The sequence below is a fragment of the Hippopotamus amphibius genome, chromosome 1 (assembly GCF_030028045.1).
Source record: "Hippopotamus amphibius kiboko isolate mHipAmp2 chromosome 1, mHipAmp2.hap2, whole genome shotgun sequence".
Classification (NCBI taxonomy): domain Eukaryota; kingdom Metazoa; phylum Chordata; class Mammalia; order Artiodactyla; family Hippopotamidae; genus Hippopotamus; species Hippopotamus amphibius.
Window position 1 is genome coordinate 38,661,851 of NC_080186.1, and position 70,787 is coordinate 38,732,637.

Here is a 70,787-nt window from a genome sequence, read left to right on the forward strand (position 1 = left end):
GCCACAAACCAAGAACTGCTGGCAGCAGTGGGGAACAGATTCTCCACTGGAGCCTTCAGACGCATAGCCCTGCTGACACTTTGGCTTTGGTCCAGGATGCTGACTTTGGGCTTCAGGCCTCCAGAGCTGTGAGAGATTAAATTTCTGTTGTTTTTGGTAACCATGGTTGTCATAATTTGTCACAGCAGCCCTAGGATTTTTGTACCAGAGCTGGGGTGTTGTAAGAAATACCTAAACTGGGAATGGCTTCAGAATTGAGTAGTATGTAGAGGCCAGAAGAATTTTGAGGCACATGATAAAAAAAAGGCTAGACTGCCTTCAGCTCATTATTAGTAGACCTGTGGACAGAAAACATGCTTTGGTGAAAATTCAGAATGACGTGGAAGCATGGGAGAAAATGCTTATATAGTCTTAGAGAATACATATTTCATCATAACAGAATGTTGGTAGAGAGGTAAACACTAAAGGCACTTCTGATGATAGCTCAGAGGAAATGAGGAACATGTCACTGGAAATTAGAAAAAAGCAAACCTTGCTATCTAGTGGCAGGAGATTTAGCCAAATTCTATCCTACACTTAGGTGGAAAGCAGGACTTACAGCAATGACCTTTGGTATTTAGCTGACAAGACTGCCAAGCAAAATGTTGAAAATATGGCCTGGTTTCTTCTTGCTGGTTGTAAAAAGATGTGAGAATAAAGAACTAAATCGAGAGCAATGTTGAACGAAAAGAAACTGGTTCTTTATGGTCTGAGAAATTGCCAGCCTATCGAGATTGCAAAAATTATGCTAAAATTAAGAGAATCACTCTTAGGAAATCATGTTGTGCAGAGAAGTCCAAAGGTGTCCTTTGCTGGTTCTGAAGAAGTCCAACGTGTGACTCATGGATTCTCTCAAGAAACTCGGAAGGCAGGAATAGAGATGGGATTATTCAGGAAAGGTCTTTGGAGGACCTTCTTGTCTAAGGGTATTTATCCCTGTGACATACATGGCAGATCTACAAGATTTATGCGAATGCTATATTAGCAGAGCTAGCTTGTACTGAAAGGGATTGCGAGAGGACACAAATGAAGGAAGGCTGCTGGACTCCAGATTCTACAGGAAAGAAACAAGCTGACAAAACTACTCAGCTGCAAATATGTGCGATCCATCAAGAGAAAGGAAGCATGACTGTAGGTAAAAAACCTTAGTGTCAGAGGGCAGAGCCATGAGCCCAGAGGATGGAACCTCAAGCCACAAAGGATTATTTGCAGGCCTTGAAACGTACTGACATTTGCCCTGCTGAATTCTGAAATTGCTACAAGTCAGAGACTCCTTTCTTCTCGTGTCTTCCTTTTGGAATAGGATTGTCTATAACTGTTATTCTAGGCTTGTCCCCAATATATTTTGGGAACAGATAAGTTGTTTTTCCTTTCATTGGTCCAGATATTTAGGGGAATTTTATTCAAGGATGGCTTATATCCAGGGTCACACCCATACCAAAGGGAGATGATTTAGGTGATAAGACGGAGACTTTTTAATCTTCTAATTTTATTGTATTTTTAAGTATTTATTTATTTGTTCATTTATTTATTGGCTGCATTGGGTCTTTGTTGCTGGGCACAGGCTTTCTCTTGTGGTGATGAGCGGGGGGTTCTCTTTGCTGCGGCACGTGGACTTCCCATTGCAGTGGATTTCTTGTTGCAGAGCACAGACTCTAGGCATGCGGGCTCAGTTGTTGTGGCTCCTGGGCTCTAGAGCACAGGCTCAGTAGCTGTGGTGCATAGGCTTAGTTGCTTTGAGGCAGGTGGGATCTTCCTGGACCAGGGATTGAACACATGTCCCCTGCATTGGTAGGCAAATTCTTAACCACTGCACCACCAGCGAAGTCCCGAGACTGAGACTTTTGAGCAGGTGATATTTCCATGAGACGTTGTACTTGAGCTGATGGTATAAAGGATTGAGGTTTGGGGGATTATAAGATGGAGTGAATGTATTTTGCACGTGGAACAGACATGAATCTTTGGAAGACAGAGGGCAGACATTGGTGCACTGAGTAATGACTCCCACAGATGAGAGATTCTAGGACCCTGTAAATATTACCTTATTAGAAAAACTGGTCTGGGAAGATGTGATTACATTCAGAATTTTGAGATTGGGAGAGTATCCTGGATTATCAAGGTGGCTCCCAGATGAACTCATGGAATCCTGATAAGAGGGAGGCAGAGGTACATTTGACACACATGGGAGATGTGAAGGCAGAGGGAAAAGAGATTTGAAGATGCTGCCGTAGAAGAATGGAGACTTGTGGCCATTAGCCGAGGGATTCCAGCAGCCACCAGGCGCTGGAGAAGAGAGGGAATGAATTCACCCCAGAGATTCCAGAGACAGTGTGGCCCTGCCAATATCTTCATCTTGGCCCAGTGATACTGATTTCACACGATGGCCCCAAGAACCATGAGATAGTAAATTTATATTGTTTTAAGCCACCAAGGTTCTCATACATTGCTAGAATTAGCCCAGGAAACTGATAGAGGTTGGATTACTAATCCTTTCTCTGAATATTTCATAGATTTATTCATTCAGTCAGTCATTCACTGACTCAAAGATTACTACCTCTTAAGTTCCCAGTTTCGTGCCTAAAGGCAGAAAAATAAATTAGTGCAATAAAATATGATACAAGATGTAGTGAAGGAATGAATTGCAGGCTTAGGCGAACTAGGAAAAGAGAAAATTAAAAAATAAAGAGGTCTTGGAGGATGGATAGAACACCAGTTGGCAAACACTAGAAAAATGTTAAAAGCATTGGCACATCCATGGTTGTCATACGTAAAACAGCAGGGGATGGGGACACCGTCGACAACTCCACACTCCTCTCACAATTCTCATGATTATCTCCTTCCAGGTCAGGTCCAAGGCTCATAACGTAGAAAGTAAACCAATACGTATTTCAGGAAGAGTTCCTTGGAAGGCATCCTCCGAGGGGCCCCATTTCCTACAGATCTGCTCTCTCACCCAGTTACCCCAACACCCTCCCCCTTTGCCGTCCGCGTGACAGGTTACTCATTACACAACCCCTGAGGCCACAGCTCTCTTCGTTCTCCCCTGAACCCTGGGCTCTGTCTAAACGCCAGGGCACGTAAGCACTTACATTCATTCCTCTCCACTTTCCCCCAGTCCTGTGGTTGCCTTCCACCCCCCTCTGCCCCCCACGCAGGGACGCTTGGACTCTGACTCTTTCCCCCACTTGGCTGATCTTCTTGCCCACAGCATAGGGGCAGTAAGGGAAAGAGCTTTGAAGTGGGAGAGGCTGGGTTTGAATTCGGGTTGTAACTCTTTCCTTCCCTCCCTCAGTTCTCAGCTTCTTCTATGTAGTTGGGCTCATGATACACAGTAGTAGCTAACTCTAGTGAGCACTGCCTAGGTTTTAGGCACTAAGAAAAGAACACTATATGTTTTCTCCCACAGCAATCCTACAAAACAGATTTTTTAAAAAAAATCCCCATAATCGAGGGAAGAAAACTGAGGCACAAAGAGGTTAGCTGCTTGCCCAGGGTCACTCTTGGTAAGGGGCAGAGCCAGGATTCAAAGCCAGGAGGTCTGGTTGCAGAGACTTTGCTGTTAACCATGAATGTAAAGAGATGATTAGCGGGTTGAGCCTCTGGTCCACACATGACAGCCCCCTGATTTTCCAGGGGAGTTTCATGTTTGATCTGTTTCCCAGTGTTTCCAAGCAGCAGGAGCGTGTCTCAGGTGATCAAGTCCATGTGCTGGTATAAATGCAAGCCTCACGGTCCAGGGCTGCTGTTGTGAGAAAGGGTTGGGCAAACCATGTGCTTAGATGTAGCAGTCATTGAAAATGATGTTTACGGAGAATTTTCAATGAGCTTATGACAAAGTGATCAAAGAAGACTGTACAATTGTCTGTAGCGTCTGAGCTAAACTCTTTAAAAGACTGTGTCAGCTGTGGTCAACATCTATTAAGCAGTAAACATTTTTCCTATTCGTTTGGCACCCACACGACCCAACCAAGGAAGGACTGCTTGAAGAGTGTCACGAGGCGCTCTCCGTCCTTGTACTTTCCATAGCCTGGACCAGAGGACTGTGCCTGCTGATGATGCCCAATAAATGCTTACTGATTTGAAGAACGAATGAAGGAGGGAGGAAGCACCACTTTGCACTGGTTAGATCATCATCTTCAGCAGACTGGGGTCAGTTTGGAGAGTCATATTTTTAAAAGGAAATTAATATTTTTATTCCAGGACGCTTCCTGGCTCAGTCTATGGGCAACAGAAAGGCAGAAGAGGGGATGTAGTCAGTTCCCAAGGCAGCAGCTTGAAGTTGTTACTGTGGTAGGGAGATCACCCCAGGCACTTCCTGTTTTCTGCATTTGATAAAGTTGGGTTTGATGCTGATGCAATTTGTCATATCTTGTTTATTTTACTCTCCTACGACAACCAGGCAAGAGTCTTTTAAACCTAACTATTTGCTTGCTGTTCCCATCCAGTGGAAAGCACAGAACTATTCTGTTTATTTTCCCCTGGGGTCAATCTATATCACCACTTTGTACCTGGAGTGAGATACAGAAGTGATTCTGAGACAGTGAGGTACCTTTTTCTGTACTCTGCACGATGCTGGCAGTAAAAGCAGGAAAGGTTTTAAAACTATGTCCTCGATGTTCGCGTAGTGCTTGTGCTTTCCAAAGCACAATCACAACTACTCCTCAATTTACCAGGTGTTAGTAACCTTGTTTTGTGGACAAGAAAACAGGGCCAGAGATGTCAGTTGACTTTTCAAGACACAAAGCAAGTACATGTCAGAGTTAAGACCATTGCCTTAAATTTCCAGCTCCAAGTTTGCTACTACCTGACCCTCACTCATTTTGTAGCTACTTGCTGTGTGCTGGCATGGTGCTAAGTGCTTTCTCTGTGACGTCCCTCAGCCTTTCAATCCTCTGTCCTAGAGCACACACCAGCCTCCTGATTACCTTGCCAACCTTATCTCAGGCCACTGTTCCCCCTGGTGGCAACTCCGGGGATACACCACACTTTTTCCTACTCTAGACACTCTGTGTTTGCTGTTCCCTCTGCCTGGAGTCTCTTCCCTTACTCTTCACATGGTCAGCTCCTTATTCTCCTTCCAGCTTGACCTTGAGTGTCCTCTCAACGAGAGTCCATCCTGGGTGACACTATCTCAGCAGGGCCTCCCTGGTAGTCTCTCTCCCAGGGCTGTGTTTAATTCCTTCTTAGCAAACATTTTACAACTGCCAGCAAACATTTTACTTCGTTGCTTACTTGTTTATTATGTCTTCCCCGCCTAGAATGAAAGGACAGCACCATGTTCATCTCATTGTCCTAAGGTGGGGATCTGCACATTGTGGGACCTCAATAAAAAATGTGCCTCATGACAACAGGAGAGGAATGGAGGTGGTTCCTGTATTAAATAACAAGCTGGAATTCTCTTTCAAGTGAAAAACTTTGATGCTGAAATGAAATCTCTTTCTGGCTGTAATGCAGATAGAGGGTTGGTGACAGGCACCAGATAGATGTAGGCTGGCTAGTTTGGAGTTGCTGAGCTCACCCAGGGGCAATAAGAGGGTGGCTTGACCTAGAGCAGTGGCCATGCGACGGGAGAGGGGACTGAGCCCAGAGATGCATAGGACTGGGTGACTGACTGGGAGAGGGGGTGCTGGAGGAGGGCGGGGCATTGACTGGGCCTTCCTGGACAGCCTCCTGTCTTCCCTACCGGCCTGGCTGGTGACACTGGGTTGCTGAGTGGCCTGGCCTCCTGTTGCCATTTCAGGTCCAGCAGACAGGAAGCCTGGGCAAGGTGGTGTCCTGGTCCCACCAGTCCCCCTTCGCCCGCCCACTCTGGTTGGGACAGGTCCTTGGCTTCCTGAACATCTATGACCCTGACTAGGCAAAGCTGTGTACAGTCGAGGAGGTGAGAGCTCCTGGGAGAAGGTGGAGCTTCCTGAGAGCACAGGGCTCAGGCCACAATGTGGGGAGGGGACCTGGCCCTGTGCCCTATGTCTGGGCAGCTGAGGTCCCCACCCTATTCATCACCAAGCATCCTCCAGGACTCCCCAGTGCCCACTTGACCTGAGCTTCTCTGTCTCCTGCAGACCCCAAGTCCCCGGATGTGTGTGACTTCTTCCTCCAGTGCACTGGTGAGTGGGCACCTGCCTTCCCTGCCCATGGTGCTGGGTGAGCAGGCGCCTTCCCTGCTCCATCCCTCCCTGCGCAGCGCCCACTTGCATGGTTATTCCATCCCCCGGAACACCTGGCCCCCAACTGCCCATCCTAAGCTTAGCTGCAGAAGGCTGCCTTGTGTGCTGGGTCCTTCTGCTGGCAGAACCTGACTACCCTTCTGGGTTCCTGGGTAGAGCAGGGGGCACTGGGAGACAAAGATTTGGAACCTGAGGGTGCACAGAGCTGGGGTGGCCAGGGCAGTGGATTCCCTCCCACCTGCCTTTGGATGGCCGTGTGCAGCCTCTAGACTCTTCTGATGAAGGAGAAAAGGCTGTTTCCCCAACTCCATCACTTAAAAACTTGTATTGTTTTCTGTTTTTCGGTTCCAGCTTGAACTCACTAACAGGACACAGGCTGACGCTCACCTCTCTCTGCAGAATGATCTCTAGGTGTCTCCCTCGGGCCCCTCTCCCGTCTGTACCCTGTGCAGCCCCCTCTCCCGGCCTCCTCCCCTCAGGCCTTGGAGTCCTGTCACCTTTCTCTCTAGGCTCCTGTGTTCCCTCCAGCACAGGGATAGGCACACAGCAGGGGCATAGAAAATGCTCAGTCGAGGGGGGAAACTTTAGCTTCACTGAGGGGGACTGGCTGAGAATTGCAGGACCTGAGATACAGAGGATGTGGTTTTACTGGTCGGGCCATGGAAACCTCCCAGGGTGTCTGGCCCTGTGCCAGGTGCTGTTAGGGTTGCAGGTGCGGAGGGGGTGGAGCCAAGTTACTGCCCTTGGTGAGTTTTTAGAAGGACAAACTCACGGAACCAAAAAGCTAGAGGAAACCACAGAATGGGGTAGGAGTGAGTGGCCCTGTGGTGAGAGCAGAGGAGTCAAAAGGGGTGGGCCTGAGTTGGCTTCCTAAGGAGGCGTGACAGTCAGACAAGCAAAGGGAGAGAGCTGGGCACCCCAGGTTGGCAACAACGTGAACACAGCCTGGAGGCAGGGAGTTGAAACCTTTCTTTAATTTTCGTTTCATTCATTCTGTCTCAAAGCTGAAGCAACGTGAAGGACACATTCAATGAAATGTAGAACTCCAGTGACCAATGAGGACGGGGGAATAAACCCTAGAGTTGGGGGCTCTGTAATAAGGTGTTGCACAGTAGTTATAGCTGGACCACATTTGGGTCTGAGCTTCCTAGTGACAATAGATTCCTATATATACAAAATCACTCACCCTCCTCCCAGCTTGGCATTGTTTATGCATTTCTTTCTACATTCAACCAGTGTACTGAGTGTGAGTCAAAAATTATCCGCACTCTGACTGTAGAATTTATTTTAATTAACTTTTAGAAAAGGCAGATGCATCATTTTCCAACATAATCGCCTTGCTTTTCAGTACACTTGTCCATCTGTCAACAAGCTTTTGTATTCCCTCATTAAAAAATGTTTTAGGCTGAGCTCTGCGCCACGAATGCACTGGTGGCACTTCTTATGCAAAACTTTCGTCCTCCTTAGGGCTCTTTTCGGGGACCAAAGAGGTGAAAGTCTGATGGAGCAAGATGAGGACTATAGGGAGAACGTTTTAACACTTCAAAACAAAGTAATCCACGCTAGACAGGTTTCGAAAAGTGTGTGGGAGACGGGTACCAAAACAACTCACAAAAGAACATGAACAGAAGCATTTGGGTGTCTGCAAACAAAATGTGGACCAATCTGCTAAGCAAGGTGAAACTTTCTTAAAGAGAATCATTACTGGTGATGAGACATGGATTCTTCACTATGAGCCTGAGAGTAAACGGCAGAGTATGGAATGGAAACATCCTCAATCACCGACCAAGAAAAAGTTCAAAAGTCAACCATCAGCTGGAAAATTGATGATTACAGTTTTCTGGGATTCTCAAGGGCCAGTATTGGAACTTCATCAGGAAAAATGTTCCACGATCAGTGGTGCTTGTTACAGTGAGATGCTTATTGAGGAGCTGAAGCCTGAACTTCAGATTAAACGCAGAGGACTGTTATCTAAGGGCGTTGTGATCGTCCACGACAGTGCACGTCTGCACACTTCTGCCCATACTGTCGACACTCTGCAAAAACGTCATTTTGAAGTGTTAAATCACCCTCCCTATAGTCCTGATCTTGCTCCATCAGACTTTCACCTGTTTGGTCCCCTGAAAGCAGCCCTACGAGGACGAAGATTCACTTCTGATGAAGACGTGAAGAGAGTGGGGCATTCATGACCCAGCGCCCGGCCTAAAACATCTTTAAATGAGGGAATACAAAAGCTTGAGACAAATGGACAAAGTGTCTTGACAGGCAAGGAGATTATGTTGAAAAATGATGTATTTGTCTTTTCTAAAATGTAATTAAAATAAATTCTACATCCAGAGTGTGGATAACTTTTGACTTACCCTCATATATCAGCCCCTGTTCCTTTTGATGCCAGCTTCGCAGGGAAACCAAGCAGAACCAAGACACTGTCCCTCCTGGGGTTTCTGTGAGGCCCAGAGAAACAGGAGTGACCTTGTCTTTGATGGCCTGGTGTACATACACGCCTAGGATTCTGCACTCTCCCTTCCTAGCAGTGAAGATGAGGGAGGGATGGAGGGAGAAAAGTAAAGCCAGAATCCTGGATCTGAGTGGCCACCCCATGACCAGTCTGGCCTGAGCAGCTGGAGCACTCGTGTCCCTCTGGCTCTCAGGTGTGGGATGGTGGTGAAGGGAGGAGCTGGGGCTGGGCCTGCCTTCCCTCAGGACCTGATGCTCCCCAGCCCAGAAAGGCCTGGCTGTTTTGCCAGCAAGGATGATGTAGGGAAGATGACCTACCTGACCATGTGCATCAAGGAGAGCTTGCGGCTCTACCCGCCTGTGCCCCAGGTGTACCTCCAGCTCAGCAAGCCTGTCAACTTTGAGGATGGTCACTCTCTACCTGCAGGTGGGTGGGGTGGATTTCAGGGTGGAACCAGAGTCCTTGCGGGTGCTCTCTGTCCCCCTGCACCAGTGGGGAAGAGGCCAGGCTTTGTGTTTGGCCTTTGTCCAAGTCCTAGCTCCACAATGTATGGGTAAATACTTCTACCTCTGAGAACTGCTCTCTTTCCTGTAAACTGGGTTGAGAAGAGTCCCTGCCTTACAGGGTTGTTCTCAGGATTAGAGACAGTATTCGCCAGGGCTGTCATGTCCCACCATGCAGGATGTGCCGTGAACAACTTCAGGAGGCGTCATTCACTTAGACTATGATGCTGTGCACTGTGCAACCTGTGCAACTGGGTGTGGCAGCTTTAAGGAGTGTTTAACTCTGGATCTGATGCACAGTGAGCATCAATGAATGGTGGCTACTACTACTGATTGCATAAAATTGTGAATAACCACTTCCCTTGAGGGTCGGTTAATGGAAAGCAGAAAGTGTGTAATAGCCCTTCTTCTTCTACCTCATAGTGTGGTGGTTCAGTCCTCTCTCCCTTTTCCTTTCTACAAATGTCTGTGTCAGGTGCTGTGCTCCGTGCTGGGGCTACAGGAAGTAGGTGTGAGGACGCTCAAAATCACGTTGCTGCGTTGAGGGTGGTCATGAACCCTCTGGCACTGGCAGTGCTCAGGGAGGGGCTGGTGCCCAGTTAGGGGGATGCTAGGAGATTCTGGCCTGTGAGGAGGGGGCCTGGCTGCCCCAGGACCACCTGGTCACCAGGCCTCTGCTCCTCCCACAGGCAGCCTGATTTCTCTGCACATCTATGCCCTCCACAGGAACAGTGCAGTGTGGCCCGACCCTGAGGAACGCCATCCCAGGGCCCCAGAGGTCAGATGAGGTGGGCGGCTGCAGGGTCAGCCTGCCCTAGGACCTGACAGGTAGTTAAGCCAGGCCTGTCCCCTTAGGTCTTCGACCCCCTGTGCTTTTCCCCTGAGAATATGACCAGACACCACCCTTTTGCTTTCATTCCCTCCTCTGCTGTTCCCAGGTAAGGAAAGCCTAACATCCCTGGTCCTCTGGACTTGGGAGTTGAGGATGGAAGATGTCGTGGGGGAGGCATCATTTGGGGGAACTGTGGGATGAGGGGGACCATGCTGGGTGCATAGTGACCCTGATGTGGGGGAAGTTCCAGCCATTAGCATGTTCTCGTCCATGGCAGTTGGGGTGGGTGCATCATTCCACGAGAGACCCCTAAGCCACAACCCACAATATGAACCTACCTAGTCTGGGACCCTCACCATGCTCCCAACATCTCTTTCTTAGGCCCAGGTCAGTCAATCGATCAGCCAGTTATCCATCCAAAAAGAGTTCCTGGTTTCTGTGGGCCACTGGGAGCACTGGTTTTCATCAGTCTGGACACCCAATAGCCTGATGTCATTTTGTGCGGCTCCTCACAGGAACTGCATGGGGCAGCACTTTGCCATGCACGAGGTGAAGGCGGTCACAGCCCTCTGCTTGCTGTGTTTTGAGTTTGCCGCGGACCCCTAGAGGCCACCCATCCTGTTACCCCAGCTGATCCTGCGCTCCAAGAATGGCATCCACCTCCGCCTGAAGCCACTGGGCTCAGGCTCTGGGAAGTAGCTCTGCTGAGAGTAGGGCCCCAGCCAGCCCAGGCTGTGGCCTCTCCCTGGGCGCTGCCCTCTCCAAGCCGGGCTGTAGAGTAGCTGTGTTCCCCTGTCTTCCGCAGATTTGTGGGTTAGAAGGGGAGTAGGCACCTGCACAGATAGTCACCTCCAAGGCAGCACCATGTAAACAAGTGTGTCTCTAAATGCTTATTATGCACGTGTCCCAGAGCTCACTCATTCATTCAGCAAACACATGGTGAACACCTACGGGCTTCTAGATGCTCCAGTTATGACCCATAATTGTCCCTTTTCCTAAAATTTATACAGCATTGGCAGTGGAAGCTGTGCCTTGGGACTGGCGGTTATGACCAGGCACTCGCTCACTCCATGTGATGGAGAGATGGCTTTCGGGGCTTGCCCTTCATGGAGATCTGATTCTTTGTTTAACTTTTCATGTATGTGTTTGGAATGTAACAGACATAAGGACAAGACGCTTAAACCAACAATACACAAGACAATGAATTTTTCATCCCTGGTAACCACTGCTGAGGTCAAGGAATATGGAGGATGGTTTTATGGTTGTATCTTCTGCCCTTCCTGAGACAGGTCTCTGTGGCACTCCTGCCATTGTCACCATCTGTGTCACAGTGACCCGGTGCACTGGACATGTGGGGTTTTGCTGGGGAAGGTGGCAGAATGGCATTAGAGGGTGGCTTCCTGGAAGAGGTGGTGCCTGAATCAGGCCTTGAGGCAGGGAGAGGTATGAAAGTGCAAAGGGGGACTTTTGGAGAGGGACTCAGGCTGGGGCCATGTGGGGAATTAGTGCTCCTTCCCCAGTAGTCCCTGTAGCAGCTACCTGAGGGCTGGGGGCACAGACACCTCTAGGGTTCAAGTCTAAGGCCATTAGTGGGCTCCAATCCAGGAAATGGACAACTGTGGAAGGGAGCGCACTGGATGCTTGGGGGAGGGGCAAGAGAGGGGAATTGTAGCCCTGGGACTTGAGGACGTGTTTCTGTTGCCCTGGGGATACACCACCTGGAGACACATCCTTCCTGCTAGTGATGCCTCCCCTCTGGGAAGAAGGTCACAGCCTTGGAAGCTTGGCCAGGGCCACATGCTCCCTCCTGCAAAGCCCTGTCAAGACACAGAGCTCCTTGCTCACCTGAGACTGGGATGCCCGGGCCTCAGGCAGAGTGTCCCCCATGCCACCCACTTTCCCTCTGTCCTGGCCCTGGACAGACCTTTCTCTGCACAAGTGAAGAAATGGTTTCAATAGGCAGCACCAGGGTGCAGAGCGCAGGGTCATAACCGTGTGTGGCCCATGGGTGGCATCGAGTCTAAGCTGTGTCTACTTCCCTGATGTCTGGATCCTCAGGAGGCCAGTGAGGCAGGACGGAGGAGGCTGTTATCCCGCTTCAATACTAAGCGAAGGAACCTGCCCAGGTGCTCATCAACAAGGAGCTTGAGCTGAGGCCTGACTCTGGCCTCTTTGGACTAAGGCTCCATGGGCAGAACTGCCTCTCTCTCTGAGGACACGTGGGCGCTCTGGAGCCAGAGGGAAGGGGGAGGCTGCATGTGAGCGGGGAGCTGGGTCCAGCGGGCACCGAAGGGGAATTCCACTTAATCCTACCAGCTTGCACAACAGACCTGCCGCCTCCCAGCATCCAGGGAGTGTGTACGTGTGTGTGAGCAGAGTGTGGAGTGTTCGAGGGGCACACGCAGGTGAGGCTGCACAGGGGTGGTGTCTGTATGTGTCCTGGGGTGTGCACAGGAGTGTGGACACAGCTGGGGTCTTTCCTACTGCCTGGAGCAGGGAGGGTCTCTTCTCAGTCACTCTCTTCAGCTCCTGTCACAACCTGTGGTTAGAGTTCCCACCCATGGCTGGCCACCCAGAAGACCAAGTTCCCATCATCCCATGCTCTGAGAGTGACCAGCCAGAGCCCTTGTGCACCACCTGACGCCAGGGGACCTGCCAAGCTTCCTGTCCAGGACACTCCCAGCTACCTCTCCTGCCCCACCCCAGGTCAAGCAGAGTGTCCACCTGGCCCCTTCTTGGAACACAATGAACTAGTCCAGTGACCTAGGATCTGGGGTGAGGGGAGGGCTGGTGCCTAGTCCTGGCTGCAGGCAGTGGCAGGGGGAGATGCCCCTCCAGGAGGCATATGGCGGCATTGCAGCCCAGCACAGAGCTGAAAGGAGGTCTCCTCTGGCATCCGGGGCCCTGCGCTTAGGAAGGACAGGGGTGGGATGGGAGGAAGACCTCTTGTGCAGAAGCAGCAAGAGAGCAGCACTGGGTGCAGAGAGGCTGGTGGAGGAGTGCAAGGGGCCTGGTGCTGGTCAGGGCCCAGGGTCAGGAGGACCAGTCCCCCTGTGGTCTCCAGGAGTGGCAGGGTTGAAGAAGCCCCTCCTTGCTGAGGTCCCCAGGCAGACATGCCCAGGACGGTACGAGGCTCTCCTGTGGGGTGGTGCAACCTGCTGATCCCAGCTTCGGGTCTGCCATCCTGTCCCAGCAGCCAAGCCTCGTGCCCAGCTGGTTCCTCCGAGACCCTCCTGCACAGCTTCCCATCTGTGGCCTCTGAGGAGCCTGCAGGCCCTGAGTGTGAGGAAAGGCTGTCAGGGGGCTGGTGACATGGCCAGGTTGGGCTCTTCTCAAATCTCATTTGGGGTGAAGGATTTGGTCCCCGAGGCCCTCGTGCCAGACCAAGTCTGTCAGTCTTTCCTGCTCAGCACAGGATGGGCTCTGGCTGGGCTCTTCTAAAGATATTGTGAGGAAGATACCATGGAATAGCAGGGAACCTCCTTCCCCGACAGGTGCCCGGTGTGAGCTTCCTCCCTCTGAGCCTTTGGAGATGCTGAGCCGCCTGAGCCAGTTGCATATTTTGGAGATTCATCTTTGTCAGTTGCTTCATTAGCAAATATTTTCTCCCATTCTGGGGGTTGTCTTTTCATCTTGTTTATGGTTTCCTTTGCTGTGCAAAAGCTTTTAAGATGTATTAGGTCCCATTTGTTTACTTTGGTTTTATATTCTTGACTCTAGGTGGTGGGTCAAAAGTCTTGCTGTGATTTATGTCACAGAATAGAGTGTTTTCCTTATGTTTTCCTCTAAGAGTTTTATAGTGTCCAGTCTTACCTTTAAGTCTTTAATCTATTCTGAGTTTATTTTTGTGTATGGTGTTGAGTGTTCTAATTTCATTCTTTTACAAGTAGCTGTCCAGTTTTCCCAGCACCACTTATTGGAAAGACTGTGTTTTCTCCAGCGTTTATTCTTGCCTCCTTTATCGTAGATTAGGTGACCATAGATGCGTGGGTTTATCTCTTGACTTTCTATCCTGTACCGTAGATCTCTGTTTCTATTTCTGCACCAGTTCCATACTGTCTTGATGACTATAGCTTTGTAGTATAGTGTGAAGTTAGGGAGCCTGATTCCTCCAGCTCCACATTTCTTTGTCAAGATTTCTCTGGCCATTTGGGGTCTTTCGTGTTTCCATAGAAATTGTAAAACTTTTTGTCCTAATTCTGTGAAACATGCCATTGATAATTTGATAGGGATTGCACTGAATCTGTAGATTGCTTTAGGGAGTATAGTCATTTTCACAATATTGGTTCTTCCAATCCAAGAACATGGCGTACGTCTCCATCTGTTTGTTGCATCTTTGATTTCTCTCATCCGTGTTGTATAGTTTTCTGAATACAGGTCTTTTGCCTGCTTAGGTAGGTATATTTCTAGGTATTTTATTCTTTCGTTGCAATAGGAAATGGGATGGTTTCCTTAATGTCTCTTTCTGATCTTTCATTGTTAGTGTATAGAAATGCAGGAGATTTCTGTGCATTAGTTTTGTATCCTGCAACCTTACCAGATTCATTGATGAACTCTAGCATTTTTCTGGTGGTATTTTTAGGATTTTCTATGTGTAGTATCATGTCATGCAAACAATGATTGTTTCACTTCCTCTTTCCTAATTTGTGGTCTTTTATGTCTTTTTCTTCTTTGATTGCCAGGACTAGGACTTCCAAAGCTATGTTGAATAATATTGGAGAGAGTGGACATCCTTGTCTTCTTCCTGACCTCAGAGGAAATGCTCTCAGTTTTTCACCATTGAGAATGATGTTTGCTGTGGGTTTGTTGTATATAGGCTTTATTATGTTGCGGTAGGTTCCCTCTATGCCCACGTTCTGGAGACTCTTTATCATAAATGGGTGTTGAATTTTGTCAAAAGCTTTTTCTGCATCTATTGAGAGGATCATATGGTTTTTATTGTTCAGTTTATTGGTGTGGTGTATCACACTGATTGATTCATTTGTATTGAAGAATCCTTGCATCCCTGGGATGAATCCCACTTGATCGTGGTGTATGATCCTTTCACTGTCTTGTTGGATTCTGTTTGCTAGTGTTTGGTTGAGGATTTTTCGCGTCTATGTTCATCAGTGATATGGGTCTGTAATTTTCTTTCTATTCTTTTGTATTATCTTTGTCTGGTTTTGGTATCAGGGTGATGGTGGCCCTGTAACATGAGTTTGGGAGTGTCCCTCCCTCTGTAATGTGTTTGGAAGAGTTTGACAAACATAGATGTTAGCTCGCCCCTAAATGTTTGATAGAATTCACTGGTGATGCCGTCTGGTCCTGGACGTTTGTTTGTTGGAAGATTTGAAATCACAGTTTCATTTTCATTACTTGTGATTGGTCTGTTTATATTTTCTAATTCTTCCTGGTTCAGTTTTGGAAAGTTGTACCTTTCCAAGAATTTGTTCATTTCTTCCAGGTTGTCCATTTTATTGGCATATAGCTGCTTGCAGTAGTCTCTTATGATCCTTTGTATTTCCACAGTGTCAGTCCTAATTTCTCCTTTTTCATTTCTAATTTCATTAATTTGAATACTCTTCCTTTTTTTTTCTTGATCATTCTGGCTAAAGGTTGACCAACTTTGTTTATCTTCTCAAAAACCAATTTTTAGGTTTTCTTTTCAGCTCTTTATTGGAGTAAAATTGCTCTACACTATTGTGCCAGTTTCTGCTGTACAATAAAGCGAATCAGCTGTATTTATACATATATCCCAATCTCCACTCCCTCCCACGACTTCTTCCCACCCTCTCTATCCCACTCCTCTAAGTCATCACCAATCACAGAGTTAATGACAATGAAAAAGAATAATGACCCAAAACCTATGGGATGCAGCAAAAGCAATTCAAAGAGGAAAGTTTATAGCAATATAATCCTACATCAAGAAACAAGAAAACTCCCAAATAAACAACCTAACTTTAGACCTAAAGAAACTAGAGAAAGAAGAACAAAGAAAATCCAAAGTTAGTAGAAGGAAAGAAATCATACATATCAGAGCAGATATAAATGAAAGAGAAACAAAGAAAACGATTGCAAAGATCAATAGAACTAAAAGTTCATCATTTCTATTTCATTTTCTTTGTTCTTCTTCTAGTTGCTTGAGGTGTAAGTTTCAAATGTTTATTTGAGACTTTTCTTGTTTCTTGAGGTGAGATTGAATTGCTATAAACTTCCCTCTTCGAACTGTTTTTGCGGCGTCCCATAGGTTTTGGGTCGTCATTTTTGTTGTCATTTGTTTCTCGGTATTTTTAAAGAGATTTATTTATTTATTTATTTATTTATTTATTTATTTATTTATTTATTTATTTATTTTTGGCTGCATTGGGTCTTCATTGCTGCACGTGGGCTTCCTCTAGTTGTGGCTAGCAGAGGCTACTCTCCATTGTGGTGCACAGGCTTCTGATTGCTGTGGCTTCTCTTATTGCGGAGCATGGCTTCTAGGCCTGTGGTCTTCAGTAGTTGTGGCACATGGGCTCAATAATTGTGACACATGGGCTTAGTTGCTCCATGGCATGTGGGATCTTCCCCGACCAGGGCTCGAACCAGTGTCCCCTGCATTGGCAGGTGAATTCTTAAGCACTGTGCCACCAGGGAAGCCCCCTGTTTCTATGTATTTTTTAAATTTACTCTTTGATTTCTTCCGTGATCTCTTGGTTATGTAGTAGCCTATTGTTTAGTCTCCATGTATTTGTGGTTTTTACAGTCCTTTTTTCCTGTAATTGATTTCTAATCTCATAACATTGTGGTCAGAAAAGATGCTTGATGTGATTTCAATTTTCTTAAATTTTTCCTAGGCTTGATTTGTGACCCAAGATGTGATCTAAACTGCAGAATGGTTTGTGTGCACTTGAGAAGAAAGTGTATTCTGCTGCTTTCATGTGGAATGTCCTATAAATATCCATCCAATCTATCTGGTCTAGTGTTTCATTTCAAGCTCGTGTTTCCTCATTTCTTTTCTGTCTGGATGCTCACTGGTGTAAGCAGGGTGTTAAAGTCCCCCATATTATTGTGTCACTGTTGATTTCCCCTTTTATGGCTGTTAACATTTGCCTTATGTATTGAGTTGCTCCTATGTTGGGTGCATAAATATGTATAATTGTTATATCTTCTTCTTGGATTGATCCCTTGATCATTATGCAGTGACCCTCCTTATCTCTTATAACAGTCTTTATTTTAAAGTCTATTTTATCTGATACGAGTATTGCTACTTCAGCTTTTTTTTCATTTCCATTTGCATGGAATATCTTTTCCCATCCCCTTCCTTTCAGTCTGTATGTGTCCCTAGGTCTGAAGTGGCTCTCTTTTAGACAGCAGATATATAGGTCTTGTTTTTGTACCCATTCAGCCAGTCTGTGTCTTTTGGTTGGAGCATTTAATCCATTGACACTCAAGGTAATTATCGATATGTATGTTCGTATTATCATTTTCTTAATTGTTTTGGGTTTGCTTTTGTGGGTGTCTTTCTTCTCTTGTGTTTCCTGCCTAGAGAAGTTCTTTAGCATTTGTTGTGAAGCTGGTTTGGTGGTGCTGAATTCTCTTAGCTTTTGCTTGTCTCTAAAGCTTTTGATTTCTCCATCAAACCTGAATGAGATCCTTGCGGGGTAGAGTAATCTTGGTTGTAGGGTTTTCCCTTTCATCACTTATACATATCCTGCCTCTCCCTTCTGGTCTGCAGAGTTTCTGCTGAAAAACCAGCTAGTAACCTTATGGGGATTCCCTTGTACGTTATTTGTTGCTTTTCCGTTGCTGCTTTTAATAATATTTCTTTGAATTTAATTTTTCTTAGTTTTATTAAGATGTGTCTTGGTATGTTTCTCCTAGAGTTTATCCTGTATGGGACCCTCTGTGCTTCTTGGAGTTGGGTGGCTATCTCCTTTCCCATGTTAGGGAAGTTTTTGACTCTAATCTCTTCAAATATCTTCTCAGACTCTTTCTCTTTCTCGTCTTCTTTTGGGACCCCGCAAATTCTAATGTTGGTGAGTTTAATGTTGTCCCGGAGGTCTCTAAAACTATCCTCAGTTCTTTTCATTCTTTCTCTTTTATTCTGCTCCTCAGCACTTATTTACACTCTTCTATCTCCCAGCTCACTTGCTTGTTCTTCTGCCTCAGTTATTCTGCTATGGATTCTTTGTAGTGTATTTTTCATTTCAGTTACTGTGTTGTTCATCACTGTTTGTTCTTTAGTGCTTTTAGGTCCTTGTTAAACATTTCTTGTATTTTCTCAATCCATGCCTCCATTCACTTTCCGAGATATTGGATCACCTTCACTATCATTACTCTAAATTCTTTTTCAGGTAGGTTGCTTATTTCCTCTTCATTTATTTGGTCTTGTAGGTTTTTACCTTGCTCCTTATCTGTACCATATTTTTTTGTAGTCTCATTTTTTTGATGGATGGGTCTGTGTTCCTGTCTTACTGGTTATTTGGCTTGAGGCATCGAGCACTGCAGTTTGCAGCCAGCTGTGTAGAGGAGTGCCTTGCTGCTGAGATGAGGACCTCTGGTAGAGCTCACTCAGATTATTATTCCTTGGAGTCTGAGGTTCTTTGTTAATCCAGCATTTTGGACTCCACGCGCCCACCAAAGGACACCCAGCCTGGGAACCAAGATCCTACATGTCTTGTGGCATGGTTAAAAAAAAGAAAAAAAGGGAACATACAGAAAGGAGCAAAATAATAACTAAGAAAAAAATAAAACTAGAAAAATTAAAATTTATTGGAAAAAATATGAATATAAATATAAAAATATATGTTCTTGTTACAACAAGAAAATATTCCTATTTCAAATAGAAATAGAAATGCAATATGAAAAAGGAAATGGGCCAGAAAAGGCCTTGGCTGTGGGTGGGGGTGCAGCTCAGGCAGGCGCAGGGCTTGGAGTGGGGGTTGGGTTTCGGTTAAGGGACTCATGGGGCCAGAAAGCCAATGGCGGGGTGTGGTTTGGGCTGAGATGGCCACAGGTGGCCTTGGAGGGAGGAAAGTTTAGGCCTGGGACCCCAGCAGTCTCGCTCGGTCTGAGTAGGCAGGGGAAATGCTGGGCATGCTCCCCTGCAATCCCCCAATTCCCCAAATGTCTCTCCTCGTGCCCCGTTGATCCCCTCACTGTGAGTGGGCCCCTATGGGCATGGGAACCCCTCCCCTCCCTCAACTGCCCCTACAAGGTGCTGGTCCGATCCCAACCCCACTTCTCCCCCCTTCCCGCCCACCCACAACCTACCTGGTCACTCAGAGGTACTTACTGTAACCTTAGGCTTCTGAGGTCCCCCACCAGTGCCTGGTAGGTACCATAATTGTCCAGACCAAGTCTTAAGTCTTCACTGCTCAGCACCAGTTGGGCCCTGGCTGGGTCCTTCTAAAGATGTTGAGGGGAAGCTACCATGGAGTAGCAGGGAGGCTCTTTTCCTGACAGGTGCCTCATGTGTGTTTATTCCCTCTGAGCCTTTGGAGATGAGCCCTTTCTCCTCACTCAGCTACCATGAGAGCTTCAGGTGACAGACAGGGTGTGGGGCATGAGGGACCCTAGAGTGAGAGGCTGCAGGGTCCGTGGAACCTAATTGCTCTGCTGGGGACATGGCCCCACAGAGCAGGTGTCATCTCCCCTCCTGGTCTCCTCTGTCTTCCCTCCCCTTCTCTCAGTCTTCCATTCCATCCAGCTCCTTTCAAGGGAAGACACACACACTCCATGTGACATTGTGAATGTATCCAGGGAGTGGGAAGGAGGGGAAGCCACGTGAGTGACAAACAGGTAGACCCAAGACACATGGGAGAGATCAGGGCCCAGGGCATTGGCAGTGACACGGGACTTAGCAGGTAGAGTCATGACTGCCCAAGGTGTCCTTGTCCTAGTCCCTGCAAGAGGGGAACAAGCCTGTTTTATCTGAGTGAGCCTGTGTCCTCACAAAGGTCTTTATGGAAGAGAAGGCGATGTGAAGACCAAAGCAGGGGAAACGCTTTGAAGATGCTGCTGGTTTTGATATGAAGGAGGGCCCAGGAGCTAAGGATGGCAGCTCTAGCTGTGGGAAAAGGCAAGGAGAGGGATCCTCTCCTAGATCCCTGGATGGGTGACCCTGTCAACATCATGGTCCTGTTCAGGGAAATTCATTTCAGACTTCTACTCCAAAGCCAACAGAGAATCACTTGGTGTCGTTCTAAGTCACTATGGTTTTGGTCAAATATTTTGGCAGTGAAAGGAAGTGACTCCAGGGAGAGACAGGCAGGCAGAAGGGGAGAAAGACAGGGAGAGAGTAGACAGACTGGAGAAGGGCAGGTGATCAGGGTTTAGGTGGACAGTCAGAGATACGGGGGCAGGGGGCGGTCAGAGACAGATGGAGAGATAACAGATAGGCAGCCTGGAGAAAGGTGAGAGGAGAAGGGAGAGAGTGTGATATCAGTGCAGGAGGCAGGAGATGAGGTAGGCTGACAGGTGGGCAGAGAGAAGCAAGAAGTGTGCAAAGAGGCAAAGATAGGACAGAGTGACAGGGAGACAGGATGGCAGGAAGGGGCCTTCAGAGCTTGTCCTTGTCCCCATAAGGATTACAGGAGCTTCCTGAGCTGCAAGTGGATCCCCTTTTTGGACTTCAACACAAGTCTTGGAATGGGAACAGTGGCCCTGGAGGAATCGAGTGCCAGCTCAAAGGGAAGCAAGGTCAGGGCCACGGCCACTGTCATCTCACCCATGGCAAGCTGCTTCCCGATGCAATTCCTGAATCAGGGAGGGAAAAGAAAGTGATCAGAGGCTTGTAATCCCTGCTGGGCACAGGGCATCCAGGGCTCTCCTCCACGGGCCCAGCCCCCATCCCTTCCTTACAGGTCACACTGAACGTACTGCCCAAGCCTTGGTCCACACCTCTCCCCCTGACCTTCATAAAGTGCACCTCTCTCCAGGACTAGCTCCTAACTCCTACCTCTACTCTAAGTAGCAGGAAATCCTGCTGGGCAGGGTCAGTGCTCTAGACAACAGAATCAAGTCAGATGAGGCAGTAAATGTGAATTAGTACTTTGTTCACTCAGCCACAGGCAGTTTCTGCCTTCAGGCCAGGTCAGGGTCCTGTGTGGGGTGGGGTGGGCCACACCCTTGGGCCCTCACCATCTGTGGCAGAGAAACAGGGGCCCTAATCCCCAGACAGACAGGACAGAGTGGTGTAAGGAAGTCAGAATGGCAACAGGGTGGCTTCCTGCAGGGGCCACGGGTTAGCCACCCTCAACCTCTTGGACCACTTGCCCCCCAATTAATGGTCTGACCTCCTGTCTCCCCTCAACCCCTCAGTCAACCTACCTCTGGAACCTTCCCTTTCTACGCCAGAAATGACCCTCCTCCCATCTCTTGGGCTCCTCACGGGCCTTTTCAGTCTCCCTGCCTCCATCCATTAACAGAAGCCACGACAGCTCCAGGCCTGCTGTGTCCGCCATCACAGGAAGGACACGTCCCAGTGCCTCAGCCGGCATCACTGCCCTCTCTGGGTAGTTCCTCACTTACCTCACACCCGTCCAGCTCCTCCTCCTCACTCAGCTCCTGTTGAGGACCCCGCCCCCCACCTCTGCCGGCCACATGCTCAAGCCACTATCCATTGACCACCAGTCCTCTCCGCCTCTGCCGGCTGCACCTCTTCCTCCCTGGACCCCCAAGGCACCATTAGTGTTAACTCAAGACACATCACCGTCCAGGGCCCAGGACAGTGCCAGAAACATGGGACATTCAACAATCTGCTCAATGAACGAATGAGTCAGTGAAAGAGAAAATGAGTGTACGATGTCTGTCTTGTAAGGCAAATGTACTGACCACTACACATGGAAACGTCACGTGTCTTCCTCTTGACTGTGAACTCTTGGAGGCAGGGAGAGTGTCTTTGGTCTCTATGCTCCCATGTCCTAATACATGACTTGGCACACAGAGACAGGCCTCATAAATAGCTTCATATTTGAACAAAGTTAACTGAATTGAAAGATAAAAGGATTGGAATAAAGTTAATTATTATTTCTGAGCTAGGATTTGAGTTGCCAGGTACCCCGTGTCCTCTAGAGGCAGCCACGTGATGTGCAGCCAGTGTCTACAAGGAAGAACAGGACCCTGGCAGAAACCAAATCCTAGAGCTAATCCTGGAAGCATGTTTGCTTCAAGCCTGTTCTGTGAAGGTTGCTTCACCAACTGCAAAGTTCCTAGAATTATAGATTCAGCAAAAACTTGTTTTACGAAGTAGTTACCAAGTAATGGAAGTTACTATTTTAGGGGAGGCTCTATAGCCTTTGAGATTGTCACAGCAGTCATTTTGGAGTCTATCACCCAGCTTAACAGCTATTTCCAGTGTGGTTTATATTTTACATGCCATGAACTTCTTAAATGCATGTGGTCAAACACAAAATGGTGAGTTTTCTCGCAAAAGCACCTGATTACCTTCCATTTTATGCTCTTTTTTGCCAATGTTATGTGCTATAGATTCTGGGATTATGTTATATAATCCTCACTATATGTAAAGACTTTTGGCAGTTAGAAAAGATATCATGTTTCTGTGAATACACAGTCACAGCTGTTTGCTTCGACTAGAGAAGCCGAGAAACATATGGTTGTGTAACTTTCTTCAAACGGCCACTGTAACTGATCACACAGGTGGCTTGAACCCTCAGGACAAGGAAGGCAGCTGGTAATCTAAACTCATGAAAATACCACAATGCAGTGAAAGGCTGGTTGGTGAATTGAGTAGAAGAGGCAGTGGGCTGGTTAAGAATGCGCATAGAGAGAAAACCACCTTTTTAGATGACCGATAGTTGAGAAAAATAAACATCTGAAACATAACTTTCATGAAAATTCTAATGCTGAAAAGTCAGATTCCTAAACTGAGGAAAATCCCCGAATGCTTTGGAATGGCCACTGATATGGAACTGTGGCTGGCCACATTTGTGGGAGTCAGGAGATCAAGGTCTCTGTGCCGTGCCCTGAAGACCTTCTTGCACATGGAGACTCATGCCTTCTTCTCAACACACCACCATGCAAGGACATAACTGCATACACCGCATACGAATGTAGACAGTCACATATATCAGGTAGCACCCTGTGACACCCAGCTGTCCCAAATACAAAAAGTCACCTCTGGATCCTCCTGAGATGGGCAGGAAAGAATGGTTGTGTCAAGAAGAACCCGGGGCAAAGCGGGATGCCTCAAACTCCTGCAGAGAGAGCACTGGGGCCAGGACAGGTGGGGTCACACTCCTCGCACCAATCCACCAGGGGACAAGAATCCCAGAGGGGGGAGCAGGAGGAGGTGTTGGTGTGGAGAAGAGCATCCCATCCCCTCCTCCCACAGCCATCATACCTCTGGGTTTGGCCACACTTTTGGGTTGTGGTGAAGCCCATAAAGGGAGAGGGAGACTGTGATTCCTGTGGGGGATGGAGGAGAGAGAGAAGCCTGATAGTACCCAGAGCAGCAGAGAGCATGTGCAGCACAAAAGGCCTGGGAGCCACCATGAGAGCCAGCCTCCATCACTCTGAATGCAACGATGCTCTTGCACGACAGATGAGCTGGGCGTGACAAAGCACATGAGCACCGGTTAGGAGTAGGGAACCATGGCCCAGGATTGAAAAGTAAAAGGAATTGGAGGCTTACATTTGAGAGCACCTCACATGACAAGTCACATTTATCAAGTGTCATCATGAGCCCTTGGGGGAGGTGCATTAACTCATTCAATCCTCAGAGCAGCCCTCAAGGAAGGCACTCACATCCCCTTGTGCAGATGGGGCACCCGAGCCTCCGAGACTTTAAAGGGCATGACCATGATCCCACAGTTAGGAGGTGGCAGTGCTGGGATTCACACCCACCGGGAGGTGAGCCCGTGGGTGGCCTCCAACCACAGCAGGGCTCTCCGACCTGGGCATCAGCTGCTCTCTGGCATCTGCCTGAGGGCTCCTCAGAGGCTGGACCATCTGACCCAGGACAGTGGATTCCCTGAGCTCCCTTGTTTAATGAGACACCACATGAGAAGAACCGCATCTCCCTCTGCTTCTGTCTGCTTTGCTCTAAAGCCTTCGCATCTCAAGGAATTAGAATTGTAGGGCTCATTTATAAAACCACATTTGGCAGCCAGCATTTGTTTTTTGAGTTTTGGTTGAGTTCAAGTTCTGGGTCAAGCATTTTTTAAAACTCATGCAAATTATAGAGTAAATGTCAATTATACTGAGGCTGAAATAACACAGCATCACGGAAGTGGACAATCACATGCATATTCCTGATCTTCCATGTGGTTTTGCAGAATGCATAGGTTACTGGGTGTGGTGAAGTTCATATCTGAATGTAAGGAGAGTCCATTACCGAAGGTAATGGCCTTGCTGAGCTCTCGGAAAATGAGTGTTACTGGCAGCGAGAGTCGCAGTGCCTCCTTGATACATATGGTGGTGTAGGGATTCTGATCCAGGCGGTTCCTGAAACAAAGCCCGTGCTAAGGCCAGGCAGGGCCAGACAACCAGGGGTTCTCCCCTAGCTGAGGGCCAGGGCCGTCCCATTTGTTCGATACTCCCCAGGTAATGGAGGCGTCCTCCCCAGGAGGCCTTAGATCTCTTCCCAGCACCTCTGCTGATGTTCAGGGTGGGAGGCCAGAGCACAGAGGATCCAGGAGATGCCACTGGCTGTGGTGTCATGACCCTCAAACATGAACATGTCCATTTTGACACGCAGGTCCATGTCAGACAAGCTCTTCCCTTTCTCCATCTGTGGAGTCCGGGTGGGGGTACTGGGTTTGCCCGTCTTCTCTACTTCTGGACAAAGCCGCAGGCCTCCCTTGCCTACACTCACTCTGGCAAAGAGCAGGATGTCCAGGAAATTCAACTGCCTCTCGCTCCTCACCTTCTCCAGCTCTCCCTCCTCACCTTCTCCAGCTCTCCCTCCTCCTGCATGTGAGCCTTCCTCAGCTGGATCACTCTGTCTGTCCCAGAACAGTGGTTCCCACCACAGCCGGGGTCTCTGGGGGCCCAGATGCAGCTCCCACTGTAGCCCCATCTGCCCCTCAGGCTCAATCTGTGTGCCAGGTGGATGAGGATGAGGGTGGGAATGGGTGTGCATGGCAGGGTGGAGAGCTCCAGCATTTTCTGATCCAGGTTGGGCAAACCCTCAATAGCACAGGCCGGGGAGCCTCTGCCTGAATGCTGCTGGGAGGGGGCCTCATTCACTCATCACCAACGTGGTGCCACATGTAGCTCCCTGCACAACACATGGCCCCCTGACATCTGGGCCCCAATCCCTGTCCCAGGGAAGCACCCAGCATTGGTGTGTGTGACAGCTCTTGTAGAGCAAGCAGGATTCTGGGCTCTGCCTCAGGGGTCAAGGCCAGGCCCTTTCACGTGTGCCTGATGAAGTTGGGGGGGAGTGTGGGGGAAGGCCAGAAGGAGGAGCAGAACCTGTGTTTTGATGGATGAGCTGGCAGGCCCGGTGTCTCCAGTGGCCTTGGGGGTCAGCCTGTAAATGACATCATTCTGGCAGAAGATAGTCCTCACTCGGGAAAATATCAGACTTGGGAGGTCCCTGATGGACTGGATGTAGGACTGGGAGTTCCTGAAGGGAGAGGGTTCAGAAGAGACTGGCGTGGAGGGAGCCTCTAACCTGGAGACGGTGTGGGGCTCTGGGTGGGGATTCCTCAGTCAGTGGGGACAGGCCGCACTGAGGCTTTGTCATTTCTGCCTTACAACCCTGGAGACCCTCAGTGCTTCACAAGTGGCCTGAGTGGCTAGGCTTGTCCCTGTGCAGGAGTCAGGGACCTGTGACTGAGGCAAGGTTGGTCTGGGTGGCGTTTGACTGTGGCACATGGCTCTCTGCACAATGTTGCCTTTTGGGCTGATAAGCATCCTCACTGCCCTACCTGCCTCTCAGCTGAGTCCCCTGCAGCTGGTGAAATCAGGACCCTGCTCTTGCAGGGTTGTCGCTGACCTTTCTGTCTGGATGCTGCCGTGGTGGCTGAAGGTGCACTTCATGATGGTGTCCAGGGTCATCAAGGAGACGTGTCCAAAGATCTGCAGGTGTGATGAAGTTGACGAGCTCCTCCCACTTGTCCTGTGGTGGGAGGGTGACATTGACCCTGCTCTCCTCCCCCAGAAGGCTTGTGCTGACAAGACCAGACTCTCTCTCTAAATCTCTGGTGGAGATTTTCTCACTTTCTAAGCAGCTGTGTCATTTAAGACTGTCAAATAAGTGTGTAATGTGATGGCTATTTTCCCAGAAAGTTTCATTTTGTAATTAATCATCATCTCTTATAGATCGAATTAGGTTTGAATTTTAGAAATTATTTACTAAGCTAATCAATTTTTACCAATCAGCAAACACTGCTTCTCAACTGCTAAAGGGGTGTGTGTTTTGTTGGGAGATGAGTTGCACATTTTGCACAGCGACGTTCACCTGTAGGGAGTAAACATCTCCAGTCCACAGAAGGGCTAAGGGGATGATATTGGGGATCCTAAGGAAGGGCCACCAGGGACTTTAGTTCCTTTTGCTCAACAAATGTTAGCTGAGCACAGTTGGGTGAGAAATCGGAATCCTGATGGGAGGCGATGCGTTGGCAGGACAAAGCTCTATGTGGATTGTAGACCTGGTTTCCAATTCTTCCCATCAGTGGCTCAGTTCCATGTAGAAACCTGCATCCTGGGCAGAGCCCGCCTGAACGCCATCCTGGGATGCCTCACCTGCTACTGAAACTGACCCTGCTCAGCCCAGACAAGGGCAGCCTGTCCTGCCGTCCAGGGAGAATGACAATTATTCAGCCTACCCTGCTGAAGACTTGCAAGCAGGGGGAGAGTGAACCCTGTACCCACCATGGCCCTCCTTTCCCTTGGCAACGAGCAAAGTGTGGATTTTGACTAATTCATTTTATGTGGAGCCCTGCGTCATAGTCATGACCTGAGACTCTGCCTTTGGAAGCATCTTAGAGGGACTTTCCATCCAAGGAAGAGGGATTAATTTATAGCAATTTGAGAAGGAGGCTTCTTTCTAAGAGATGGAAAGTTAGTGTATTTGGACATGCATATTGTGAGTGTGTAAATGCATGTCTGTGTACATCTGTCAAGTACGTCTCAACGTGTCCAAGTATGTGTGTATGTATTGCAATGAGTGTGTCCAAATTCTTACCTGCATATGGCAGTAGTACATGTGTGTTGAGGTGTGTGAGTCACATAGGGTGTGTGATAATATGTCTATGAGTCTGCAAGAGGAAACAGGGCCTGGCTGTACAGGGCAGTCAGAGCACTTGACACTGTGTATGTGTACTTCTAATGTGTGATGTGCCTGTCTGTTTGCATGAGCACATTATTCTGGGGGCTGTGTCTGATGGATGGCTGAGGCACACACGTGTCTGAGAGTGGACTGTGAATTGAGCTTGGTGTGAGTGTATGCAGGGGAGAGAGAGATGTACTCACCAGCATCACTCAGACAGAGTCAGACTTGAGACCCATGCAAGGCTTCCGGATGTCATAGTGGAAGGCTGGGGTAAGCAACCTAAATGCCCATCAACAGATGAATGCATAAAGAAAATGTGGCACATATATACAATGGAATATTAGCCATAAAAAGGAATGAAATGGAGCTATACGTAATGAGGTTGATAGACCTAGAATCTGTCATACAGTGAAGAAAGCCAGAAAGAGAAAAACAAATATCATATGCTAACTCATATATATGGAATCTAAAAAAATGGTACTGAAGAACCCAGTGACAGGGCAAGAATAAAGACGCAGATGCAGAGAACGGACTTGAGGACATCGGGTGGGGGGGTGGGGGCGAAGGGGAAGCCAGGACGAAGTGAGAGAATAGCATTGACATATATACACTACCGAATGTTAAATAGCCAGTGGGAAGCAGCTGCATAACCCAGGGAGATGAACTCAATGATGGATGATGACTTATGGGGCTGGCATAGGGAAGGTGGGAAGGAGCCATGGGAGGGAGGGGATGTGGAGATGTACGTATACATGCAGCTGATTCACTTCATTGTACAGCAAAAACTGGCACAACAGTGTAAAGCAATTATATTCCAATAAAGAGCTTAAAAAAAAAGACAGTGTGGCCACAGAAGTTTTAATATAACCAGAGTGCAGATAATTTTTGACTCACCCTTGTAAATCAACTACACTCCAATAAACATATTTAAAAATGTGTTATAAAAGACTAATGTGTGTTTGAAATAAGTTCACAATCTGAAAACATGGAATAATTTATTTCCTGGGATAGTCAAAATTAATTATTTCTTGTTCAGTGAAAATAAGACAAACAAGACATTTACCTCAAAAATTTTGTCCATAATGATAGGTCATGAAATATCACCTCCTCCTTTGCAGTATATGAAGAACACTATGTTACTTGTAGGGCTTTTTTAAAGATTAAACGAGGCAATAAATATATGTTGTATAGATCCTATCTGGCACTTAATGAGAAGAGGTCACGTTAATAAGAGTTCTCGTTACCTCTTAGGCTAGAGACCTGAAAAAACACTTCAGAGCGTTATTGCTACTATTTTATTGCTACTACTTTTCATAATACTCATGCCACGGGCTGCCTTCCCTTTTCTGATGCTTGTCAGCTGGCAGTCCGTCTCCAACCACCTCCCACTTGCCTCCCATCCCCGACTCTCTTAGGCTGACGTGTGGGCTGCAAGGATGGCTGGGAGAGGCGGAACTGCCGCTGTCTTCTGGAATTTCACAGACCTCGGGGCATGTACCCAAGAGGGAAGATTTGCTCCAGCTGGGATGTGGGTTTCTGTCCACCTGATCTCCCCAGGACCACCTCCATGTACTCAGGGTCAAAGACCCACAGGGCTGACCTTGCTCCCCGCTAGTCAGTGAGGGCAGACACATGGGAATTTCTCTATGCTTTTCAGCAGTTGTTGCTGTTTCTGTTCCTTTGGAACTACAACGAGAGTAACAAACTAAAAAAACCTTATTTTAAGCTCAAGTGCTTTGGGTGGTGGTGAAAGTTTGAATAGGCATGGGGAGATAGTTCTGAAACTATCCCCAGAGATCAAAGATTAGAACTGATGAGCTGGGCTCTGATCCAGACTCTTGATATCTCTCCAGAATTGGCCTAAGATCAGATTCTGTCTGCTTGTGTGTTTCTCACTCAGAACTGCCATTTGAACTTTACACATAGTTGATGCTTGACAGATGTTCAGGGATTAACTGCCTGGTGTACAAGGCATTTTCATAGACTTCTGTAATGCTCAAGGCAAACCTGTATAAGGGAGGGATTATTACTTGATCCTGTCTCACTGAAGAATGGGGAGACCCATGTGAAAGGGTATGCCCAGGTGAGCTGCATTTAAACCCAAACCTGCTGACCCCAAGGCGTCCTTCCCCAGGGCTCCCAAGGCTCCCTGGGGGCCTCTATTATCACGTTTCAGCTCAGAGTTCTCATTGCGGGCACCATGTTGGCCAACTCACCTTTCACAGCTGTCATCCCTGTGTTCTTAGAGGCAGCACAGAGCCTGGTCCACAGGGACTATTCCTCACTTTTAAAAGAAGGGGAAGCTGAGACGAAGCGAGAGAGTAGCACAGACATATATACTACCAACTGTAAAACAGATAGTGAGTGGGAAGTGGTTGTATAACAAAGGGAGTCCAACTCGAGGATGGAAGATGCCTTAGAGGACTGGGGTGGGGGTGACTTGGGGGGGGGATGTCAAGGAAGGGAGGGAATACGGGGATATGTGTATAAAAACAGATGATTGAACTTGGTGTACCCCCCAAAAATAATAAATAAATAAAAAAAAAGAAAAAGAATCAATAAGGTCATGAAGGAGAGAATGAGTATGTGCAGGCTTGTGAAGGAACACGTCTTGAGGAACATCCTTGTTGCAAGGCACAGGTAGAAGCAGAGCGAACATAAGCAAGAGGAAAAGGACAAAAAGAAAGCTGGGGGCCCAGGGGCGTCTCACGGAGCCCAGGGCAGGGGGCAGCCGGGGTTGGAAGGGCAGCCCCAGGGGCTGGGGGGCTGCCAGGGCGGCGCCTCCCGCTCGTCCTCTCTGTACGTCCACGCATTTGGCTCTCAGCAAATGGTTACGGAGGCTGTTCCTCGTAGCAGACGCCTTTCTCGAAGCGGGTGACACAGCCGCAAATAAACAGACACAGTCCCCGTCCCTGTGCAGCTGGGTGCAGGCAGTGGAGGGGGGAACACCTACCCTTTCGGGGCTGGCACGTTACCACTCGGCCACCGTCGTGCCCGAGTGGCACTGCTGAATCCTTTCCTAAGAATCTGATTCTAACATCATGGCCAAGGCGTCCATCTGCCACAATCAGCTCTGGCTGGGGGGGTGAATAGAGCTTTTGAAAGCCCACCCTTTGCAGGGGAAGAGATCTCAGAGCAGACGTCACATAATTGTTCCACTACAGTGAATGTCAAATGCGTGAATGAGGAGATGGTAGATGAACTCAGTTACTCATTTACTTGGCAACTGTGTGTTGAGTACTTACTTTGGGTCGATTGGCAACCCAGGAGCTCGAGATTTAGCAGGGAACCACAAAAGTCCCTGCTATTGTGGAGCTCCTGTGCCAGTGGCGGTGCAGGTGGGGCTGACAGTCCCGCCCTGGACTGAGAGGTCTCCTGCTTGAATTCATTCTGGGGGCTGCCCTGTGCTCCCGGGTCTTGTCCTCATTGGGACTGCCCTGCTCTGCTGATCCAGTGCAGGGACTGACTGGTGGGAGCCCCTTGCCACCCCAGCTATGTCACCTACTTTTCTTGGATTTCCTCTTATTGGCCCAGAGGACCTGGGGTGTCTCTGTTTCTGCACAGCTGCATGCCTCCTTTCTGATTGCGTGGTGCCCAAGTCAGCCAGCTGCCTGCAAATCCTTCCGGGGCACTGCCTTTGTCCTACCCAATTATGTGTGGCATTCTAATTCCTGATTCTGCCAATGAGTAGAGGTGTTGAAAAAACATCCCAGTGTTATAAGAGCTAGAAATATTTGGTTGTGATTGCTATCCTAGGCCAGTAGAAATGGAGAGGTGATTAAGCACCACGAGTAATATAATTTACATAAGAGAATTGATCTACTTATTGAGTCTATAGATTATCCTCTGGTCATCAGTGTAATGAGAACATCACTGGAGGTGTTTTAGTGCTTCCATGTGTCAACTCTTAGCTGAGAAAAGTGACACCTGCAGCAATTTCTCAAAATCAAAATAATCAGGAAATCGAATACAACAATTTGCATGAACAAACTGGGCTTTGGCTGTTTCTCCGGGGCTGATTCTCATAGTTGCCATCTTAGCTCCACTCTGCGGACTCTTGCTTGGCCTCCTTTTCTTGAGAAAAGACTGGCCTCCCTGTGGGCCCTCACCCCCTGCGTCCCTCCAGGGCTGTGTGCTGGCTCACTCAGCGGGTAGGCGCTGCCCTTCCCCAGCCTATAATGTGCTCTTTTTCTCTGTCCTCTCTCATTCCACACACCTGGGCTGAGCATCCGTCCAGGTCAAGCTCTGTGCTGGGTGCTGGGGCACTGGAAAGGGATGATACCTCAGCCCCCGGGAGCTCATAGTACCGGGTACAAGGGAAGAGACCCCAGTGATGAACAGACCCTATTGAATGGCACAAGTCAAATGCCAGTAGCCTTTGCTTCGAGGCCATCCTTGAGAACTGACTGATCAGTTTCCTGGGAAGGTCAGAGCTTTAAGCATTCAAAGCCCTGCGTTCCACCCAATTGAGCCAGTTGGCCCCCTGATACCTAAGATAACCCCCCACCCAGCAGGTGGGCCTCTTATCCTGCCACCTGCCACCTTCTTAGATTCCTGTCGGTCATCTCCACAGACAGTGATCCCACAGGACAGCATCCATCAGTCTGATGTCTTTGCACCAGGAAAGCTCAGGGCCAGGCAGAGAGGATGGGATTGAGGGATGTGGCAGGGAAGCTTCTAATAGCCTGTTCTGTGAGAATAGCTGAAGCCTCTCAGCCTGGAGAGTGGGGAGAGTCAGGAACGAACTGTCCTCGAAGTGCAGGGTGGAAGAAGCCTCAGTTTGGTCAGGGAGACTGGGATTGTAAGGGGCTGTCCTGTGGGGGAGATGCCACCGGTTGGTCCCTGCTTGGGGACTGCCATCCTGTTCCAGCAGCCAAGCCTTGTGCCCAGCTGGTTCTGCCCACACCTTCCTGCACAGCTGCCCACTCGTGGCCTCTGAGGAGCCTGCAGACCCTGAGTGTGAGGAAGGGCTGCCAGGGGGCTGGTGACATGGCCAGGCTGGGCCCTTCTCAAATCTCATTTGGATTAAAGTATTGAGTTCTGAAGGCCCTTGTGCCCGACCAAGTCTGTAGTTCTTTCCTGCTCAGCACAGGATGGGCTCTGCCTGGGCCCCTCTAAAGATGTCCTGAGGAAGCTACCACGGAACAGCAGGGGGGCTCCTACGCCAGCAGGTGCCCGGTGTGAGCTTCCTCCCTCTGAGCCTTTGGAGACGAGCCCTTTCTGCTGACTCAGCTGCCATGGGAGCCTCAGGCGACAGGCAGGGTGTGGGGCACGAGGGACCCCAGGGTGAGCGGCTGCAGGGGCCCTGGGACCTCATAGCCCTGCTGGGGTCCTGGCCCCCAGAACAGGTGTCATCTCCCCTCCTGGTCTCCTCCGTCTTCCCTCCCTTCCCTCGGTGTCCATTCCATCCAGCTCCTTTCAAGGGAAGACACACACCCTCCATGTGACATTGTGAATTTATTCAGAGAGTGAGAAAGAGGGGAAGCCATGTGAGTGGCAAACGGGTAGACCCATAACACCCGGGAGAGATCGGGGCCCAGGGCGCTGGCAGTGACACGGGACTTAGCAGGTACAGCAATGGCTGCCCAAGGTGTGCTCGTCCTAGTCCCTGGAAGAGGGGAACAAGCCTGTTCTATCTGAGTGGGCCCGTGTCGTCATAAAAGTCCTGATGAAAGAGAAGGTGATGTGAGGACAGAGCAGGGGAACATTTGAAGATGCTGCTGGACTTGAATGTGGACGAGGGCCCAGGAGCCAAGGAATGCAAGCATGGCAGCTCTAGATGTGGGAGAAGGCAAAGAGAGGGATCCTCTGCTAGATCCCTGAGAGGGCGTCCGGCCACCATCGTGGCTGTGTCCAGGGGAACCCATTGCAGGCTTGGACTCCAGAGTCAGATACTTCTGACTCACAGAATAACCTTCTGCAGTTCTAAGTCCCTACGGCTGTGGTCAATTATTTTAACAGCACCAGGAAGTGAATCCAGGGACAGTCAGGCAGGCAGAAGGGAAGAAGTAGAGAGAGAGAGTAGAGAGTGGAGGAGGCAGGCGGTCAGGATGTAGGTGGACCGTCAGAGATACAGGGGGTCAGAGACAGACGGAGAGATAACAGAGAGGGAGCCTGGAGAAAGGAGAGAGGAGAAGGGAGAGAGTGTGATAGCAGGGCAGGAGGCAGGAGATGAGGTAGGCTGACAGGTGGGCAGAGAGAAGCCAGAAGTGTGCAAAGAGGCAAAGACAGGAGAGAGTGACAGGGAGACAGGATGGCGGGCAGGGGCCCTCAGAGCTTGTTCTTCTCCACACAAGGATTACAGGAGCTTCCTGAGCTGCAAGTGGATCCCATTTTGGGACTTCAACACAAGTCTTGGAATGGGAACAGGGACCCTGGAGGGATCCGGTGCCAGCTCAAAGCGAAGCAAGGTCAGGGCCACGGCCACCTTCAACTCATTCATGGCAAACTGCTTCCCGATGCAGTTCCTGGGTCCGGGAGGGAAAAGGAAGTGAGCAGAGGCTTGTAATCCCTGCCGGGCACAGGGCATCCAGGGCTCTCCTCCACGGGCCCAGCCTGGATCCCTGCCTTACGGGTGACAGTGAACGTGCCTCCCAAGCCTTGGTTCACACTCTCGCCCTGACCTTCATAAAGCCCACCTCTCTCCAGGACGATGTCCTAAGTCCTGCTTCTGCTCTCAACAGCATGAAATCCTACTGGGGAGGGTCAGTGCTTAAAGCCACAGAGTCAAGTCAAATGAAGCAGTAAATGTGAATTAGCCCTTTGTTCACGCATCCACAGGCAGTTTCTGGTGTCAGGCCAGGTCAGGGTCCTGCGCGGGGCGGAGTGGGCCACACACTCGGGCCCTCAGCATCTGTGGCAGAGAAACAGGGGCCCCAATCCGCAGCATAGACAGGACAGAGTGGTGTGAGGACGTCAGAATGGCAACAGGGCGGCTTCCTGCAGGGGCCACGGGTTAGCCACCCTCCAGCTCATGGACCCCTTGCCTCCCAGTTAATGGTCTGGCCTCCTGACTCCCCTCAACCCCTCAGTCAACCTGCCTCTGGAACCTTCCCTTTCTACGCCAGAAATGACCCTCCTCCCATCCCTTGGCCTCTCCGCTGGCCTTTTCAATCACCCTGCCTCCCCTCTGTGTCCTGAAGTAATGGCCGCTGCAGGCCTGCTGTGTCCTCCATCACAGGGAGGACATGTTCCAGGGCCTCAGGTGACATCACTGCCCTCTTTGGTTGTTCCCCACTCACCCTGCACCTGTCCAGCTCCTCCTCCTCACTCAGCGCCTTTTGAGGGCCCCTCCCCCGATGTGTGCTGGTCACATGCTCACGGCTCTAGCCTTTGACCACCAAGCCTCACCCCTCTGCCAGCTGCACCTCTTCCTCCCTGGACCCCCAAGGCACCACTGCTGTTGACTCAAGGACACATCACCGTCCAGTGCCCAGGACTGTGCCAGGAACGTGGAAGATTCAACAATCTGCTCAATGAATGAATGAGTGAGTGAAAGAATGGGTGAATGTATGAGGTCTGTCTTGTAAGGCAAATGTACTGACCACTGCACTATGGAAACATGGCCTGTCGACCTTGAGTAGAGGTAGTTGATTCTTGACTGTGAACTCTTGGAGGCAGGGACAGTGGCTTTCATCTCTGTGTTCCCATCTCCTAGCACAGGACGTGGCACCCAGAGACAGGCGTAATAGATGGTTGTATAGTTAAATAAAGTTAGTTGAATTGAAAAAAAACCCAGACAGAATTAAGTATTAATTCCGACCTAGGAACAGAGCTGCCTGGTCCCCCTGTCCTCTAGTGGCAGCCACATGACATGCAGCCAATGTCTACAAAGAAGGACTGGACCCTGGCAGAAACCAAATCCTAGAGTCAATTCTGAATAAATTTTGCATCAAAAGTGTTCTGTGAAGGTTGATTCATCAGCTGAAAACCTCACAGAAGTATGGTTTCAGGGAAAAAATTCATTTCTCCTTGTTTCTGCTAAAAAGTTACAAAGTTATGGAGGTACTATTTCAGAGGAGGATCTGCAGTCTTTGAAGATTTTCTTTCTTTTATTTTCTTATCTCTTTATTGGAATCTAAATGCCTTACACTGCTGTGCCAGTTTTTGTTGTACAAGAAAGTGAATCAGCTGCATCTATACATATATCCCCATATCCTCTCCCTCCCGGCACTCCTTCCCATCCTCCCCATCCCAGCCCTCTGGGTCATCACCCATCATCGAGTGGATCTCCCTGTGTAATGCAGCAGCTTCCCACTAGCTATCTACTTTCCATTTGGTAGTGTATATATGAAGATTTTCACAGCAGTCATTTTGGAGTGTATCATTCAAGTCAACAGTTTTTTCAAGTGTGCTTTATAGTTTACACGCCAGGAACTTTCCAAATGCATGTGTCAAATACAACACAGTGAATTTTCTCTGAAAAGCAATTGACTGTCCTCCACTTTATGCTTTTTCACTTTTTTGTTTTTCTGCCAACATGACACTCTGTAGATTGTGGGACTATGGTATATAATCAATCCCTGCTATATATAAAGAATTTAGGCAACTGGAAGATGTCATATTTATATGAAAATGCAGTCAACACTTGTTTGGGATCGCCTATAGAAATAGGGAACACACATGTTGGCGTGGGTCTCTTTTCACGGAAACTGTAAGTGATCACATACTAATCACATACATGGCTTGAAAAGTCAATACAGGAAGCCAATAGCACCGACACATGAGAGGCTGGCTGGTGAATTAAATGGAAAAGCTAGTGGGCAGGTCAGGATTGTGTGAAGAGAAAACAACCTTTAAAGATGACTGATAACTGCGGAAATCACACATCTGAAGTTTGGTTTTCATGGAAAATTCAAATGCTGAGAAGTCAGACTCCTGAAGTGACAACAGCCCCAGGAACTTTGGAATGGCAACTGACCTGGAAACATGGCTGCCTGTTGGGAAAGGCAGGAGGCCAAGGTCTCTGTGCCATGCCCTCAAGGCCTTCTTGTACATGGAGAGCCACGCCTCCTTCTAACATATCAATATACAAGGACATAACTGCATACACCACATATGAGTCTACACAGTCACACACATCAGGAAGCACCCAGTGACACCTGGCTGCCCCAAGTACAGAAAGTCTCACCTGGATCCTCCTGAGAAGGGCAGGAAAGCATGACTGTGTTGAGAAGACCCCGGTGCAAACCGGGATGGGTCAAACACCTGCAGAGAGAGCACCACGGCCGGGACACGTGGGGTCACACTCCTCTCACTAATGCAAAAGGGAACAAGAATCCCGGAGCGGGGAGCAGGTAGCGGTGTTGGTCTGGAGAGAGCATCCCATCCCCTCCTCCCACAGCCATCATACCTCTGGGTTCAGCCACACCTTCGGGTTGTGGTGAAGCCCGTAAGTGGAGAGGGAGAGTGTGAATCCTGTGGGGTGGGGAGGAGAGAGGGAGACTGATGGTATCCATGACAACAGGGGGCATATGCAGCACAAAAGCCCTGGGAGCCACCACAAGAGCCACCCTCCGTCACTCTGAATGAAAGGATGCTCTTGCAAGAGACATGGGCTGGGCGTGACAAAGCACAGGAGCACAGGTTCGGCGTAGGGAAGCATAGCCCGGGATAGAGAGGGAAAAGAATTGGAGGCTTACTTTTAGGAGTAAGTGAAGTGACAACTCACATCTATCAAGTGCCATCATGAGCCCTTGGGGGAGGAGCATTAACTCATTTAATGCTCAGAGCGGCCCTCAAGGAAGGCACTCACATCCCCTTGTGCAGATGGGGCACCTGAGCCCCAGAGAGGTTAAGGGACGGGTCTGTGATCCCACAGTTAGGAGGTGGCAGGGCTGGGATTCACACCCACTGGGAGGTGAGCCAATAGGTGGACGGCAACCACAGCAGGGCTCTCAGACCTGGTCATCAGCTGCTCTCTGCATCCACCTGAGGGCCCCTCGGAGACTGGACCACCTGACCCAGGACTCGGGACTCCCTCGTTTATGCGGCCCACTGTGAATGAACCACACCTCTACCTGCTTGTGTCTCCCTCTCTCTTAAGCTTTCACGGCTCAAGGAATTAGAATTTTAGCTCTCCTTTACAAGACCACGTTCAGGGACTAGCAATTTGCTTATGGAGCTGCTGTGAGTTCAAGTTCTGGGTCAAACAGTTTTCAAAAGTCATCCAAACCACACAGTAAATATAATTATCTTCAGGCAGAAATAATACTCATGTCATCCCAGAACTGGGAAAGCACATGTGTATTGCTCATCTCCCAAGTGGTGGTGCAGAGAGCTCAGGTCAGTGGGTGCGGTGAGGTCATACCTGCAGGTAAGGAGTGGCCATCAGGAAAGGTGATGGGCTTGCTGAGCTCTCTGCCATAAAAAGGCACTGGCGGATAGAGTCGCAGTGCCTCCTTGATGCACATGGTGGTGTAGGGCATCTGATCCAGGTGGTTCCTGAAACAAAGCGCATCCTAAGGCCGGGCAGGGCCAGACATGCAGATGTTCTCCCCTAGCAGAGGGCCAGGGCCGTCCCACCTATGGGGCTCTCACCATGTGATGCAGGCGCTATCCCCCAGCAGGCTCTGAATCTCTTCCCGGCACCTCTGCTGATGCTCAGGGTGGGAGGCCAGAGCGTAGAGGAGCCAGGAGATGCCACTGGCTGTGGTGTCGTGACCCTCAAACATGAACGTGTCCACCTCAGCACGGAGGTCCGTGTCAGACAAGCTGTTCCCATTCTCCACCTGGGGAGGCAGGGAGAGCGTGCAGGGCTGGCCCTTCCTCTCTGCTTCTGGCCAAAGCCTCAGGCCTCCCCTGCCCACACTCACTCTGGCAAAGAGAAGGATGTCCAGGAAATCCAAATGCCTCTTGTTCCTCACCTTCTCCACCTCTCGCTCCTTCTGCAGGTGAGCCTTCCTCAGCTGGATCACTCTGTCTGTCCCAGAACATGGTTCCCACCAGAGCTGAGGCCTCTGGGGGCCCAGTTCCAGCTCCCACTGTAGCCCATCTGCCCCTCAGGCCCAATCTGGGTGCCAGGTGGAAGAGGGTGAGGGTGGGAGTGGGTGTGCATGGCGGGGCTGAGAGCTCCAGCATCATCTGAGGCAGGTCGGGCATCCCCTCAATAGCAGAGGCTGGGGAGCCTCTGCCTGAATGCTGCTGGGAGGGGGCCTCATTCACTCATCACCAACGTGGTGACACATGTACCTCCCTGCACATCACCTGATCCCCACAACATCTCGGTTCCCAACCCCTGCCCCAGGGAAGCACCCAGCGTGTGTGTGTGTGCCAGCTCCTGTAGAGGAAGCAGGAGTCTGGGCTCTGCCTGAGGGGTCCAGGCCAGGCCCTTTCACGTGTGCCTGGTGATGGGGGGGGAGGGGGGAGCAGCCCAGAAGGAAGAGCAGAACCTGTGTGTTGATGGGCAAGCTGGCAGGCCCGGTGGTGCCAGCGGCCTTCAGGGGTCAGTCTGTAGATGATGTCATTCTGGTGGAAGATATTCCTCATTCGGGAAAAAATCAGATATCCAAGGTCCCTGATGGCCTGGATGTAGGACTGGGAGTTCCTGGAGGGAGAGGATGCAGAAGAGACTGGCGTGGAGGGAGGCTCTGGGCTGGAGACAGAGTGGGGCTCTGGGTGGGGATTCCTCAGTCAGTGGGGACAGGCCGCACTGAGGCATTGTCATTTCTGCCCTACAGCCCTGGAGACCCTCAGTGCTTTACAAGTGGCCTGAGCAGCTAGGCTTGTCCCTGTGCAGGAGTCAGGGACCTGTGACTGAGGCAAGGTTGGTCTGGGTGGAGTCTGACTGTGGTCCATGGCTCTCTGCACGATGTTGCCTTTTGTGCTGATAAGCATCCTCGCTGCCCTACCTGCCCCTCAGGTGAGCCCTCCCCAGTTGCTGAGACAAGGACCCTGCCATTGAGGGGTCCTGGTCACTGACCTGTCTGTCTGGATGCTGCCCTGGTGGCTGAAGGCGCACTTCATGATGGTGTCCAGGGTCATCAAGGAGACGTGTCCAAAGATCTCCAGATGTGCGTCTTGGCTGACGAGCTCCTCCCACTTGTCCTGTGGTGGGAGGGGGACATTGACCCTGCTCTGCTCCCACAGAAGGCCTGTGCTGACAAGGCCACGCTCTCTCTCTCTTTCTCTCTTTCAATCTTTGGATGAGATATCCTCACTTTCTATTCAGATGTGTTTCAGCAATGTAAACCTGTGACAGGTGTGTAATATGATGCCTTTGTTTTCAGAATCCTTGATTATATAGTTAACTATGTTCTCTCATAGTATTCTGAGTAAATCTTGAACTTGAGGAACAATTATGATGCTAACCACCTTGTGGCAGACTGGAAAGTGTTGTTTGTCTAGGGACCAAGGGGAAATGTTTTCTGTCCTGAGATCGGCACTGGACTGGCTATGTCCAACACAAGTAAGCACATATTTCAAGGCAAGGAAAAGCCTAAGGAGCTCTACTGGGGCTCCTAGGAAGGGTCATGAGGGTCTTCCATTCCTTTCATTCATCCAATGTTAGCTGAGACCAGGTGGTCCTCCGTCCAGATAGGAGGAGGTGTTTCTCAAGGCCCAGCTTCGTGAGTGTACACCTGGCCTCAGTTCCTCCCAGGAGTGGCTCTATTCCTTGCAGAAGCCCTGGGCCCCATGTCAGAGCCCACCTGAGTGCCATCCTGGGATGTCCACTCTGCCACTGAAGCTGCCATTGCCCAGGCCAGCCACGGGCAGCTTGTGCTGCTGTGCAGGGGAATGAGCCTTGCCCTACTCCTCTCTGTTGAACATGTGGAGATGAGAGGAGAGTGGGCCCTGAAAACCCCACGACCAAGCTTTCCCTTGGTGAGGGGCACATTGTGCATTCAAGCTTGTGCCTGTGTCCTCCTCCGCGCACCCAGTTTAAGGCATCCCTGTCTCATAGTAAGTTCGGAATGCATCATGCTGGGTGGGCTGTATCTGATGGATGTCTGAGGGCACCTGTTTCTGCGAGTGGACTTTGTCATCTGTGCTGGATGTGAGTGGGTACAGGTGATGAGGGATGGACTCACCAGCATCACGCGCACAGAGTCAGCCATGAGACGCACGTAGGGCTTCAGGATGTCATAGTGGAAGGCTGGGGTCAGCATCCGCCGGTGTTGGAACCACGTCTGCCCCTCCAACAACAGCAATCCGTTCCCTGCGCCACAGATGGGTATGATTGTGGGCCAGGCACACTGGGTCAGAGGATGACTGGGGACAGCTTGGGAGGAACCCAGGGTGTCAGAAGAAGGCACATCATGGGCAAAGGTAGGAAAGGCCAGAACAGTCCACGGTTGTGAATTTCCAGTGGCTCATGGATACAATGTGACGATGACATCTGTGTGATACAGGTTGAAAAACAGTAGGGGGCAGGCGATGGAAGGAATTAACTAAAAGTCAGGCTGAGAACATTGGAAAGGACTGAGAAGAGGGAAGAAGAGGCTGAGCTTCAGGAGGGCTCTCGGCACCATTACAAAGGTTGAGAGTTTTATTGGAAGAAGAGAAATGAGGCTTGATTGAGAGATGAGTGTGGGGAGCGGGCAGCTGACACTTGTTGTTCTCCATGAGCCACAGGGCAGCTCTTGGTAAACCTAACTGGATGGTGGACCGCAGTTGTGATTCAATGTACTCACCAATCCAGGGAATCGCGAATCTGTAGGACTCAGGAGACTTTGGATCTGAAAGGTAAGGATGGAAGGTGGAGGGGAGCAAACAAGACAGGCAGCCCCCAGAGCAGCTGTGGTCCAGACCCTGGGCTGCTTTCCCTTCCCGATGCTTGTCAGCGGGCACTCTGTCTCAAGCCACCTCCCACTTGCCTCCCATCTCCGACTCTGTCTGTCCTGGCCGTCACTTGCAGGCCCAGGAAGGCAGACTCAGTGTCCCAGGGGCAGGGCACCCACAGGGCTAAGATGGAGAATCAGCAAGAAATACAGGCTCTGTCCAATGCCACAGAGTAAGAGACAAGCCTGTGGTTTTCCTCCAATTTGTGGTGGTTTGGCCATTTCATGACCCCGGACAGGCAACAGTGAGAGGGGCCAAACCTACACCAGTGTGGACGGGGAATTGTCTTCCAGATCTGGCCTCACCTCAATTGGGTTAAATAAAGGAAAGAAAAAGGAAAGAGAAATGAGCCCCAGCCAGGGGTTTAAGCATTCAGGACAAGTCAATAATGTTGGCCTTAGGCTGGCCTGTGGGCAGGAGAATGTTTAGAAGTGTTCAGGCCTTGATGGCTGAGGTGCCAGGCTCTTGTGGAATGTCACAGACCCAGGGGCATGTAGCCAAGAGGGAGGATTTTCTCCTGCTGGGATGGGGGTTTCCCTCTCACCTGATCTCCCCAGGATCAGCTTCATGTAGTCCGGGTCGTAGACCAATACTTGAGCTTTTGTCCCCCAAAACCAGCGAGCACAGGCACGCGGGTATTTCTCTACCCTTTTCAGTAGGGCTTGAAGCTCGCCCTCCGCTTGGAACTGTCACCAAGGGAAAGATACATCGTAAACCCTTCTTTGAGTTCCAGTGCTGGAGTGGGGGTGAAGGGCAGGATGGGTACAAGGAGGTCCCTCTGGATGTCTCAGCAGAACTAAGAGTTTAGAACTATTTCTCATGAGCTGGGCTCTGATGCAGACCTTGCTGGCTGTCCACCTTTGTCCCAAGACCAGATTCTGTCCCCTTGACCAGTAGAGCTATGGGCCAGCACTACGAACTGCCTGCCGAACTTACATCAGGGATAGACTCCCTGGTGTACAGAACTTTTGGAAGTCAGTCATACCACATTTGCATGAGCAATTTGTATCAGGTGGTAAGTAGTTTTGCCACAGAATTTTGCTTATTTAGAGAACAAAATAGATTATATTTTAACAATACATTGATATATTAAGTTCATTTTACTTACTGATTCTTATATATCTTCAGTCTGTTCCCAGTGTACATGTAAATGTTTGCTAATATGAAAGAGTGTTTCGGATGTATATGGCTATGTCAGAAAATTAAGTACTAAATTTTGTGTGTATAATATTATTTTTTTTAAATTTTTTTTATTTTTTGGGGGGTTATAATATTATTTTATATACTGAGTGTGTACCCAGTCATAGTAGAGATTCTGGATGTATACCTATGACAATAGTATTGAACTAAGGGTCTTTCTTCTCTTTAAATAAATAAATGTATAGCGTAATTAAAGGGCAGGAATACTCTTCCCATTCTTATTTCATCTTTCTCTCATGATGTATAGCAGCAGGGAGAAACATCTCATGAAGGTTGCTCCAAAGCCCACAGGAGTGAATGTTCCGGGAAACCTGGGGCTCTCCTGATGGGTGCTGGGCCACGTGGGGGCAATGCTGACACCAGGCTCGGTCACCTCCGGGCCGCGCGTTGGTGGTCTGGTCGGTGGTGGCCAGGTACAGACAGAAGCACAGGTAGCTCCCCAGGAGGAACTCACCACCACAGCAAAACCCAACAGGAAGACATTCCTGGAGAAGGTCAGGAACAGGTACTGAGTAAGAAATACAGAGTCCACAACCTGCAAGTGTCCAAAGTCATCACCCTAAGTCTCCAGCTACAAGTCCGACACCACTGCCAGCTGGACCAGAAACCCAGTGCTCACCACGGCCATGGTGGCAGCCGAGGCCGTTAGGTCAAGAGGTCGAAGAGGAAGCACCTGGTGTTCCAGGCCCCGATGCAGCTGTCCACACACACACACTGATGGTGAAACCGGTGCACACACCCGGTACACACACTGCAGTGCGTGGCTCTCGCTGGTTTCCTTACATCACAAGCAGAGCCCCTCACCTCATGTTCTTTGGGAACATCACTTCACCCAATTCATAAACTTGAAGAAAGAGTAATTCACTTGCTTTTGTTATGGTACCAGGGTTAGGTACACAACTTAGGGTAACAAAACCCCAAGTTTACAATCAGCACCAGATAAGGCAGAAAAAGGTAGTACAAGGGGACCTCCAACTCTTGACAGAGGCCAAATAGTTCCCAGGGGTATTCAGCATAAACCATCCCTTGCAAGATGAGAAGCAGCATAACGAAGGTGTGGTTTCGTGTATGGAAGAGGTAAAGAAGCAGTCTCAGCGTGGCTCTCTGAAGGCATTCTGGAATCATATACGACAATATCTGCGTTCCTCTTCTGACCAGGCCTTTCGAGCGATGGATTTTCGAGCCGATGAGACCGTAACAACACCAATCAGCACAAAGCCAGGTGGAACACGAAGGGAACCAGAACGTCCATCCTGGGGATGTTTCTTTGGTTTGGATGGTTTTTAGCCGGCCGCTGTGGCATTCCTCCTCCAGACACCGAGGGGGGAGTCAAAGGGCAGCTCCTCTTGGGCAGCGGCGTGCGCCTGGCACCACAGGGGGCCCCCACAGCTGCAGGAGACGTGGCTCCTCTGGGACGCTGCATCTGGCGCCGGAACTGGCCCACTGCCGGCTGCACCAGGCCGGCGCTTCTAGGGCACATCCGCCTGAACTAAGGTTCTCATACGAGGGATAGTTTTTGTAAGTCTCCTTTTCACGTCCCAACAACCAGACACTTGTGTGCCCTTCCCACCGCCTAGAGGAGGCTGTTGAAACTCCTCAGTGTGGACCACAAAGGCCTTTGCGCTCTGGCTTCCCCTTCTGTCTTCTTGCCTCCTGCCGGGCTGGCAACTCCACAGGACCCGTTGCTCTGCCCCCAAGATGCTGCTGCCCGTGCCCCTAGCAGGGGCTCCACCTGCTCACGCTCCTGGGCCTTTGCCCATGTTCTTCCCTCTACCTGGTGTGCCCGTCCTCTCTGCCACCGAGCGACTGCCTCTCCTCTGCTTGGAGACACAGCTTTTCTCACCACCTCTGGATTTCTCCTCGACATTTGGTCTTAGACATGTTCCAGAGACGGGCTCTAGCAGAGGAGCTCACAGCTATGACACTGCAGACAACAGTAGCTGAATCCGTTTTGTGCTGCCTTTTGGTGAGCACTGCCTAGGAAAACAATAGTTGTGCCCTCTGCTCCTGGGAGACCCAGAAATATATCTTAATGGAGGGGGCTTGGGGTTAGGCCTTGGGAGACAGACATAGAGAGGACAAGGTGATTCCAGGTACAGGGCACATGGGAGCAGAGTCCCAGAGGCCTGAGTGCCCAGGCAGGCGGGGAGGACCTCAGGTAACCTGCGTGCAGGACAGGAAGAAGGAGAGGGGAGAGAGGTGCTGGACCAACACACATGGGACTCTGGCTGTTTCTGGTTCCTGTCTTCTGGTGCACTCTACTCGAATCATGCTGCAGAGAGAGAGAGGCCTCAGCTCCCTGCAGCCCCTGATTTTCTCCTGACATTTGTTCAGCCCACAAAGCCTTGGTGAGCCCCTGTCCATGTGGCCCCTGACTTTCCTGTGAGCCCCCACGCCCCCAGGCTAGTGCTGCCAGAGCTGAGTGGGGAGGTGCTGCCCCTCCCCCGCCTGCAGGCTGCTCCTTCCCCTCCTGCCTGTCCCTCCTCTCATTGGAATGACCTCCCTCTGTGCAGGTTGCTTGCTGGGTGCTGGGGGTGAGGGGGATCACACCTGAACTCCAAGAGATCATAGTCCAGTGAGTGAGGCCACCAGGCAGGTGACCTAACCCTGCTGATGGTGCAACTCAGATGTCAGTTCCCCTTACCTGGTGCCATCTTGGGAACCTGGCTCATATGTGCCAGCAGCTGGTCAGGGTTTAACCACTGAAATCACGAGACTGGAAAATCCCTTACTCATTACAAACCGAGCCAGTATGTGCCTACAGCTGCCATGATTCCCCATCCAGCAGGTGGGCCTCTTTTCCTGTGACCTGACACATTCTGAGATTCCTGTCTGTCATCTCCATGGACAGTGCACCCACAGGGCGCCATCCATTAGACCGATGTCTGTGCTTCCAGGCAAGCTGAGGGCTAGGCAGGCAGAGAGGATGGGATTGCGGATTGAGGCAGGGAAGCATCTAGAAGCCTGTTTTGGGAGAACAGCTGAAGCTACTCAGCCTGGAGAGCAGGGAGACTCAGGATGGAGCAGCCATTGCCCTCAAAGTGCGGGGCTGCTAGGACAGGCTGCAGATCTACCTGAGGAGAGAGTGACAGACCCGAGGATACCCACACAGGGTCTTGGGAGGGAGTGAACTCCCTGGACTAGGATGAGGAGCTAAGACTTGAGAATTAAGCAGGGTTCTTTTGTGGGACCACGTGCTTATCACACAGCAAGACTCTGTCCCATGGACTTGCTGACTAGGACCACGGTCTGAGGGCCCTGGCCCTCCCTGCCCTCCACCCCCATCCTGCTCCATCCTACCTCCCGCATGTGTCCATAGAGCCAGTGGAAAGGAGGAGACGGGAACTGCTGGAGGGCTTTGAGCAGCCACTGTCTGCGCAGGTAGAGCTGTGCCGCCTTGAGCAGAAGCAGAAGCAGGCCGAGCAGGGTGGCCACCTGCAGGAGCCCAGAGACGCTGCCCAGGGCTCTGGTGGGGCTCAGCATAGAGACGCTCATGGTGCAGCGGCGTCTGGATCGCAGACTGTCCCGGACTGTGGCTGACCAGTCCTGAGCACCCAGCCTGGTGAGGGAGGATCGCCCCTCCCACTGGGGGGAGGGATAGGGTGAGGGCAGAGCTCAGACCTGGGCCTCCAGGGTTGATTAACTGTGGAGGATGCACTTTGGGAAACAGCAGGAGAAAAGCTTTCCCACCTGGCAGTGACAATGGCAATTTCTCCGCTTTGAGCCTCAGCTTTTCCTTTGAAAAGCTGAAAAATAATTCATTTCCTATGTACGCCCTAAGAATTCTCACTCAGTCATTCATTCATGCAACAAATATTTCTTCACCTCCCAGGATACAGGTACAAGTAGAAAACTCTATTAGTAAATAAAAATTATAAGGCTTATGCTGGAGGAATGATAGTGACTGGGCCAACCAAAAAAGGAGAAAACTGAAAAAACACAAAGAAAACAAACAAAGAAATCAAAAGAAAAGAGAATGGGGCTTTGACATGTGAATAGGAGTTCACCAGTATAGAGCGCTGCTAGGGAGATGGGCACTGAAAAAGTCATGGAGATCATATTTGTGAGAGCAATGGCTGGGAAGACCTTCATCTTCAGTCTCTTACATCACTTTGTCATCATTCTCTATCGCAAGATCCAAGCCAATGCCCATAATTTAGAAAGGAAAACACCAAAGATTTCCATGAAGAATTTCTTGGAATCCAGCTCTTTCAGGAGCCTCAAATTTCCTCCTATCCTGCTCCTGGACGCAGTTTACACTCACTTGGGTGCCTACACCTGCCTCCTGCACCCAAGCTCATGACCGGTGTTTACCATAAAACCAGTGCGTGCACATTCTGGGCAAATGTCCAAACTAAAGGCCAGGGGCATGTAGCTACCGAACACAACCTCCTCCCAGCCCAAACTTTCCCTCCTTCTCAGGTTCCTCTCAGGCTCCTGCCTCCCCTTCCCCAAAGACTCTGAACAACTAAAATTTCCAATATTGGTTTAGCAACTTGGATCAGCATAGAAAGAGTAAAGAGAGTGAGTGCCCATCATCCCATGCTCTGAGAGGGCCCAGCTGAGCCGCTCTGCACCACCTGACGCCAGGGACCTGGCAAGCTTCCTGTCCAGAACACTCCCAGCTACCTCTCCTGACCATCCCCCAAGCACAGAGTGTCCACCTGGCTCCTTCTTGCACCAGAATGAACTAGCCCGCTGACCTAGGAACCAGGTGGGGTGGGGGCCTAGTCTGAAGTTCATGGCTACAGACAGCGGCTGGGGGAGATGCCCCTCCAGAAGGCACATGGCTGCATGACAGCACAGCACAGGGCTGCAGGGAGGTCTCCTCTGGCATCCGGGGCTCTGGACTAGGAAGGGCGGGGGTGGGACAGAAGGAGGACCTGTGTGCAGAAGCAGCAAGAGAGCAGCACTGGGTGCAGAGAGGCTGGTGGAGGAGTGCAAGGGGCCTGATGCTGGTCAGGGTCCAGGGTCAGCAGGACTGCGCCCCGCGGTCTCCAGGAGTGGCGGGGTTGAAGAAGCCCCTCCTTGCTCAGGGTCTCCAGGCAGACATACCCAGGAGTTTACGTGACTCCTCTGTGGGGGTGGTGCAACCTGCTGGTCCCAGCTTCGGGTCTGCCATCCAGTCCCAGCAGCCAAGCCTCATGCCCAGCTGGTTCCTCCGAGACCCTCTGGCACAGCTTCCCATCTATGGCCTCTGAGGAGCCTGCAGGCCCTGAGTGTGAGGAAGGGCTGCCAGGGGTCTGGTGACATGGCCAGGCTGGGCCCTTCTCTAATCTCATTTGGATTAAAGTGTTGAGTTCCAAAGGCCCTTGTGCTGGACCAAGTCTGTCAGTCTTTCCTGCTCAGCACAGGATGGGCTCTGGCTGGGTCCCTCTAAAGATATCCTGAGGAAGCTACCGTGGAATAGCAGGGAGGCTTCTTCCCTAGCAGGTGCCCGGTGTGAGCTTCCTCCCTCTGAGCCTTTGGAGATGAGCCCTTTCTCCTGACTCAGCTGCCATGGGAGCCTCAGGTGACAAGCAGGGTGTGGAGCACGAGGGACCCCAGAGTGAGCGGCTGCAGGGGCACTGGGACATGCTCTCTGTGCTGGGGTCCTGGCCCCACAGAGCAGATGCCAACTCCCCTCCTCATCACCTGTCTTTCCTCCCCTTCTCTCTGTTTTCCATTTTCCATCCAGTTCCATTCAAGGGAAGACCCAGACACTCCATGTGACATTGTGAATTTATCCAGGGAGTGGGAAAGGCAGGAAGATAGGTGAGTGACAAACAGGTAGACCCATAATACTGGGAGAGATCGGGGCCCAGGGCGCCGGCAGTGACATGGGACGTAGCAGGTATAGTAACGGCTGCCCAAGGTGTGCTCGTCCTAGTCCCTGGAAGAGGAAAGTAAGCCTGTTCTATCTGAGTGGGCCCGTGTCCTCACAAAGGTCCTTATGAAAGAGAAGGTGATGTGGAATCCCAGCAGGGGAACATTTGAAGATGCTGCTGGATTTGAATGTGGATGAGGGCCCAGGAGCCAAGGAATGCCAGGATGGCAGCTCTAGATGTGGGAGAAGGCAAAGAGAGGGAACCTCTGCTAGATCCCTGAGAGGGCGCCCGGCCCCCATTGTGGCTGTGTCCAGGGAAACCCATTGCTGGCTTGTGACTCCAGAGCCGTCAGAGAATAAGTGTGTGTAGTTCTATGTCCCTGAGGCTGTGGTCAATTAGTTTAGCAGGGAAAGGAATTTTGAATCCAGGGACAGGCAGGCAGGCAGGCAGAAGGGGAGAAAGAGAGAGAGTAGAGAGAGTGGAAGAGGCAGGCGATCAGGGTTTAGGTGGACAGTCAGAGATATGGGATGGGGTGGGGGTGGTAGTCAGAGACAGATGGAGAGATAACAGAGAGGGAGCCTGGAGAAAGGTGAGAGCACAAGGGCAGAGAGTCTGATGGGCAGGAGGCAGGAGATGAGGTAGACTGGCAGGTGGGCAGAGAGAAGCAGGAAGTGGCAAAGAGGCAAGGCCAGGAGAGAGTGACAGGGGGACAGGATGGCGGGCAGGAGCCCTCAGAGCTTGTCCTCGTCCCCACAAGGATTACAGGAGCTTCTTGAGCTGCAAGTGGATCCCATTTTGGGACTTCAACACAACTCTTGGAATGGGAACCGGGACCCTGGAGGGATCCAGTGTGAGCTCAAAATGAAGCAAGTTCAGGGCCATGGCCACCTTCACCTCGTTCATGGCAAACGGCTTCCCGATGCAGTTCCTGGGTCCGGGAGGGAAAAGGAAGTGAGTGGGGCTTGTAACCAGGCACAGGGCATCCAGGGCTCTCCTCCACGTGCCCCAGACCAGATCCCTGCCTTACATGCCTCTCTGAACGTGCCACCCACCCAACGCGTGTCTTGGTGGACACGCTCCCCCGACCTTTACAAGCCCACCTCTCTGCACACTAGCTCCTAACTCCTGCCTCTGCTCTCAGCAGCACCAAATCCTCTTGGGGAGGGTCAGTGCTCTATGCCAAAGAGTCAAGTGAAGCAGTAAATGTGAATTAGCCCTTTGTTCACTCATCCACAGGCAGTTTCTGGTTTCAGGCCAGGTCAGGGCACTGTAGGGGGCGGGCTGGGTCACTCTCGGGTCCCAGTCATCTGTGGAGAAACACGGGGACACCAATCCCCAGAGAGGACAAGACAGAGTTGTGTAAGGAAGTCAGGATGGCGACAGGGAGGCTTCCTGGAGGGGCCACGGGTTAGTGACCCTCAATCTGCTGGACCATTTGCCTCCCAATGAAGGGTCCAAACTCCTGTCTCCCCTCAGCCCTTCAGTCAAGCTGCCTCTGGATCCTTTCTGTTCTACTCCAGAGACCACCCTCCTCCCATCCCTGGGGCTCCTCACTGGCCTTTTCAGTCACCCTGCCTCCCCTCCCTGTACTGAAGCCATGCAGCTCCAGGCCTGCTCTGCCCTTTACCGCAGGGAGGACATGTCCCAGTGCCTCAGCTGGCATCGTTGCCCTCTCTGGGTTGTTCCTCACTCACCACGCACCCGTCCAGCTCCTCTTCCTCACTCAGCTCCTGCTGAGGGCCCCTTCCCCCACCTCTGCCAGCCACATGCTCACCAGGTCGCTCCGCCTCTGCCAGCTGCACTTCTTCCTCCCTGGACCCCCAAGACACCATTAGTGTTACTCAAGATACATCATGGTCCCCTGAGCAGGGCACTGTCAGAAACATGGAATGTTCAACAGTCTGCTCAATGAAAGAATGAGTGAGTGAAAGAGATGATGAACGTTTGATGTCTGTCTTGTAAGGCAAACCTACTGACCACTACACATGGAAACGTCACATGTCTGTCTTGAAAAGAGCTTGCTGTTTTTTGGCTGTGAACTCCTGGAAGCAGGGAGTGTCTTTCATCTCCGTGTTCTCATCTCCTAGTACATGACTTGGCACACAGAGACAGGCTTAATAAATGGTTTTAGAGTTAAATAAAGTTAATTGAATTGAGAAAAAAAAACCCAGATGGAATTAAGTGTTAATTCTGACCTATGAATTGAGCCACCTGGTCCCCCTGTCCTCTAGTGGCAGCTGCATGACGTGCAGCCCATGTCTACAAGGAAGGATGGACCCTACACATCCTAGAGCCAATTCTGAGCAGGTTTTGCATCAGACGTGTTCTGTGAAGGTTAATTCACCAACTGAAAACTTCACAAAAGTATGGATTTATGAAAAAAACTTGCTTCTCCTTGTTTCTACTAAAAAGTTACAAAATTATGGGACTTACTCTTTCAGAGGGGGATCTGTAGTCTTTGAGATTTTCATAGAAGTCATTTTGGGGTGTATCATCCAAGTCAACAGCTATTTCTAGGGTGCTTTTCCTTCCAGGAATTTTTCAAATGCACGTGTCAAATACAAAAGTGTGGATTTTCTCTGAAAAGCAATTGATTGTCCTCCACGTCATGTTCTTTTTTGTTTGTTTGTTAGTTTTTTCCCCAAGTACACTCTGTAGATTCTGGGACTATGGCATATAATCCCTGCTATACATAAAGAATTTTGTCAACTGGAAGGTGTCATATTTATATGAAAATGCAGTCTACACTTTGGTGGCATTGACTACAGAAATAGGGAACACATACATGGCATGGATTTTTCTCTACGGCCATGGCAACTGATCACATACATGGCTTGAACCATCAGGACAAAGGAGGCAGCTGGAAATCCAAACCCATGTAAACACCACTGATACAGGAGGTGTATCAGGGAGGCTGGTTGGTGAATTAAGTAGAAAAGGCAGCGGGCTTGACTAAGAATGTGTGTAGAGAGAAAACTACCTTTTATGATGACTGATGATTGTGAAAAGCAAACATCTGAAGCTTAGTTTTCATAAAAATTCTAAAGATGAAATGTCAGACACCTTAAGGGAGGAAAACCCCAGAAACGTCAGGGCGGCCACCAACAGGAAAAAGTGGCTGGCGGTTGTGGAAGTCAGGAGGTCAAGGTCTCTGTGCCGTGCCCTCAAGGTCTTCATAAGCATGGAGACCCATGCCTCCTTCTCAACACATTAACATACAAGGTCGTAGTGCATATACCACATAGGAATGTACACAGTCAGACACATCAGGAAGCACCCAGTGACACCCGGCTCTCCCAAGTGCAGAAAGCCTCGCCTGGATCCTCCTGAGAAGGCCAGCAGAGCATGACTGTGTTGAGAAGACCCCAGTGCAAACCGGGATGGGTCAAACACCTGCAGAGAGAACACCACGGCCGGGACACGTGGGGTCACACTCCTCTCAGCAATGCAAAAGGGAACAAGAATCCCAGATGGGGGAGCAAGAAGAGGTGTTGGTCTGGAGAGAGCATCCCATTCCCTCCTCCCACAGCCACCATACCTCTGGGTTCAGCCACACCTTCAGGTTGTGATGAAGCCCATAAAAGGAGAGGGAGACTGTGATTCCTGTGGGGGATGGAGGAGAGAGGGAAGACGGATGGTACCCAGAGCAGCAGGGGGCATGTGCAGCACAAAAGGCTGGGAGCCACCATGAGAGCCAGCCTCCATCACTCTGAATGCAACGATGCTCTTGCATGACAGGTGGGCTGGGTGTGACAAAGCACATGAGCACTGGTTAGGAGTAGGGAACCATGGCCCAGGATTGAAAAGTAAAAGGAATTGGAGGCTTACATTTGAGAGCACCTCACGTGACAAGTCACATTTATCAAGTGTCATCATGAGCCCTTGGGGGAGGTGCATTAACTCATTCAATCCTCAGAGCAGCCCTCAAGGAAGGCACTCACATCCCCTTGTGCAGATGGGGCACCTGAGCCTCTGAGATGTTAAAGGGCATGACCATGATCCCACAGTTAGGAGGTGGCCGGGCTGGGATTCACACCCACTGGGAGGTGAGCCCGTGGGTGGCCTCCAAGCATGACAGGGCTCTCCGACCTGGGCATCAGCTGCTCTCTGGCATCCACATGAGGGCCCCTCACAGGTTGGGCCACCTGACCGACGACAGTGGATTCCCTGAGCTCCCTCATTCAATGAGACCCACTATGGGAAGAAGAAGATCTCCCCCTGCTTCTGTCTGCTTCCCTCTTAAGATTTCACACCTCAAGGAATCAGAGCGTTAGCCCACCATTACAAGACTACATTTAGGGACTAGCATTTGCTTTTTGAGATTTTGTTGGTTCAAGTTCTGGGTCAAGCATTTTAAAAAAGTCATCCAAACCACAGAGTCAATATTAATGATCTTCAGGCAGAAATAATCTCCATGCCATCCCGGAACTGGGAAAGCACGTTTGTATTTTTGATCTCCCATGTGGTCTCGTAGAGAGTTCAGGTTAGTGGCAGCGGTCAAGTTCATACCTGCAGGTGAGGAGCGTCCATCAGGGAAGGTGATGGGCTTGCTGAGCTCTCTGCCCATGAACGGCACTGGCGGATAGAGTCACAGTGCCTCCTTGATGCACATGGTGGTGTAGGACATCTGATCCAGGTGGCCCCTGAAATGAAGTCCATCCTAACATAGGATGGGCAGGGCAGGGCCAGACAACCAGGGGTTCTCCCCCAGCTGAGTGTCAAGTCTGTCCTATTGCATGTGCACTCACCTGGTGATGGAGGTACCATCCCCCAGGAGGATCTGGATGACTTCCTGGCACCTCTGCTGATGCTGAGGGTGGGAGGCCAGAGCATAGAGGGTCCAGGAGATGCCAATGGCTGTGGTTTCATGGCCTCCAAACATAAATATGTGTCCAATTTGGCACGGAGTTCTGTGTCAGACAAGATGCTCCCATTCTCCATTTGCAGAGGCAGGGCAAGAGTGCAGGGTTGGCCCTTCCTCTGCGTTTCTGGCAAAAGCCGCAGGCCTCTCCTGCCCATATTCACTGTGGCAAAGAGGAGGATGTCCAGGAAATCCAAGTGCCTCTCGCTCCTCACCTTCTCCAGCTCTCCCTGCTTCTGCAGGTGAGCCTTCCTCAGCCGGATCACTGCATCTATCACAGAACAGTGGTTCCCAGCAGAACTGAGACCTCTGGGGGCCCTGATCCCTCTCCCAGTGTAACCCCATCTGCCCCTCAGGCCCAATCTGGGTTCCAGGTGGATGTGGACAAGAGTGGGCTTGGGTGTGCATGGCGGGGCTGAGAGCTCCAGCATCATCTGAGGCAGGTCGGGCATCCCCTCAATAGCACAGCCCGGGGAGGCTCTGCCTGAATGCTGCTGGGAGGGGGCCTCATTCACTCATCACCAACGTGGTGACACATGTACCTCCCTGCACATCACCTGATCCCCACAACATCTCGGTTCCCAACCCCTGCCCCAGGGAAACACTCAGCGTGGGTGTGTATGCCAGCTCCTGTAGAGGAAGCAGGAGACTGGGCTCTGCCTGAGGGGTCCAGGCCAGGCCCTTTCACATGTGCCTGGTGATGGGGGGGAGGGGGGAGCAGCCCAGAAGGAAGAGCAGAACATATGCCTAGATGGGTGAGCTGGCAGGCCCAGTGGCTTCAGCGCCCATCAGGAGTCAGCCTGTAAGTGATAACTTTCTGGTGGAAGATATTCCTCACATGGAAAAAAATCAGATTTCTCAGGTCCCTGATGGACTGGATGTAGGACTGGGAGTTCCTGAAGGGAGAGGATGCAGAAGAGACTGGCGTGGAGGGAGGCTCTGACCTGGAGACAGAGTGGGTCTCTGGGTGGGGATTCCTCAGTCAGTGGGGACAGGCCGCACTGAGGCTTTGTCATTTCTGCCCTACAGCCCTGGAGACCCTCAGTGCTTTACCAGTGGCCTGAGCAGCCAGGCTTGTCCCTGTGCAGGAATCAGGGACCTGTGACTGAGGCAAGGTTGGTCTGGGTGGAGTTTGACTGTGGTCCATGGCTCTCTGCATAATGTTGCCATTTGCGCTGAATAGCATCCTTGCTGACCTACCTGCCTCTCAGGGGAGTCCTCCACAGCTGGTGAGATCAGGACCCTGCCCTTGAAGGGTTGTCACTGACCTGTCTGTCTGGATGCTGCCCCGGTGGCTGAAGGCGCACTTCATGATGGCTTCCAGCGTTATCAAGGAGATGTGTTCAAAGATCTCCAGATGTGCATCCTGGCCGATGAGCTCCTCCCACTTGTCCTGTGGTGGGAGGGGGACATTGACCCTGCTCTGCTTCTTCAGAAGGCCTGTGCTGACAAGGCCAGGCTCTCTTTGCCTCTGTCTCTCTAAATCCTTGGATGACATTTCCTCAATTTCCACCTAGTTTAAAGCTCTAGCACATGTGTAATGTGATGCCCATTTTCTCAGAATCTTTTATTATACAATTACCCATGTTGTCTCAAAATATTCTGAATTAGTTCTGAATTTTAGGAACAATTTATGATGCTCATCACCTTGTGGCAGACCAGAAAGCATAGTTTTACAGGGGACAAAGGGGGAATCCTTTGTGTCCTGAGATTGTAGCTGGACAGGTGGTGGCCAACACTAGAAGGCAAATATTTCAAGGCCAGAGAAGCTGAAGGAGCTTTGCTGGTGCTGCCATGAAGGGGCATGAGGGTCTTCAATTCCTTTCATTCATCCAGTGTTAGCTGAGACCAGCTGGTTCCCAGTGCGGTTTGAAGGTGATGTTTCTGAAGACCTGGTCTGTGAATGTAGACCTGGCCTCATTTTCTGCCATGAGTGTCTCAGTTCCATGCAGAAGCTCTGGACCCCAGGCCAGAGCCCACCTGAGTGCCATCCTGGGATGTCCAGTCTGCTACTGAAGCTGCCGTTGCCCAGGCCAGCCAGGGGCAGCTTGTGCTGCTGTGCAGGGGAATGAGCCTTGCTCTAGTGCGCTGTGTGAAGACGTCTAGATGATAGGAGAGTGAACCCTGAAAACACCACGGCCCGGCTTTCCCTTGGTGAGGGGCACATTGTGCATTCAAGCTGGTGCCTGCGTCCTCCTCTGTGCCATCCTGTTTTAGGCACCTCTGTCTCATAGTAAGTTCGGAATGCATCATGCTGGGTTGTCTGTATCTGATGGATGTCTGAGGGCACATGTTTCTGCAAGTGGACTTTGTCAGCTGTGTTGGATGTGAGTGGGTACAGGTGATGAGGGATGGACTCACCAGCATCACGCGCACAGAGTCAGCCATGAGACGCACGTAGGGCTTCAGGATGTCCTAGTGGAAGGCTGGGATCGGCATCCGCCGGTGCTGGAACCACGTCTGCCCCTCCACCACGAGCACACCATTCCCTGGACTGCAGATGGGGGTGTGTGTGGGTCGAGCAGACTGGATTAGAGGATGACTGGGGACAACTTGGGAGGAGCCAAGGGTGTCAGAAGAAGGCACATCATGGACAAAGACAGGAATGGCCAGGACAGTTCAAGGATGTGAATTTCCAAAATGGATGGTCCGTAGGATGTGATTATGACAGCTCTGAGATTAAGGTTGGAAAATAATAGGGAGGCAGCTGATAGAAGGACTTGACTAAAATCAGTCTGAGAATTTCACAGAGCACTGAGAAGGGGTGAAGAAGAGGCTGAGCAACAGGACAGCCTCAGCACATTACAAAGATGAGGCCATTATTAGAAGAAGAGAAATGAGGTTTGCAGCAGAGATGCGGGTGGTGACAGGGTGCCTGACCCCTGTTGTTCTCCGTTAGGCAAAGGGGCAGGTCTTGGTAAACCTAACTGGAGGGTGGACCACAGTTGTGTTTAAATGTACTTGCCAATGCAGGGAATCAGGCATCTGTAGGCACAATAAGACTTTGGATCTGAAAGGCAAGGAAGGAAGGTGGAGGGGAGTGAAGAAGGCAGGCGCCCTGCAGAGCAGCAGTGGTCCAGACCATGGGCTGCAACTGACAGTCTGTCTTAAGCCGCCTCCCCCTGGGTTCCCAGCCCTGAGACTCTCTGTCCTGACCGTCACCTGTGGGCCCAGGCAGGCAGACTCGGTGTCCTAGCAGCAGAACACCCACAGGACTAAGATGGTGAATCGGCATGAAACCTAAGTTCTGTTCAGTGCCATAGAATAAGACAGAAGCCTGTGGTTTTCCTACAATTTGTGGTGGTTTGGCCATTTCAAGCCCCACGACAGGCAACAGTGAGAGGTGCCAAAGCTACATCAGTGTGGACAGGGAAGTGTCTCCCAGAATGGCATCCTCTGAGTTGTGTTTTAAAAAGAAAGAAAGGAAGAAGAGTGAAATCAGCCCCACCCAGGTGTGTAAGCATTCACTATAAATAGAGAATATCGACCCTAGGCTGTCTTGCGGGCTGCAAGGATGGTTGGTAGAGAGTCAGGTATTCCTGGCTGAAGTGCCAGTCTCTTCTGGAATGGCACAGACCCAGGGGCATGTACCCAAGAGGGAAGAGTTTCTCCTGCTGGCATGTGGGTTTCACTGTCACCTGATCTGCCCAGGACGAGCTTCATGTAGTCAGGGTCGTAGACCAATACGCCGGCTTTTGTCCCGAACAGCTGGCAAGCACAGGCAGTCGGGTATTTCTCTACCCTGTTTCAGTAGGGCTTGCAGCTCGCTCTCCTCTTGGAACTGTCACCAAGGGAAAGATACATCGATAGAACCCTTCTCTGAGTTCCAGTGCTGGAGTGGGGGTGAAGAGCAGGATGGGTACAAGGAGGTCCCTCTGGATCTCTCAGCAGAACTAAGAGTTTAGATCTATTGCTTATGGCCTGGGCTTGGAGGCGGACTTGCTGGCTGTCCACCTTTGTCCCAAAACCAGATTCTGTGCCATTGTCAGGTACAGCTATGGGCCAGCACTAGCAACTGCCTACAGAAATATACATGATGGATAGACCCCCTGGTGTACAGCCTTTTGGAGGTCATTCGAACCACATTTGCATGAGCCACTTATGGTAATTCTTATTACTTGGTATGCAGTTCTGTCATAGAATTTTATTATTTAAAGAAAGAAATAGTTTATTTCTAAAAACAAATGTATATACTAATTTCCTTTTGCCATACTGGTTGTAATTTTTTTTTTTCTGTTTTCTTTTTTGTTTTCAGTTTCATTTATTTATTTATTTTTTTTTGGGGGGGGGGTACACCAAGTTCAATCATCTGTTTTTATACACATATTCCCGTATTCCCTCCCTCCCTTGACTTCCCCCTCCACCCTCCCTCGAGTCCCACCTACCCTCCCCGTCCCAGTCCTCTAAGGCATCTTCCATCCTCGAGTTGAACTCCCTTTGTTATACAACAACTTCCCACTGGCTATCTATTTTACAGTTGGTAGTATATATATGTCTGTGCTACTATCTCGCTTCTTCTCAGCTTCCCCTTCACCCCCCGCCCCCTTCCAAACCTCGAGTTCTCCAGTCCATTCTCTGTACCTGCGTCCTTGTTCTTGTCACTGAGTTCATCACTACCATTTTTAGATTCCGTATATGTGAGTTAGCATACAATATTTGTCCTTCTCTTTCTGACTTACTTCACTCTGTATGACAGACTCTAGGTCTATCCACCTCATGACATATAGCTCCATCTCATCCCTTTTTATAGCTGAGTAATATTCCATTGCATATATATGCCACCTCTTCTTTATCCATTCGTTTGTTGATGGGCATTTAGGTTGCTTCCATGTCCTGGCTATTGGAAATAGTGCTGCAATAAACATTATGGTACATGTTTCTTTTGGGATTATGATTTTCTTTGGGTATATGCCCAGTAGTGGGATTACTGGATCATATGGTAGTTCTATTTGTAGTTTTTTAAGGAACCTCCAAATTGTTTTCCATAGTGGCTGTACCAACTTACATTCACTGTGCAGGAGAGTTCCCTTTTCTCCACACCCTCTCTAACATTTGTTGTTTCCAGATTTTGTGATGATGGCCATTCTGATGGGTGTGAGGTGATACCTCATTGTGGCTTTGCCATGCATTTCTCTGATGATGAGTGATGTTGAGCATCTTTTCATGTGTTTGTTGGCCATCTGTATGTCTTCTTTGGAGAAATGTCTATTTAGGTCTTCTGCCCATTTGTGGATTGGGTTATTTGCTTTTTTGGTATTAAGCTTCATGAGCTGCTTGTCTATTTTGGAGGATAATCCTTTGTCCGTTGTTTCATAGGCAATTATTTTTTCCCATTCTGAGGGTTGCCTTTTAGTCTTGTTTATGGTTTCCTTTGCTGTGCAAAAGCTTTTAAGTTTCATGAGGTCCCCTTCATTTATTCTTGATTTTATTTCCCTGATTCTAGGAGGTGGGTCAAAAAGGATGTTGCTTTGATGTATGTCATAGAGTGTTCTGCCTATGTTTTCCTCTAGGAGTTTTATAGTGTCTGGCCTTACATTTAAGTCTTTAATCCATTTGGAGTTTATTTTTGTGTGTGGTGTTAGGAAGTGTTCTAATTTCATTCTTTGACATGTCGCTGTCCAATGTTCCCAGCACTACTTATTGAAGAGGCTGTCTTTTTTCCATTGTATATTCGTGCCTCCTTTGTCAAAGATAAGGTGCCCATATGTGTTTGGGCTTACCTCTGAGTTCTCTATTCTGTTCCATTGATCTTCCTTTCTATTTTTGTGCCAGTACCATACTGTCTTGATCACTATGGCCCTGTACTATAGTTTGAAGTCAGGAAGCCTGATTCCACCAACTCCATTTTTCCTTCTCAAGATTGCTTTGGCTATTCGGGGTCTTTTGCGTCTCCATACAAATTGTAAGATTTCTTGCTCTAGTTCTGTGAAAAATGCCATTGGTAATTTGATTGGGTTTGCATTGAATCTGTAAATTGCTTTGGGTAGTACAGTCATTTTCACGATGTTGATTCTTCCAATCCAGGAACATGGTATGTCCCTCCATCTGTTTGTGTCATCTTTGATTTCTTTCATCAATGTCTTAAAATTTTCTGCATACAGATCTTTTGCCTTCTTAGGCAGGTTTATTCCTAGGTATTTTATTCTTTTTGTTGCAATGGTAAATGGGAAAGTTTCCGTAATTTCTCTTTCTGCTGTAATATATTTTGAATACTATCCCAGCATGCATAGAAATGGTTGTTATTTTGAAAGATTGTTTGGGATGTATATGGCTACGTGAAAGAAATTAAATACTAAATTCTGTGTGTATAATATTATTTTAAATATTGAGTGTGTACACTGTTGTAGGACACATTGTGGATGTATATATATGAAAATAGTACTGAACTAAGATTTGATATGTGGATTTTTTTCTGTCACTTTCCTTTACCAATATCCAGGAACTTTATGCACTTCCCACCACCTAGAGGAAGCTTTTGAAACTCCTCAGTGTGGACCACAAAGGCCTTTGCGCTCTGGCTTCACCTTCTGTCTTCTTGCCTCCTGCCTGGCTGGCAACTCCACAGGACCCGTTGCTCTGCCCCCCAGGATGTGGCTGCCCGTGCCCCTAGCAGGGGCTCCACCTGCTAACACTCCTGGGCCTTTGCCCATGTTCTTCCCTCTACCTGGTGTGCCCGTCCTCTCTGCCACAGAGCGACTGCCTCTCCTCTGCTTGGAGACGCAGCTTTTCTCACCACCTCTGGATTTCTCCTCAACATTTGGTCCAAGGCATGCTCCATGCAGCCAACTCTTCTTTAATTCAATGGCTTCTGTGTACCTCAAAGCAACTCCTGCCACACTGGTACCTAATCTCTGCCTGCATCCTTCTACCATCAAGACTCACCAGCTCGGAGGCACCTTGCCTATTGTGGGACAGCTTCCTCCCCCCAGCACATATTTATTGAGCATTTCCTATGTGCCAGGCACTGGTTTAAAGGCCCTGAATTAGGATGTGGCTCTAGATGCTTGTCTGTTTGGAGCCTCTGGATTAGCAGAGGAGACAGAGGGATTAAGAGGCCCTGACGGTTGTAGGGGGTCATGAATGTGTGATGGAGGGAAGACCCAACCTCTGGGGAAGCTTTGGGGATGGCGCCCTGACTCCAACCTTGACGTTAGAAAGCTCTTGGTCATGTACTTGCTCATTCATCGAATCATCATTTATCCAGATGCTTTCGGGTCACAAAGATCCACCAGAGACAGGCTCTCCCAGAAGGAGCTCACAGCTATGACGCTGCAGAAAAAATAGCTGAATCTGGTTAGCACTGCCTTTTGAAAAGGACATCTAAGGGAAAAGGAGTTGTGCCCTCGGCTCCTGGGAGACCCAGAAAGACATGTTGGGAGAGGTGGTTGGGATTGGGCCTTGGAAGACAGACATAGGAGGGACAAGGTCATTGTAGGTACAGGGCACATAAGCGCAGAGTACCAGAGGCTGCAATGCCCAGGCAGGCGGGAAGGACCCTCTATAACCTGGCGTGCAGGAGACTAGGAGGCCTGAAGGCCCAGCAGGTGGGGAGGACCCTTAGTAACCTGGGGTGCAGGAGTGTAGGAAGGAGAGGGGAGAGAGGTACTGGACCAGCCCACATGGGGCCCTGGCTGTTTCCGGTTCCTGTCTTTGGCTTGAATCATGATACTTGAATCATGATACTTGAATCATGATTCAGAGAAAGAGGGGCCTCAGCTCTCCCCAACCCCTGACTTTCTCCTGACATTTGTTCAGCCCACAAAGCCTTGGTGAGCCCCTGTCCATGTGGCCCCTGACTTTCCTGTGAGCCCCCACGCCCCCAGGCTAGTGCTGCCAGAGCTGGGTGGGGAGGTGCTGCCCCTCCCCCGCCTGCACGCTGCTCCTTCCCCTCCTTCCCATCCCTCCTCTCATTGGAATGACCTCCCTCTGTGCAGGTTGCTTGCTGGGTGCTGGGGGTGAGGGGGATTACACATTAACTCCAAGAGCTCATAGTCCAGTGAGTGAGGACACCGGGCAGCGACCTCACCCTGCTGATGGTGCAACTCAGATGTCAGTTCCCCTTACCTGGCGCCATCTTGGGAACCTGGCTCATATGTGTCAGCAACTGGTCAGGGTTTAACCACTGAAATCACGAGACTGGAAAATCCCTTACTCATTACAAACCGAGCCAGTATGTGCCTGCAGCTGCCATGATTCCCCATCCAGCAGGTGGGCCTCTTTTCCTGTGACCTGACACATTCTGAGATTCCTGTCTGTCATCTCCATGGACAGTGCACCCACAGGACACCATCCATTAGACCGATGTCTGTGCTCCCAGGCAAGCTGAGGGCTAGGCATGCAGAGAGGATGGGATTGCGGGATGAGGCAGGGAAGCATCTAGCAGCCTGTTTTGGGAGAACAGCTGAAGCTGCTCAGCCTGGAGAACAGGGAGACTCAGGATGGAACAGCCATTGCCCTCAAAGTGCGGGGCTGCCAGGACAGGCTGCAGATCTACCTGAGGACAGAGTGAGAGACCCGAGGACACCAACACAGGGTCTTGGGAGGGAGTGAGCTCCCTGGACTGGGATGAGGACCCAAGACCTGAGAGTTAAGCTGGGTTCTTTTGTGGGACCACGTGCTTATCACACAGCAAGACTGTGTCCCATGAACTTGCTGACCAGGGCCATGGTCTGAGGGCCCTGGCCCTCCCTGCCCTCCCCTCCCCCGTCCCGTTCCATCCTACCTCCCGCATGTGCCCATAGAGCCAATGGGAAGGAGGAGACTTGAACTGCTGGAGGGCTTTGAGCAGCCACTGTCTGCGCAGGTAGAGCTCTGCTGCCTTGAGCAGAAGCAGAAGCAGGCCGAGTAGGGTGGCCACCTGCAGGTGCCCTGAGATGCTGCCCAGGTCTCTTGTGGGGCTCAGCACAGAGATGCTCATGGTGCAGCGGCGTCTGGAGCACGGACTGTCCCTGAATGTGGTGGACCTCCCCTGAGCACCCAGCCTGGTGAGGGAGGATCACCCCACTCACCTGGGGGAGGGATAGGGTGAGGGCAGAGCTCAGACCTGGGCCTCCAGGGTTGTAGTTGTTTTCTTGGTATTGTTTGTTTTTTTTTTAAACTGAAACCAATCTCTCTTTTGTTACAAAATGTAATATAAAAAGAAGATAATAATTGTAAATAGAAGTGGGAGGTTGAGTTGTACCAGAATCCTGCAAACTGCCACATGCTTACTGTATAAAAAAGCTTTAAACCAATCATAATAAAACAGGAAACTAAATGTTTTGTATAGCTTCCCTGAATAACATATTGCTGTGATATCTTATTTAACACTGTGATATTGTACATCTAGGCATGGTCTACCCTGCATGACCACAGAAATCATTTTCACTTGTCCAATGCAACTGAAAATTCCATCCCCCTCTTTTTTTTTAACTAATCAGCAGGTTAGTGCACACTGAGGGTATGGATGCTTACATATTTCCTTAACTTTGCACTGATATGTGTGTGTGAATACCATCTTCCTTCTTAAGAAATGAGAGAATACAAGTATGAAATGTAGTGAAGGATGGCTACTACTGAAATATGATAGTCTTCGTTTTAAAAAATCTTTGGGATTATGTAATTAACATTTAGAGAAATTTTATTCAGATATCTTGCTTTCTTCACCTTTGAGGCTTACAGATTCTTAAAGCAAGATTCCTTTCAGAGTCACTGTTTTCACCCTCTTGTGTAGTAATCAGTGACTGTGTTTTTCTGTTGGGCCAGATAAAATAGCTAGCTGAGAATCTTGTAATCTTTATATTGTTAGGTATATTATAAGTGCAGCATCTTTTGCTGTTTATGAAGTCTTTCCTGCGTGTTTTTGCAGGAATTAAAAAAAAGCTGAAGAACAGAGGACAAACTAAAATTTCATGAAAGAAAATCCTAATCAGCAGTGGCAGTGTAAGAAGAAGATGACTTCCACTTGGTCATTGTGGACAGGCAGTTAGATGTGGTGTCAGTGCTTCTGTGAATGATGACTAGTGTCTCTCTTGGAGCAAGTGCATGCTCCAGTGTCCATCTCCTGCCTAGAAAGAGAGGGCTCAGCAAGAGGCACCACTCAGCAGAAGCACTTAGGTGTCCTAAAGCAAAGGCTTTTTAATGCAATCTGTTTGACAGTATTCTTAGAGAAATGCAAACATAATTCTAAGGCATTTGTCAGCACACTTTAAGCTCTTTTACGTCCAGTACTAAGAGATACTATATTTAAATGAAAATGTAAAGAAATCAAGCAACGTTAATAAGATGTGCTCCCTACTGTGTTACCTACAGGAATGGGTACATATATTGTCACTGCACAAAATCACTTCTGTTAAGACAGTTTTAAAAAGAGACACAGATGCAGCAGATTTTTTTTTCATACTGCATTTCTAGATCCTGAATGAATGCTCTATATTACGAAAAGAGAAAGAATGAGTCAAAAGATCTTTTGGGATCTATTAGTCTTAAATACACTGCTTACTCACCGAAGATGATGTGTTATTTCTTCAGTTTTTCCCCAACGTGTAAGACCTTTCAGCAGGGCATTTACAATGCTTCTCATATGTTTTCACATCCATCTTATTGGCCTGACATGTCTTGAGAACCATGAGAACACAGAGGTCATTGCATTCAGACAACACTAACGACTCTGGGATTTTTACAGCCTCAGTGCGTGCATGTAACTCTGGATTTTAATTGTCCACGCACGCTACAGAGGGAACACTTTGCACATGAAAATGGTGAGACACACAAATGGGGAGACAGGCCTTTTAGTGCCCTATTGTTCTCCAAGAAAATCTGGAAGAAAAGAATTCCTGACACATGAATTTCCTTCAGTAGTTTGTGTCTGAAGCATGTTTTGGCAACATTTTCCTTTCTAAAGTTAGTGTGTGATGCTTTGGTGTTCAGTGAAATCAATTAGCCATCTGTTCTTTAATGTTCTGGTACAATCTTCTACATTATTTTGCCTTCAATCTTCATGGGAAGTATCTTTATGTAGCTTATACTTTGAGAGAAGGACTAATTGTGAAATGAGTTTTTCTGAAGTAACAGTAAATAAGTATGATGTGTTAGTATGGTGTGCAAATTAATGTTTAACGTGAAGTTGCACCAAATATGGTTAGTCTCAATTAAAGATTTTATACTCTGCTTGGGGGCCTTTAATACATTGTTTCTTGCCATCTGTTCTTCAGCAAAAAATGGTATTTTAAAAATTGTTGCTTTCTTCTGACAAAACTTTAGCCAGACTCACCAGCAAAAATCACAGGAGATGTTACAAAGGACACCACAGAAATACAAAGGAACATAAGAGACTACTATGAACAATTAAATGCAAATAAATTTGATAACCTTGAAGAAATGGATTAATTTCTAGAAACATACAACCCACCCAGACTGAGTCATGAAGAAAATAGAAAATCTTAACTGACTGATTACTAGTGAGGAGATTGAATCAGTAATCCAAACCTTCAACAAACAAAAGTCTAGGATCAGAGAGCTTCACTGGTGAATTCCATCAAACATTTGAAGAAGAATTAGTATCAATCCTTTTCAAACTTTGCTCCAAATAGAGGAGGCTAGAACACTCCCAAAGCCATTTTATGAGGCCCGCATTACCCTGATATCAAAAGCAGACAAGGATACCACAAGAAAAGAAAATCACAGGCCAATATCTCTGATAAATATAGACACAAAAATCTTCAAGAAAATATTAGCAAACTGAATTCAATAATAATTTCAAAGGTGTAAGCACAAAAGACCCCAAATACCAAAGCAATCTTGAGAAAAAAGGACAAATCTGGAGGTATCATACTCCCAGACTTCAGATTATACTACAAAGCTATAGTAAACAAAAGAATATGGTATGGTCATGGAAACAGACACATGGATCACTGGAACAGAATAGAGATCCCAGAAATAAACCCAGACATATATGGTTAGTTAATTTATGACAACAGACCCAAAAATATACAGTGGGAAAACAACGGTCTCTTTATGAAGTGGTGTTGGGAAAAACTGGACAGTCACATGCAAAAGAATGAGATTGAACCACTATCTTACACTTAACTGAAAATGGATTAGAGACTTGAACATAAGTTCAAAATATCATAAAACTCCTTAGAAATAAACACAATTGGTAAACTCCCTGACACCAGTCTTGGCATTATTTTGGATCTGACAGCAAAAGCAAAGGCAACAAAGGCAAAAATAAACTAGTGGGATATAATACATAAATCAAACTAAAAACTTCTGCACAGCAAAGGAGGTGATCAACAAAACGAGAATGCAACCTACCGAAAGCGAGAAAATATTTGTAACTCGTATATCTAATAAAGGGTCAGTGTAGAAAACATATGAAGAACTCATAAAACTCAGCAAAAATACATACCTGATTAAAAATGGGCAGAGGATCTGAATAGGCGTTTTCAAAACAAAACGTGTAGATGGCCAGCAGGTACATGAAAATGTGCTCACTCTCACTAATCATCAGGGAAATGCAAATCAAAACCACAAAGAGTTATCCCCTCACAACTCTTAGAATGCCTATTACCAAAAAGTCAAGAAATGTGTTAACAAGGATGCGGAGAAAAGACAACATTTGTGCCCTGTGTGTGGGAATTTAAATTGGTACAACCACAGTGGAAACAGTATGGAGGTTCCTCAAAAAATTAAAAATAGAACTACCATGTGATCCAAAAATTCCACTTCTGGGTATTTATCTGAAGAAAACCAAAACACTAACTTGAAAAGGTATATGCACCTGCATGTTAAAGGCAGCATTATTTTCTATAGCCAAGATATGGAAACAACCAAAGTGTTGATGGAGGAATGGATAAAAAAATGTTTTATATATATATGTAAATATATATAACATATATAAATGTATATAAAAACATTATATGTATATTGTTGGAATGCAATTCAGACATGAAAAAGGAAGGAAATCAGGTTATTTGTGACAACAAGGATGAAATTTGAGGGCATTATGCTAACTCACATCCGTCAGACTGAGAAAGACAAATGCTATATCATCTCACTTATATGTGTAATCTTAACAAAAAAAAATCATGCAGTTGAGCTTATAGATACAGTGAAAAAATTGCTGGTTGCCGGAGATGCAGGATGTGGGGTGGGCAAAATGGGTTGAGTCAAAAGGTGCAAACTCTCACTTATAAAATAAGTAAATTATGGGGCTGTAAGTAGACCATGTTGACTATAGTTATTAATATTGTATTGCATATTTGAAAGGTGCAAAGAAAGTTGATCTTAAAGTTCTCATCATAAGAAAAAGTCTTTGTAACTGCATATGGCAATGAATGTTAACTACATTTATTGTGGTGATCATTTTGCAATATATAGAAATATTGAATCATTATATTGTACAGCTGAAAATAATATAATGTTTTATGTCAATTATACCTCAATGAAAAATTTCTTGCTTTCTCAACTTCATGACAACTAGTCTTAATAATTTTAACTCTTGGCATGTATCAACCACACAGCATTTTAAAATGTCTGTACATGAGCAATCTTTAAAGCAATATTAGTCTTAGACTCTGCATCCATTATTCGTAATTTAAATGATGACCATGATCTCCAAAAAAAGAAAGATAGAAAGAAAGAAAGAATGAAAGGAAGAAAGAAAGAAAGGAAGAAAGAAAGGAAGAAAGAAAGAAAGAAAGGACTATTTAATGCCCTGCCTTTTACTACAACTTTGCTAAATATTGGAATTCTAGCACTCACAGGCATAGCATTCCTGACAGGCTTCTAGTATAAAATTAGGCCAACAGCAGTAAAGCCATTATTTCAAAACATCTTTATGTTAGGTAGATGAAGTAATCTTAATGGAAATAATAAACATTAGCTCTGCCCCCAAATGGGCTTGTTAAGGTAGTAGAGCCTGGAAATTGTATAACACTTAAACCTTTATATTCAGAGGTGCAACTCTTCTTCTTAACAATATGTTCATTATGAATCACTTGTTACTGGCTATTCTTATTTAATTAGCCATCACATCCCTAATGTCAGTTGTACAAAAAGTTTTAGGGTATACCAGCTTCAAAAAGGACCTAATATTATTGTCTTCTAGGGACTACTGTAACTCGTTGGCAAAGCTGTAAAATTATGAAAGAATCATTATAACCATGAACTTCCTCTATATTAACATTTATCATTGCAACCACTCTATAGCTTGCCTTAATAGTAACAAGTTGAATTCCCTTACCCATACTAAAGCCATTAATTAATAAAAAACTAGGAATAAGATATGTTACAATAATGACAAATTTGCTGTGTACTCCAACCTAGGAAAGGGTGAGTTTCAAATGCAAATTATACTTAAAGGACTGGTACATACATTAGAAGCAGCTACACAAGTTCATGTGAGGTAATTCCAGCAATCATTTTCTTATCAGTTACATTAATATGTGGGTCATGTACACTATCTTCACTACTAATTACCAAGAATATTTATGTTTCCCATCATGGCCACTTACCATAGTAAGATTTATTTCAACTGTGAAAGAAATGAATTGAGCTCCATTTGACTCAACTGAAGGAGAATCAGCTTGCATGTTCAATATGCAGTGGGACCATTTCCCTATTCTTCTTAGCTGAGTATGCTGATATCCTCTTGATCAATAATCCTATAAAGTTTCCATTTTTAAGGGTGAAGAATAGTTGATTTACAATGTTGTGTTAGAGGCAGGAGTACAATAATGAGATTCAGCTCTACATACATATACATATTATATTTTAGATTCTTTTCTATTATAGGTTATTTAAAGATATGAAATATAGTTCCCTGTGCCATATAGTAGGACCTTGTTGTTTATCTGTTTTCTCCATATTTATGTGTGTTTGTTAAACCCAAACTCCTAATTTATCCCTCCCCCTCAAAATTCAAAAATTGTTTTAAATCAATTTATTTATTTATTTATTTTCTTGGCTGTGTTGTGTCTTTGTTGCTCCACACGGGCTTTCCCTAGTTGCGGCAAGAGGGGGCTACTCTTCCTTGTGGTGCACGGGCTTCTCATTGCGGTGGCCTCTCTTGTTGCAGAACAGGGGCTCTAGCCACGTGAGCTCAGTAGTTGCAGCACATGGGCTCAACAGTTGTGGCTCAAGGGCTCTAGAGCGCAGGCTGAATAGTTGGGGCACACAGGCTTAGTTGCTCTGCAGCTTGTGGTATCTTCCTGGGGCAGGCATCAAACCCGTGTCCCCTGCATTGACAGGTGGATTCTTACCTACTGCGCCACCTAGGAAGTCCCAAAACTCAATTTTTAGGAGCATTTCATAACCTCTGTATTCCAGAAATTTACACATTTGGTTTTACTTTTACACTTTAACAATTTTATTTCTATGAGTGCAAGCATCTTACCCACTATTTTGCTATGGCCAACTCACGCATATATTTTTCTTTTTTTTTTTCCAGTAAATTTCTTTTATTTGAATGGTAAAACTTGAGGACAGCTTCAGGAGTAGTGCGAGGGACACAAATAGTGCTACAATCAGTTGCACACTGGTTTCAAGAACTTGACGAAATAGTACTATCAGCAATTTCAAAAATCATCTAATTGAATTAAAATAATATAGCTGCAGCAAAAACATACTCAAAAGAATGTGTTTTGCTTCCTTGCAGGGATGTCTTCGTCTTAACTGCAGAGGCAGGATGATAAAATCTCACTGTGATTCAGCTTACAGAACTCACACAAAAAATCTAGTTGATTTTTTTTCACAATCAGTATTAATGAAATGTTAAATCAAATTAGTTGTTTATTATTGTTTAGACCAAATTAACATATTGACTAAAGCATTCTTTTTTCAACTTATTTGGCATCTGTAGGCACAGACTCTGTAGTTTGATTGAGGTTATCAATATATTTCAATGAAATGTATTCTTTGAGATAGCATTACTTAATAAATTTTTATCTAAAATATAATTCAAAGGAGTCGACCAATCACTCTTTAGGAGGAATATGACATAAAAGAAAAAAGTGATATAAGAAAAAACTACTATTAGCTATTTTATCTTGGGCTTTCACGGGTTTGTTCATTGTATTCTCATTTTTTAAAAAAATCCAACAATTAAAGCATCATTTTAGTTGACATATATACTTGTCACCGAGGAAGTCTTTTCTTCTGATCTCTAACCTGAGCCATATGGAACCAAACAAAACACCAAATAATCTGAAGGAGCATTACAAAGTCAGTTTCAAAGAATCCCTCTGGATTCATTTAGCTTCCAACAGTCTATATTTGACAGTTGACTAATGTGATGTGTGTATGTTTTATTTTTTTTAATTGGACTATAATTGCATTACACTCTTGTACCAGTTCTTGAGGTACACCAAGTTCAATCATCTGTATTTATACACATATCCTGTATTCCTTCCCTCCCTCGACTCCCTCGCACCCTCCCTGTCCCAGTCCTCTAAGGCATCATCCATCCTCGAGTTGAACTCCCTTTGTTATACAGCAACTTCCCACCGGCTATCTATTTTACAGTTCGTAGTATATATATGTCTATGCTACTCTATCACTACGTCTCAGCTTCCCCTTCACCCCCCATCCCCCCAAACCTCGAGTTCTCCAGTCCATTCTCTGCATCTGCGTCCTTGTTCTTGTCTTGTCACTGAGTTCATCAGTATCATTTTTAGATTCTGTATAAATGAGTTAGCATACAATATTTGTCTTTCTCTTTCTGACTTACTTCACTCTGTATGACAGACTCTAGGTCTATTCACCTCATTACATCTAGCTCCATCTCATTCCTTTTTATAGCTGAGTAATATTCCATCATATATATATATATATATATATATATATATATATATATATGCCACATCTTCTTTATCCATTCATTTGTTGATGGGCATTTAGGTTGCTTCCATGTCCTGGCTATTGTAAATAGTGCTGCAATAAACATTATGGTACATGTTTCTTTTGGGGTTATGGTTTTCTCTGGGTATATGCCCAGTAGTGGGATTACTGGATCATATGGTAGTTCTATTTGCAGTTTTTTAAGGCACCTGCAAACTGTTTTCTGTAGTGGCTGTGCCAACTTACATTCCCACCAACAGTGCAGGAGAGTTCCCTTTTCTCCACACCCTCTCTAACATTTGTTGTTTCCAGATTTTGTGATGATGGCCATTCTGATTGGTGTGAGGTGATACCTCATTGTGGCTTTGCCATGCATTTCTCTGATGATGAGTGATGTTGAGCATCTTTTCATGTGTTTGTTGGCCATCTGTATGTCTTCTTTGGAGAAATGTCTATTTAGGTCTTCTGCCCATTTGTGGATTGGGTTATTTGCTTTTTTGGTATTAAGCTTCATGAGCTGCTTGTCTATTTTGGACTTTAATCCTTTGTCCATTGTTTCATAGGCAACTATTTTTCCCCATTCTGAGGGTTGCCTTCTTGTCTTGTTTATGGTTTCTTTTGCTGTGCAAAAGCTTTTAACTTTCATGAGGTCCCATTTGTTTATTCTTGATTTTATTTCCATGATTCTAGGAGGTGGGTCAAAAAGATCTAGCTTTGATGGATGTCATAGAGTGTTCTACCTATGTTTTCCTCTAGGAGTTTTATAGTGTCTGGCCTTACATTTAGGTCTTTAATCCATTTTGAGTTTATTTTTGTGTATGGTGTTAGGAAGTGTTCTAATTTCATTCTTTGACATGTCGCTGTCCAATGTTCCCAGCACCACTTATTGAAGAGGCTGTCTTTTTTCCATTGTATATTCGTGCCTCCTTTGTCAAAGATAAGGTGCCCATATGTGTTTGGGCTTACCTCTGAGTTCTCTATTCTATTCCATTGATCTTCCTTTCTATTTTTGTGCCAGTACTGTACTGTCTTGATCCCTGCGGCCTTGTAGGATAGTTTGAAGTCAGGAAGCCTGATTCCACCAACTCCATCTTTCCTTCTCAAGATTGCTTTGGCTATT

General features: G+C 48.3%; 1 protein-coding gene and 4 pseudogenes across 2 annotated transcripts; 1 reads left to right on the top strand and 4 right to left on the bottom strand.

Moving 5' to 3' along the window:
• Nucleotides 1-8,864: 8,864 nt before the first annotated feature.
• Nucleotides 8,865-10,698, top strand: LOC130857461 (cytochrome P450 4B1-like; annotated as a pseudogene).
• A 9,851-nt stretch (nt 10,699-20,549) lies between these two features.
• Nucleotides 20,550-31,504, bottom strand: LOC130857525 (cytochrome P450 4A11-like; annotated as a pseudogene).
• Nucleotides 31,505-33,467: 1,963 nt separating this feature from the next.
• On the bottom strand, nt 33,468-45,694 carry LOC130837197 (taurochenodeoxycholic 6 alpha-hydroxylase-like). 2 transcript variants are annotated; one of them, XM_057710017.1, is made up of 12 exons: nt 45,482-45,694; nt 41,526-41,667; nt 40,834-40,878; nt 40,231-40,358; nt 39,123-39,247; nt 38,593-38,747; nt 38,017-38,123; nt 37,742-37,932; nt 37,512-37,645; nt 36,555-36,619; nt 36,333-36,409; nt 33,468-33,669 (listed from the first exon to the last, which is right to left on the bottom strand). In XM_057710017.1, the coding sequence occupies exons 1-12, from the start codon at nt 45,674-45,676 to the stop codon at nt 33,501-33,503; spliced, it is 1,533 nt and encodes a 510-aa protein (XP_057566000.1). In that variant the 5' UTR covers nt 45,677-45,694; the 3' UTR covers nt 33,468-33,500. The 2 variants fall into 2 exon arrangements, with proteins under 2 accessions (XP_057566000.1, XP_057566006.1); XM_057710023.1 differs by lacking the exon at nt 33,468-33,669 and adding an exon at nt 35,558-36,138.
• LOC130837213 (palmitoyltransferase ZDHHC4-like) lies at nt 42,166-43,433 on the bottom strand (annotated as a pseudogene).
• A 3,025-nt stretch (nt 45,695-48,719) lies between the features above and the next one.
• On the bottom strand, nt 48,720-61,766 carry LOC130837240 (cytochrome P450 4A11-like; annotated as a pseudogene).
• Nucleotides 61,767-70,787: the final 9,021 nt, after the last annotated feature.

What these genes read in the sequence shown, in the direction of transcription:
- LOC130837197 (XM_057710017.1), bottom strand. Translation starts at nt 45,676, where the DNA reads ATGAGCGTCTCTATGCTGAGCCCCACCAGAGCCCTGGGCAGCGTCTCT. An exon ending in AGGTGTGGCTGAACCCAGAG is followed by an intron (nt 36,410 to 36,554) that starts GTATGATGGCTG and finishes CTCTCTCTGCAG; the next exon opens with GTGTTTGACCCATCCCGGTT. An exon ending in CCCTTCTCAGGAGGATCCAG is followed by an intron (nt 33,670 to 36,332) that starts GTGAGACTTTCT and finishes TCCCGGACCCAG; the next exon opens with GAACTGCATCGGGAAGCAGT.